The sequence below is a fragment of the Strongylocentrotus purpuratus genome, unplaced genomic scaffold, assembly GCF_000002235.5.
Source record: "Strongylocentrotus purpuratus isolate Spur 01 unplaced genomic scaffold, Spur_5.0 spur5_scaffold_15, whole genome shotgun sequence".
Lineage (NCBI taxonomy): Eukaryota > Metazoa > Echinodermata > Echinoidea > Camarodonta > Strongylocentrotidae > Strongylocentrotus > Strongylocentrotus purpuratus.
The window spans coordinates 26,361,612-26,412,764 of record NW_022145600.1 but is presented as its reverse complement, the minus strand read 5'-3'; the positions used below and the strand labels follow the sequence as shown (position 1 = coordinate 26,412,764).

The window sequence follows — 51,153 nt, the reverse complement described above, 5'->3', positions numbered from 1 at the left end:
AACCGCAGAGAAAATGTATAAATGGCAAAATTTGTCCCATATTTTTGTGCTTCAACCTTCAAAATGTGTATTGCTATGATCATGCTCTTTATAATTACAGCAGACTATTGTGTGTATTCATTACATGTATATGTATGTGATGTGTAGTAAGCAAATATTGATCGACTACGAGGGTAATGGTAACTATTATCGCCGAGGTGATCTCGGGGCTACTATCATGATGTTGGTAGCCTCGAGATCACCGAGGCGATGATAATTTGTATCCATTGCACGAGTAAAGGAGGTTAATATTTGTTTTATATCCCACATCGGCAATAAGGTTTATTTAAAGTGAATTTTACATAATAATAAGAACTGATTCTGCAGACAGTTTAGCTTCAGCTAGATTTTACAAAGCGCAACATGCATACATGTAATACAGTCGATGCGCGCTCATTTGACATTGACTTTGACATTTCGCGTAACCTACTTTGCCATGCATATTCAATGGGCAAGGGTGGGCAAGTGGGGTAGCAGCAAAAAATTACTTTACAAAAGTACTATCTCAGGTAGATAGTACTTATCTTTCTTTTATCATGTGACCTCGTTTAGACCAATCGGATGGTAAGATTCTTTGTATGCGGGATATAAAAGTGTATAGCTGACGCCTTCTGAAACAGAAATGAAAATTATAATCTATTTTGATTTATTGGACCAATATGTTCATAGAGCTAAAGCTTATTATACAAGTATGATTTGCACAGGTGATATATATGTATATATTGGATTTGAAAAAATTAAAGAACCAGTGCCATAACTTTTAAATGAAAAGTGATTTTGATTTGTTTGAGATTCAGAACTTTCCTATAAGGAAAGTGTTTATTGTAGTAGATTAATTAATACTTACATATACTGACAAACTCTATGGTCTGTATTCTACTAAATTCAGTTAGAACTTTGGTCTAAATCATGTTTAACAAAGGAAAAACTTAGACCTCTTACTGACTTCCTTTGATAACCCTGATTTTGAAGAAAAGCTTGAAGCCTTAAACCCAATATCGGGTTTAAATGTCAGACGAAAATTGGGCCATAGGGCCACGAAACCACTTCATTATACCGTGAGTGTCCTGTAGTATAAGAACTACTATTCTGAAAAAATTGCAATTTCTACATATGCTTGTTAATATTATTATAAATGCAATATCAATGTAACAGTAAAAGAAAATACTTTTTTAGAGTAGACATATTTCTGAAGCAAAGCAATTATGTTATACATGAAATTATGTTTAGACTTCATCATGCTAGGTATGATCAGAACAAAGTATGTAAATTCTGCAACAAAAAAGTCTTTTGTGATTCTATGCTTGTGATGTACATACAGCCGATGCATGAATGTACATCTATGTACTGTATAATCTATGTGGTGTCCAGAAATATATTGGAATATAGAGGTGTTGTGGTCCAGTGGATAAGTCACTGAACTATGAACCACAAGATACAGGGTTCAAATCCCTGCTACAACACTAATGTCTTTTGGCAAAGACGTTAATCTACATTTGCCACACTCCACCCAGGTGAGGTAGATGGATACCTGGCAGGAATATTCCTTGAAATGCACTGTGCATTGATAGGGACGTTATATCGTAATGTGTTATGCACTATGTAAAAACGGATTATAATTATTATTATATTTTAGGTCAAAGTTATGTCATCAAGTACGTATGTGTAAAGAGATTATGTTGAGTTCTTGTCATGCAATTTGATTTTGAAAGAAACTGCCTACAAGTTATTTAGAATCGAATAATCATGTGAAATAATGTTATAGAATCATCAACATTTTGAAAGAATTTGACTAATAAATCTTGCTGAATATCAGAAACATTGATCCGCACTGGACACAAGGGAATAATGGCGTTAAAATTTGGTCTCTTGTTGTAAAGTATTTCTAGTGCTTCTTGAAATATATAATATTACTTCTGGTACTTGTTAGTGTTCTATGTGTGGAGGAAAATAATGAGAAAGTTCACAAACTGAATTTCACATTTACTTGTACTCGGTCTTCTCTTTGAAGAATTTTAGTGTGTCACTGTGTCTTCCATCATGGGCTGCTTGTGTCAAAATTTGCAACTAAATGCAACTCCATGAAGTTGCACAACTCCTACATACACATACTTGATTCTGATGCATTCTAGTTCTATAGTTGCGTATATATGTGATAGTCAGAAGTTTATACGAGAGATCTATTTGAAAGTTGTTTTCTATGATATTTTGATTTTCTTATCATATCAGAATGATTGTACTATTAAACTTATTGAAATGAATTTGTTGCCTAATGCCAGCTAGAGATGCGCTATTCATTGTACATGTACACACTTGTTTTTAGTTGTTCATATTCATTGTTTGAAGGGGAAAAAGCAATTTGTTGCTCTATAACTTCATCTTTAGAAATTATTTTATATATTTTAAGCAAGCTGTCTAAACAAGCATAAACCATCTGAATATGTGATATGCTAGCTTCTGCACAAAGCTCTTTTATGCTGTAATCAACCTGTCTCAAACGTTTCTAAACTTTTCCTGAAGATATCAGTTTGTTGTTCTATATTTTCAAGCCAGAGAATTATAAAAAGTAGCCTGTATCAAGCAAGCATGAACATTATCTCAATTTATGAATGCTTAGATTTTTCACAATGCAGTAAGGATCCACAATATGAGTGCATTATATTATTACTACTTTAGATGCAGTGTCCTGCCATAGTTTGCCTGGTAGTAAGTTTGCTGTAGGTTTAGCGGAAGCTTACAGGTTGGAGTATGCATATATTGTTTTGATTGAGCATCATGAATGTGATTCTTATAAAAACATGATTGAGATGATAGCCACAATTTCCTGCAGAGTATGTAGGAAAAGCCTACCGGTAGTTAATCATGTGATCTTTGGGATGAGGATGAAAGATTAACAATTCTGATTGTTTATAACTCAAATGTATTTTGAATATTTTTCCCCCCCCAAATACCCTTGTCAATATAGTACTTAAAATTGGTCATTAGATTTTTTTTTTCAATTTTAGGGAGGGGATATATCAAATCTATATGATCCGTGTATTCATGTTTTATTGAAAGATTCTGAACACAATTCCTTTGAGCATTGCACATGTAATATCTGACAAAATCTTTTCCTATCCATTGTTATTAGCTCATGACTCTGAGTAAAGAGATGGGCCCCGCATATTCAATATATATTACATCCTTCAATTGCACAATGTGCAAGTCTTAGGATGGTAGAAAAGTTTTAACTTTGGAGTGATAAATAATCAAAGGTGTTTTTTTTTTTTTTTTTTTTTGTGCTAAACATGAGTACTTGATGCATTATCATTGGTGATTTGACAGGTTGCAGTTAATTTTAGTTATACTGCCCTCTTGGTATCAAAGTATGAAATATTTAATCTCGGACTGGCCCCAAAATTGCCAGGGTATTGTGATAGAACCAGTGGCCTGGTAAACGGTGAGAATTAAAAGATGAAACGGATAAATGAACATGATTCTTTTTGTAATGCTATACGAATGAAATAAATGCTAAATTTGCAACTATGAAATGCTGAGTCTCTCTGTCTGTTTTTTTTAAATTACTGATAAAACTTGTGGTTTGTGAATTATAACTCTGTGAATTTGATGTTTAATCGTGTGTACTTTGAAAAATGAAACAGACGGATTTACAAATGTCAATACATGTATATGATTTTTTTTCTTTCTGTCATTGTTTTAAGCCAACATTGTTATTTCCAATTTCAGAACAGTTGTTAAGTAAGAGAATGTGAAGGTTTTTCTGAAGTTCCCTGATTTGTATGACTCGAATCAGGGGGAAAAATCACTACAATTTTTATTTTTCACAAAAGAAAGTAGTCACCAGAGAGTCGCTTCTATTGGCCTGTGTCCTCCCAGCATATTTACATTTACTAGATGATAAGTTACACATGTATATGGTGGCATTTTAGTGTGTAAAATGAATGAATGATCCTCACATTTTGAAACTCTATCAGGAAAAATAAAAATAGGGAAAAATCGGGGAATCTTTTTTTCACAAAAATGCTGAGGATCCTGTCCGGTGCATGCGTACATGTATAGTATCCAACAAAAGTGAGTACACCCCTAGGCCCTATTAAAAGTCTAACATTCCAATGTTAACTCCTGAGCGCCCTGCACTGTTTTCATCTAATAAGTAAATTATATCTATCAAGGTACATTATTACAGAATCGTAGATCTACCACTGCTTTAAGGCTTGCTTTTGTAATACATCTTTGTAAACAGTTTTACAAAGTTGTAATAAGATATTCAATTTTTTATTGGGGTATACTCATTTTTTTGTTGAATACTGTATCTACCCTTTAAGGTAGGACTTTAAGGAGAGATGGAATTCATCTGGAACAACCGCATGTAGACGAATGGATTCTTTACCTCAGTCACACTGACGAGACCGACATCAGACTGACAACAGACCAGACATAAAATTACATTTCCTCGAATGACCAAAGATCGGTCGAGTTGGAATCGGGCGGTTTGGCGGTGTGACGGAGGTATCATTCCGCACAGGAAGTATTTAATGGACCGATAAATACCTTGATTGAGACAGAGCACAAAGAATCGCTACTGATCCCCCAAAACGATACTAATTCTTTTCATCAGTGACACTGAGATCCACAAAGGATGCTTGTAAAATTATCTGTCGAGAAAGATCCCAAAAATAAATTTGAAAAGAAATGGAAAAAATGAGCTGAACAATGATTGAAAAGTACAGGTGAACTCAACGTTGAGAATAAAAAGTGCGTTTCCACATGCCGTATGACCTGGTAGCCTTTTATTAGTGTAGCAATATTACAGTGGGCATCATCTTATAAGAGGATATGTCATTCGTGGTGAAAACAATGTTCAATTAGATATCCATTTAGGGGGCTTGTTCAGATAATTGTCTTTTTCTTTTAAATTCGTTCTTTTGTTTAGAGTCCATAGGGAATTATTCAGTACTGAAAGTCGAAAGTGTCTCGGACGTCATAAAAGTCTATTCTAATTCAGAATTATAGAGAAAAAGATAGAGAAATCCATGTATCTTCATTGAAATACACGTTAAGCTAAATTTTCATTGCATGATTTTGTGAATATCATTGCATTATTGTAAAGATTTATGACCTATAAAATTATAGATTGTAGTTGAACTGAAAAGTTGCAGAATGGTGCTTGAAACAACTTGTTTTATTGAGAGCTGTAGAAATATGATTTATCATGAGAGTTAAACTTTTGAATACCATGATGCATAACTATTTCCTTTTTCTTCTGTTTCTTTCAATATAATTATGAACACGATTTTTCTTTCACCGAGACAACCCAGTAGACCATCCCAGTAGTCAACGAGACCAACCTACAAACTCTATGATCCACGTCCAATATTGCTAAATGCCACACAATACATGGGTTAATCCCATCAAAGACTGATCAAATCTTAAAGCAACATTGAGTCTTCTTTGCCATGTTGAAATTAAACAATTAAAAGTTGCAGGGAAGAAAATGGCAAGAAAGTACAGTTGAACCCAACGGATCGTGTTTCCTGTGGGTTATGATAATGGTCACTGAAGTATACATAAAGTCAAATATACACAATGTACACGACAAGAGGGGCTTAAAGAGCGGAAAGAGGGAGGGAAGATGGTTTCTTGAGATGTAGGGGTGAATAAGTGCCCCTCCCTGAGAACGGGAAGGGGTGTTGGAGGTAGGAAATAATGGTGGTTGCTTATGCTTTTTAGGGTTTTGTAGTTTACCACTTCCCGAGAGTGGAACAAGGGTGTTGGAATTAGGACGATATGGTGGTTCCTTGCTCTTCAGTGGTGCACAGTGTTATTGCTTTAGCCCTGTATGTATCTTTAAAAGGAGGGCTAAGGTTTTTCTATAAGACATTTTGATATACCGAAATTAACATAATAATTATGAGGGAGATCGAATAATCTGTATTCCATAGATAGTAGCGGCACGTTATAATTGGAAAAAAGATGAAAAGGAAGCAGATATATCCGTCATGGTAATGACTTCTGATGAATATTCTAAATATGTAGGCTATAGAGAGAGATATATTTGGCATTATATCGATAGCCCTGACTTTGGAAGAGAAGCCCATCATGCGATGATCCGTATAAGCCCGGTAAGGTAAGCCTTGTCCCCACCCTCCCCACCCTCCACCACCCTCCTCCCTCCTCCTCCTCTCCCTTGTTTCCCCCTTTCTACCCCTCCTCACCTCCCCCTCCTCCCTTACCTTATACACATCAAAACCATGATTTTATCGTTGGGATAAACAATAATGAACCCGTGGTATGATAAAAACAATGACCCATTGAAACTTATTATCCCATTCCTCCTTAACTTATTACCACACCCCCTCTCTACCTCCTCAACCTTATTCAGAACCAACCATGAAAATGCTCCTTATCACATTCACCCTTGAGTCCCCTAGGTACTTCCCCAAATATCAAATTTTAACGACGTGCTTAAATCCTTTTTGGGAGTAGTATTATAACAACGGGATTAAGTCATAATCTCTATCACATCATTGCAGAGCAATTATAACAAGGTCAGAAAAACATTCGCAGATGAATTAAAAAGTCAAGTACGGAACTAACCTCAAATTTTCCAAACAAAAGGGGATGAGCGAGGATAGGAAATGCGGTTGAAATTACCACGTATAGTCACGTTGTCGATTTTGAAGCTGATGGGAACTATTATCCTTTCATTGTAAAGGAGTTTACCAAAAAAAAACTGATATAGAAATGGGTGAAATATATTTCGATATCGCTAAAAGCTGCACTCTAGGTCAATAATAGTTCAGTACGTGTGATTCATGGATATATTGCGTATACTGTTCGAAATTTATGGAGCCATAATAAGAGTTCATTTTCTGGAGTTGAAAGCCGCGCTCAAAATAATGGATTCCACTCTCAAAATATTATTATTATTAAGAGAATAAGCTAATGATAATAGTGATATAGAGCATTAATAATGCGCCTATTCACACGACTAATGTTCTTAAGGCGCAAAAGAAATAGGAAACATAAAAAAAACAGATGTGAAAAGTTAGAAAATACATATATATCTACTAAAAAGCACTTTTGAAAAGATGAGTTTTTGTGGATTCTTTAAAGGTAAAGACCAGTTATGGTCATGCGATTGCATTGTGAAAGAAACGTTGTGGAATCGATCAGAAAAGGTTGATCATCTAGCATCTAGCATCTGCAAGGTTCTGGAATCATCAAAATGATAAGAAATTTGGCCCATTCTTCGTAAAGTTACAAGCACTATACACAGAAAGATGTATATGGGACTACCCTATATCTCTCACAGACCATGAGAGAAACAAATTTACCAAATATATGAATTAGTAGGCGGTTTCCCAGCAAATTTGTTATCATCATGTATTAGTCAAAACATATTCTTTCACATGATTGGTAATGAGAGCTTCCATTTCATTTTTTGAAATTGGGGCGTTTCCAATACTGGTCTTTACCTTTAAGAGGAAACTTAGCTTGAAATAGTACGAATGTCTCGTCGAGTGACTCCGTATTTGAGGTACAATTGACCGACCCCCGCGATTTCTTAGTTTCAGGAACAATAAGTAATTGAGAATTTAGAATTTAGAAAGTTTCACACATCTATCGGATGGTCGAATAGTGAAAAGTCAAAATATCCTTTTTTATCAGACGCCTTTTATGGGGTCGTCATGCCCCATTTCTCGGACAGAAATCGAAAATAAATTCTAGTCTCATAAATCAAAAATCTTTCTTTTCTGTTATGGAATTCTGATCACTCATTTAGGTTTTATGTTATTGTGTTTCGTCAAACCTGTTGAGTTTTCTGCCATTTTGTTCCAGCTCTATTGCAGCCTGGATCTTGCTCTGTCAAAAAAACAAGCGGAGGCTCGTTTTCGTCTGGTTTGTCTCCTTCTTTCCATAAAATTGATCAAAAACGACATAAAAATCTTAACAAGTACCTTTTAAACAATGACAGACATGCCATGAAGTATTATATTGGGTGGGAAATATTGGAATTGTATATACGCTTGAAACGTATTCAGATCAATTTTAAAAGCGTTTTCTTGACTCAAAAGATAATCTATATCATCTCAATCAATGACCGAGAAACATTGTGCTATCCAGACAACATTTTTGAGTTTCCTTATAAATTATAGCAGTTTAGTTTTGGATTAAAAACCATGCTCTCCAGGAGTTTGTATCACATCATCGTAATCAACAGATCTAGACTGTCAACATTGCGAGAAACGTCAAACACCAAGAATAAAGACACAATTCTCCTCGAACCCCCGATCGGAAAGATGCAAGAAAGGGCTTTAAATTCCTCACCAACAATTGGGAATAATGGGAAAATGAATTTCCCTCCATATGAAATAGAAAATCCTGAATTAAGCCCTTTCAACCGATTCAGAATAAGCAACAACGAATGGCGTCAATATTTCAATGGGAATTGAGAGCATGAAAAGGGGAAGAATGTGTCGCAGTGTTTGGGGATTCGGGAGGCCGGCGACTCGGTATTATTTGCGGGAAGTGTTGCAATTTTTTTCACAAGTTCACAGTCCGCTGGTAAGTCTCCCGCTGATTCAAGCAAACACAAGACTGCCAATTAAAATCTGACTGCTTGGCAGATATACAAAGGCGATTAGCTTGTGCCGTTTCGAGCAAATTCATAAACTCGCTCAATTATTCATTCGACAATGATTTTGCAATTTGAAACCACTGCTGTCTGCGTTTTTAAATGTTATTGTGATGAGCCCACATATTAGCTTCTTTTGAGTGATTGAACCTTTTATATATTTTTTATTATGATATTCCCGAACAGAACAGCTGCAAGAATATTTATGGTAACATATAATACATTGTATATGGACGCCAAAGTGTATTTTTTATATTAGCCTTCACGATGTTTATTGCATATCAACGCTCGAGTTTGGCTTATACAACGAATAGAGGAAAAGGACGTTGTTCAGTAAAATACTTCACTTCGCCTTACCGGTAGTCATAATAGTAGCCTCTAAAGTGAGTTGCTTGGTGAAGTTTTCTGTTGTCATGGTCATATCTATAAATCAAATTGTTTAATCAGGTGATAAGCCCTCGTAATGTTAAGGACATTGTGAATTACCTTGTTTTCATGCAGTTTATATACGGTATGTTAATATTATTTGTAGTAATCGTGACATTTAGGCCAGATCCAAGTGCTTCTCGATTACAAACGGTTTGAACATAATTATTCTCTTGCTTTTTTTATTTGTTTTTGTTTTGTTGGGGGGGGGGGGTTACAAGCTTCTTGAAAATAGTTGGTTTATGCGGCTGCTTTGCATCAGCCGACAACTTTACGCGCCAGTTCCCCAAACATACCAAAGGCGGAGCTAAGGGTGGGGAGGGGGGGGGGGGGTGAAGGGGCCAGAGAGACTTGAGTGGGAAAATCGTTAACTAGCAAATAGTATGAGGAAACAAATTATGTTGCATTCCGTGTAAGAGTAATTGTGCTAACTTTTACAAAATCCTGGATCCGACACTGTACGCGAATAATACCTGTATGCCTGCCCCCCCCCATTTGTTATATTCTTGCTACGCCCCTTCCATCCTGTTCACCATACTCGCACTTTCTGACAGGTGGGGTAATCTATGCCATCATTAGTGACTTTCTGCTATAAACACTGGGGACCTCTTGGGGACCTTAAAAACTCGAGAAGTGGAGTGGAGGAAAACTCTGAATAAAGAGGCGACGAGAGGGGGGAACTCGAATGATACATATAGGAAACACGTGCAATCGTTTCTATAATGAAGCTAGCTACGAACTTGGCCTTGCGTTGTGACATGACCCTGCCTCTATTTCTCTATTTTACAATTTTTCTTGGTCCCTTTCGCGTTCCAGTTAGTATAGGATAGGAATGCAAGTTATCGTTACTAAGTTATCAATAAACAAGCTCAGTTCAAATAGGTTATGCCTACCTCACAAGTATTTGTTACGAGAGTTACGACCTAGCTCCTCCTCTCCCATTCCTCCCCTCCTTCTCTCTCACCCATCCACCCCTCCCCCTCTCTCCCTATTTCTCATTGGATTGGAAACTGGGGCTCGAACCCATAATCTTCACATCTCCAGTCAATCAAACACCTCTACTCTATTACTTTTTTGATACAGTAGATCACTTCAGACATGTCCATATAGAATACTGATGAAGAAGAAAAAAAAGAAGTGAATTTTCACTCTATTTTCAGTTTTTTGGGAGTGACGTCTGTGATCACTTGTTTAGGAGTGAATATCGATTGATTTAAGAGCGCTCTCTAAGAAGAAAAGAGTGAATGTTCACTCTATTTTAACTACATTTTTTACTCTCTAGAGGAGTGACGTCCGTGATCACTCGATTTTTTTTTAGAGAGATAGCTATAGGGGATACATACCCCTATATTCGAACGGTGGATTTCCTTTCTTTGTATACGAGATAGAAGGAACAAAATACAAGTTAGAAAGGAAGGGGTGGAATGGGAATACGAAAATAAAATAAACACGACCCCTTCCCAATCTATATCCCTCTGCCAGCCGATGGCATCACGCTTCATCCATCCAATAATAAGACCGGCCCGGTGTGCCCCCGATGCCAGTGCCCCCTAAACGGCTACACCTCCACGCTACGCCACAGGCATGGGTCTACATCAATTAACACGTTTTGCGGGAGGTCTAATCTCGAGCATTATTCATACACAGAATCACGTACATCATAATCTCCTTATTAGTCTAATTAGTCCCAATCGGAGTTATAATCTAGCTGTAGAATTGAAACAACCCATGAATTAAACACGTTTGACGAACGTACGTGTTCGCTAGAAAAGTGAAACTTTTATCTTTAACATGCCAACTGAAAGATTTAATTACCTTTATTTACACTTAACAACTAAATTATTCATACCCTTAAACCAAGTTTTGTTTGTTTTTTTAATTATCAAAAAATGATAAGTCCCGATTTATTTTTCTTGAGAATGCGGTACATGTATATTGAACCTTACTTCTAAAATTATTCATCGAGGCCATAAATCAACCAATCTTCCTTTCACTCTTGAGTTTTAAAGAATACAAACACCTCAAATTTACAAGGGTTATGAATAAAATCAGTTGTTAATTGTAACTATTCATTCTTGACATTCATTTAGAAACGCTGCCGCATGTACATCTCCCCGTGCAGATAAAGATACGACTGTTAACCGTCATGGCCATTGGCTTATTTATTTTTTATTATAAATTTATTTAGAATTATAGGAGTCTGACCTAAACGTTAATGTCAATATGCTCTTAAACATATAGCATTTTTAGGACTTATGTAGAACAATTGATTCCCCCAAGAGTTGACAAAGGAACTACTATAATGAACATTACACCAGGGAGATTACACTCAAACAGAAAAGCAACATGTAGCCTTTTAAAAATAATAATTAGCCGGGATGGGTGGTAATTTTGTACTTCAAAAGTATTATACAATTAAACTTGTCAAAATACGTATGTTCTCGGAACGTCTTGTAAGCCTTTTATTCGGCTAGTAATGGTTCTTTGAGGAGTGTGAATTGAAAATGTAATATCCAGCTACCCCCCCCCCCCCCCCAGGAAAAGGTTTGAGAGTCTCGCAAATCGTTGTACTTTACAACACACTTCACCTTGCTCGAATCATCTATGCTCGAATACACCTGCAAATGAAATGCGGTTTCATTTTCATCGTCCAAGGAAAGCTTATCCTCCTCGTGCAATGATGACACTCGTAACTCAAGGGTCCCATGATACATGCCAATCTGTCGAGGGCGCATTATTTTCCTCCTAATTTAAAATCTAATTTTGTTTGGTTACGACCGTTTTTGAGTGTGGTTATAAATCAGTTCCGGGCGGTGTTTCTTCTTTAGTTTCTAGGTCGGAGAACCGAAGAAGGGTGAGGTGCAGACTGCGGTCTCGAGGTCGTCAGGGATGCCGACCCGACCCGAACGAGATGAAATGGATAGGGGGCGAAGTGACCACGGCATCCAGTGCAGTGGCGTAGCTCAAGTCCAACATTGCGGGGGCAATGGCGACATGCGAGATGGGCGGCGGGCCGGGGGGGGGGGAGGGGAGGGGCATCGGCAATACAAGAGAGGGAAGAGAGGGTTGAGTAAGGGAGGGGTCATATCACATTTTAAATTCATATTCGTATCATCTTCGGCTTACGTTGCCTTTCACCTCCCTTTTTTTCATTCATCCATTCAACCATCCATTGATTTATTCATTCATTATTTCTTTCTTCTTACTTTCTTTTTTCTTCTTCATTTTTTTCTTCTTTCTTCTTTCCTTGTTTTTTGTTTCTTTGTTTCTTCCTTTTTTCACTTTCTTTTGTTCTTTCTTTCTTTCTTTCTTACTTACTTTCACACTCCCTCTCTCTTTCTCTCTCTTTACTTTGTGCAGCTCTCTTTTAAAAACTCTCATTTACGCTGGATCATCTACAAGGGCGTGCATGTGCCCTCCTTGCCCCTTGCTACGTAGTGAGGAAATCACAAAAAAAAAAAATTATTGGCCCTCGAAAAATTGAAAAATCGCACCCCCCCCCCCCCCTTGAGCGCCAGGGGAGGGGGCCCATCTCCCCCAAATGGTAAAATTAACGTGGATCCGCCACTGGCTTGCAATACATATCGTTTGAAATATGGGTGTGGTCATGATGGCGGGGTCATTATCAGAAACCGATCATCACAGCGGTACCTTCATCATAGGATTAGCAGCTGAATTCAGAGTTTTTTTCTCTAAAATCTCTGTTAGCTTCAAGAATGCTGGACTCCTCACAAATACTTTGCGAGGTTTGCTGATGGATTGACTCAACGAGACGATGACCACAGCGCTGCAAAATCTTCATCTTCCCAATCTTGTACTGATATGTAACCTCCCCCCCCCCCCCCGCATCTTCTATGGCAACCACAACATTATCCTGCCTTTGGTCCTGCCCGTAGGCCTATATTAGACCACTTTATATTGCCATTCAACCAGTGTTTTGTTACCCGGACCCCCAATTAAACGATCGAAACATTCACACCAATCGATAAGACAAATTGTTGTAGGAGAATAGTCAATTGGTTACTTTTAAAGATTCATGTTAAGGATGTTACTCCCCGTGAAATCGATGAACCAATACGCTTATTGATGAAGCATTGTTACTCTTGGGACGTAATGATTCCAAAGAAGAACACTTGAAGTGTACTAAAGAGCTTTTAGCATTGATCGAAAACTGGAACTGGGATTACGCGATGTCTTGAAAATGTTGAGGGCGTCATGTATCGTTAATCCGCTCCTCTTCTTATTGCATCATTTCATGTCAACACTCCTTGAATAAATCGAAGAAAAAAAAACCGACTGATGATTTGTGTTATTATATGAGCATCATTAGTGTAGCTATAGATGGGAGATGAAGGGCTGCTTTATATTAGAAGCAAATCCTTCACCTACAAAATGTGTAAGCGTCGAGCGAGCAATGGCTTGAACATTACAAATAGTTATGAAAACCTTGTGGTCAATACACTGTATATTGGCCATATAATGTCGTATGATGCCCCATTTTCCAATTTATACCTCAATGATTTTATCCTCTATTTGAGATTTTGAAAAACGGTACTGGGAATGATTTTTAGAACCTCGTAAAAGTGACAGTCACACGACCCTTTTCAGTACTGTCTACTTTTTCTTCAACCCATGCCCTTCTACAGTTCCAGAGGTCAACACTTGTCCGTAGCTTGTCGAAATAAGATGTTCTACCCACAAAAACTAGAATTATAGTAATGAATTCAAAATAAAAATCGGGTTTAACGTAGCCGTAATACTTGTTCTGAAAGGCGGAAAGCGGACGGCTGGCTTGATTCGTCTGATTTCAGAGCATTAAATATGAAGTTTGCCTTGCCTACAGCTGTTTTGAAACAAGCTCATAATAAACCTAAGATGGGAAAGAGGGGAGAAAATATAATGTGTAAGGTCAACAATGGCCATAGTGTTGCCATGGTAATCTTGCAGCTCTCAGTTGTTCAGGCCAGGGCGAGTGATTACATCTCGGTGATTGTTATTGGTGTGTATAAAAATTAAGGTACACCATATCTCAAAGTTTAGAGTACCGAAGTGCTAACGTCATACGTGTAGTTATTCGCTCACCGCCCAGGTTACTGGTTCCAAGCATCAGAGCCTGCGCATGAGGTTCACCACGAAATCATACAAGCAACGCCCTCGAGCAGGGCAAATTCATTGTTTGGCGCTGTCTTGATCGTGACGCCATTTGTTAGCACAATTTTTTAAAATTCAGCAACCTTGACAACTTAGCCAGTATGACGTCACACTTCGGTACTCAAAAGAAGAAGACACTTATTATCGACATAATAAAAAATACGAAGATGAAAAAGATTCAGAAGAACTGAGGTGGCGATGGTGTGATAGAGACGATGGAGTTATCCATGTATCATGGTTGAGGTCTGTCCTGGATAATCGTGTAGATAATGATGATGATGGCTGAAAGGTGTGGATGCGGTGGTAGTGATAATACTGTTAATGAAGATGGTTAGAGAGGTGGTTATGAGTGATGATAATGGTAATTTTGGTGGTGATGGTGATGATGATAATGATGAAGATGAGGATGGGGAAGAGGGGGAGAAAGAGGAGGTGGAAGAGGAGGAGGAGAATCGGTGATGTTGGTGGTGATGGTAACGATGATGGTTGTCGTGATGATGATTATGATGATGTTGTTGTCGTTGTTGTTGTTGTTGTTGTTGTTGTTGTTGTTGTTGTTGTTGTTGATGATGATGATGATGATGATGATGATGATGATGATGTTGTTGTTGCTGTTGATGATGATGATAATTATCATCGTGATGTCAGGTGTTTGTGGTGGCGACATGATTGTACTATAGGAGCCCAGACTAGGAGAGGTAGTGATGGTTACATGGAGAATTTTGCTGATGCACCTGTGATTACAAATGTAGAGAAGTGGAGATAATGATCATGATGACGATGATTGAAGAGATGAGTTGTGATGGTAGCAATGTTAATGTCATATAACAAAGAAAATAGGAGCAGACACAACAATATAAGAGCAAATCTAAGTCGCAGTCACGGAATTCCAACATAATATGAATTTGGCTCTCTTTAAAACTTATCAGCTTATAACTAAACGAAATGATCAGATGGTGATTAGTACGGAAAGTAAACGGAACGGTAAAGCATGACTCCACAAAATGTACAAAACAAACCAGGGTTTACATGATTATCACCATCCTCCCTCTTGCCCATCCATCATCGAGTCAACACACCTTACCTCCTACGGGATGGGGCGGTGAAGTTTGTAAATTATTCAAAAGCGCCATGATAATAACTAATTTGTCTCACACCAACACGTGGAGTGTCAGCAAAAAAATAATAAACATATTATCAAAGATAAGGAAACCTAAGTTTATCCAGGTAATGTCGATTCCGCCTTAACCTTAGTAGTCAATTTCAGTTTGTCGGATTGATAATGATTATGATTATGACAGGTCTTAAAGGGCAATCCAACCATTAATAACAGTACTTTATTGGTATGGAAGCAGAAAAATAAGATAAACAGATTGACGAAAGTTTGAAATAAATCAGGCCAGTAACAAGGGAGTTAAGAATGATTGGAATGTGAGATCACTAAATCCATGTGAATCTCAAATTGGCAATTTGGTCAGTGGATTGTGACTTACTTAAGAGACAACTCTCCCATTTTTCGTGTATACAAATATGATAAATATTACTCTTTTCAAATAAGTGCCTCCTTACTTGGGGCAATACTCATAATATATTAAAGCATATTATTATAGGTCCTCTAAAAAGAAAAGACCCACCTGAATCATAAATTTTGAATTAAAAAGTTGTAATAATTTTTTGTGTTAAAACAAATGGAAAAGTTGTCCGGCACTTCGAATGACATTTTGAATTGCCGATGCGTATAGCGATAAAAAAAAAATCAAAATTCATAAGGTTCTCGATTTTTGTCCGATTTATTTCAAATTTTCACCAGTCTGCTTTTCTTAATTTTCTGCTTTCTTTTAGAGTACTTGTCTGTTAAGTTTAGATTTCCCTTTAAAGTCCGTCTACACTAGTTTGGCCAGGGTGGTCACTGACAGGTGGTTATCTCATCAAATCGGCTCTCAATTAACATAAGAAAAAGGGGATCATGGGGGACCAACAGGCACCGATTAGGCATTGTTTGTGCTATATAGAGGGCGCAAGTAACTTTAAGTGGTGCAGTGGGGCTTTAATATGTAATTTGTAGTGGAGTAAAAGCTACATGTACGCTGCCATGAAAAATCATAATCAAGAAATGTATGTGAAGCTAACTTTTGATATACATTTCACATCAAGGGACGTTTTCATTTTGTCCAAACCTTATAAAATATGTGTATTAAATCTGATGACGAAAGTAATACTCATAATGATATCATTTTATTTTATAGAGCGCTGAATTTTGTCATGACCCTGTTATCTTTCTTTGTTTGTGATTTTCATTTTGTTCCTTATTTTTTCTTTGTTGAACTTTAGCCCTCTCAGATTTTGCGTATTATTACACGTTATTCCGGGACAGTTTTATTGGCGAATCCATATTTTCTCCATCCTGCTGCGCAGGCGCGTACGCAGGATTTTTTCAAGGGGGGGTTTTAACATTTATAAATCGGTCCGAAAATTTCGCAACGACTCAGCCAGCCGCTGAATAAGCGGGGGGGGGGGGGGGTAAGAGGACACATTTTTTTTTTTTTTTGGTCCCAAAAAAATCGCAACGACTCAGCCGACCGCTGAATAAGGGGGGGGGGGGGGGGGGGGGGGGGGGGGGGGGGGGGGTAAGAGGACACTTTTTTTTTTTTTTGGTCTCGAAATTTGGAAATTTGACATTTTGCTCCGTTGGGGGGGGGTAAGGTCACCTTTTTTAGGTCGGCCATGGGAATAATTTTTTTTTTTTTTTTTTTTTTTTAATAATTAAAAAAAAAAAAAAAAAAAAAAAAAAAAAAAATCCAAAAGGGGGGGGGGGGGGGGTTTTAGGTTTTTTTTAGGGGGGTTTACACACAAAAAATTTCCAAAGGGGGGGGGGTTTAACCCCCCCCCCCCCCCCCCCCCCCCCCCCCCCTGCGTACGCGCCTGCTGCTGCGTAACCCATCCGAAAAGTCATGCTATCCGGTTTTTAGTGAGCAAACGATTGAGACTCATATTTTACCCTCCTCAAAACCACCAATTCTCAACAAACAGTTCGGGAACATCTCGATTTCTTTTGCAATAAAGACGTGCATCAGCACCTGAAGTCATCCCTCGCGAGTCTTAAAAGTGCCAAATAAATCCATCTGAATGTGGATTGTATTGCCATTTCGTGAGATATCAATTACGGTTTGCTCTACCACATAGGTCGATGGTGGAAAATTAGCGGAAAATTAGACATTTCCTTCTCGACGAAAAATCACCAGACGATGACCCGGATGTGAAGGGTGTGTCTGCCCTTAAATGACATCTTCATCGTTCTTCTTTTCTTCTCATGGTCTTTCTTTTCTATTCCATCTAGGAATTAACGACTATACAACGCAACACAACGTCAGTACTGCGATGATATACCAACCTTTCTTTTTCTGTGCAATACGCATAATATTAATCCACCCCACCCCCCCTCTCTCTCTCTCTCTCTCTCCCCTCTCTCTATCTCTCTCTCTCTCTCTCTCTCTCTCTCTCTCTCTCTCTCTCTCTCTCTCTCTCTCCATCTCTCTCTCCCTGTCCATCTTTAAGTTTATAAATCAATTAATTAATTAAAGTTTTCCCCAAAAAGCTTGCATCATCTCTAACTATCATTCAGAATAATGAACATCGATTAAGACCACATCACATTCATAATGATTCATGTATTATGTGTAAAAATTACAGTGGCGTAGAACGAGTTCAACCAATGAAGGGGTACTAGCCATGGAGGGATGGGGGCACCGGTCGAACTAGGTTTATGAAATGTGATTTAATATGGCCAAAAATTTCGAGGCATTGCTCACATTATTTTCACATTCCTTACCCGTTTCTCTCTTTTCAAATGTCTCTTTGTTTTCGTTGTTGTTTTATTATTATTTTATTTTTTTCTCAGATCAATTTAAGTTTCATATGCACCCACACCTACAAAACTGATCGTCTTTACCCAATCCATTTCAGCCCCAAGCTTTCTAAGCAGTTAATTATCGCATCAATTCACAAAGTTTATTTCTGTCTCAAAATAAGATGATTGTCCGGCAGATGATAATGAGATAACTATCCGGCATTTTTTAATTAGAGCAAATCGTGAGTTAATCTAGTTCCTTGAATCCAAATATTAATTAGGCCATTCCTAATTGGATTTTAAACGGACACTTTAGTTTCTTAAAGTCTAGATGTAGAGGGATATTGAGAATAGAACCTTTAGTATTATGTTCTAATTTATATTTGATCGTGCTGTTTTATCATATAGAGTCCGAATAAGAAATTGTCGGATGAAATAAATCAGAACCCTCTTTTCAAGATAAATTATTCTTAAAGAACATTAAGTAAATTTAGTGTACGAGATCTGAAAAAATGTCTCCTTTTGGACCCATTCGTGACGTCGCCAAAAATACATGTCTTATTTCCATCCCTTCCATTTTGCATAACGTATGAGAAAGAGCGTCCTCTCCGTGCAAAAGCGTCGCCAAGACGTTATTCAAGGAAACTAAATCTTTCTTAATTCTTAACATCAGCAGTGTCTATTCATCATTGCTGCTATTCATGAATAGTTGTCTGTTCGAGGATTTTGATGAGATAAATCAAATTCGTTTAATTGCGAACCATTTGAAATGTATTGATAACAGTGATCAAATTAGCATAAGATTATGTTTGTCTTTTACAATAAAGAATATCCGATGTTTTGACAGGTATTTGATATAGCTCTCCAATGCCAGGAATGTATAAATATAACTCTTCAAATGCGATAAGAATATCTAATGATAATTTAAAAATCTATAATCCAAGATTCTGAGAGGAAAAGGCTATCAGCGTAGGAAAGCAGTTATATAATTTATTGTATCTGGTAATAAATTCGAAGTCTTTCGGTAGTGCACTGAAACGGTGTATACAAATGTGACATGTGCTGTATACAAGAACGGCATGCTATTAAAATGACACACGACGAAAAAAATAATCAAGTGTGATTGTGCAGTAATCCTTAAATTGCATTTGTAAGAATACATGTTGTTTACTAAATTAATTCAGTCCGCCCACTTATGGTGGACATGTTAATGATCGGGGGTCAAAATTCCCTTTGTCGTCCCGACCACATAACAACATTAATAGCTATCGATCCGTCCTAATTGATACAACAATCCCGGGAAACATTCATCGCAAATGGCGGCAAATCGATCAGTAATTAGGGGAAACAAGAAATTAGTTTTTTTCGAGAGAGGGGTGGAATGTCTCTTTAATCTCGAATTATGGATATCATGTCGACTATTTAGAGCAAGATATAGATATAGATATAGGGAGGTGTTTTAAAGAGATGGAAAGAGAGAGAGACAGAGAGAGAGAGAGAGACAGACATAGAGGGAGAGAGGGAGAGAAAGAGAGAGAGAGAGAGAGAGAGAGAGAGAGAGAGAATTCTCTACAGAAAGCATTTACTATTTGACTTTACCCCTCCCACCCCACGCCCCATCTCCACTACTTACACCTTCTCCCTATAATCCTCTTTGTTTCTACGGTCCCCGTTCGTTGCAGCCCCTGGAGCAAATCGTTTCCTTATACATATATGGATATATATATACGTATACGAATACCAAATCAATCGAACCAAACATAAGGATTATTTTTCTCTTTTTATTATCAATGTTTTATTCTTTAAAAAATGATTCCTCGTATTCTTTTCCACTATGCCAATTTCATTCCAATTCCGCCTATCGTCACGAATAAGGTTACTTCAGGTCAGTAATGTTTAACCATTACGACTATCATCATTATCATCATCATCATCATTTCATCATCACCATCAACACATTATCATCATCTCTTTCTCCAAGAGGTGAATGAATCTATTTTAGACACTATTAATCATTTACTACACACCATCGATTTACGGATTATCCTGTACACACAATACACCAAGAATGTGTACTGTATGTAGGGGCGGTCGACTTGAAAAACCGACAGAACGATGGGCTGTATTATTCTTTTATTTTCCTCCTACCTCCAAAACTGTACTTCGCCGAAAAATAATTGGTTCCATTCATCGTGCGGGTCATATTAAGGGGTGTTTAGCGTGTACAAGTTGAAGCAGAACAATAAATATTGAGGGGCTGGGGACAACAATTGGTATTAAAGTCCATCGGTTATTAATAGATTTGTTTCTTCAGAGGCCGAGGAAGAGCTGGAAGCGAGCCATTCTCCGGGCTATCCACGCGCCGAGATGGAGAAAGAGTTCCCCTGGAGTGGTGTTTGAAAGGGAAATAAAAGAAGCGGAGTAATGATTAGACTTACGGTCGCCCATAAACCCTTTACGAGACGTTTTCGGGCACGAGAAAGAGACAGACAGCGAGGGGGAGAATGAAAGCATGCCCAGAGTCATGGCGTACACAACAAGACACAAAAGACCGTATTAAACCCATGGTTAATTTAATGGTCTGCTTGAATTGTACATCACATTTTTATAGGCCTTTAAGAATGGCGTCAAATTATTCAGTTCAACGCGTTTCGCAAACAACAGAAAACGAAATGTCGTTGACTTATGACCATGGAAATACCCCTTATAGTTATAGATGATACAAATATTGGATTAGATGGGGTTTTTAATTATTACTCCATACGAATTCATTTTATTTACTACGTAGATAAATATTTCTTTAGTAAAAAATACATCCCATCATTATTGGTCACGCTGCTTGAGAAATAACGCTTCTTTCCTGATTGATATTTTACCTTTCCAACTGGACGAGACACTAGTAATTTGGATATGAAGGGAAACGACAAACACTTAATACTTTAAAGGAACAGTACTTATTTCGGAGAAATAACACACTCCATCTTCAGCCAAAGTTACAAGATAACAGAGGAAAACTCTTTTGAAATTTTTGCTGATGAGGGAGTATGTTATCTCCGAAACATATTCCTCTAAGTGGTTTAGTTTTCTAAATGTTTTCATGTTGGTATTCTATAATGCTGGATAGTTCCTCGATAGAACTGTGCAATATTATGTGCAGATATCGAGGTCTGTGGTTTGCCTGTTATTTCATCTCTCTTTTACGCGAGGATCATATATATTTCATTGTAATATTAAATGAATGTATACAAGTTTATATTCATATATATCTTTTGCAATATATATGTCAATGTAAACAAACACATGTAAAATAACCTTTACTTCACGTTAGTTATGTGTGTAAAGGATTTGTACGCACAGTGTGGTGCTTAAAATGTGCCGCCATTTTATAGACAAGAGTCGTCTTGCGATTAACACTTTTCTTGTCCATTTCAATCATCCTGTCCACAGCAGTCCATAACTGTCTGCTTCATTAAAACTGGAGTGTCGTGAGAAGGAGACAGGCGCCAAAGCAATCCATTACCCGTGCTTTCCCGCGCGATGTACATTTCAAATGTCGTCTGCTAAAACATCACGCCAGTTTCTCCAACCGCCACCCCCCTCCTCCCTCCTCCCGACTCCCCATCCACTTTTGTTTATGACCCATGTAAGGCAGCCCATTAAAAACGTAGACAAGCTACAGTATCAAGACCATGCAGCTTGATACTGGTGTAAAGGGGATGTATGATGACGGTAATTACACCGAGTTTTTCGGGGTCCCTTTTGAAGCTAATGAATCCCCTTTTTTATCACGTCCGCTCGATAGCAGATATTGATTAGGATTGTTCGGGATCGTTGGATCAGTTATATAAAGGCGTCCAGGGTGAAGTATCAATTGCTTTTTGAGTTTACATAGAGGGAGAGTGACAGCAAAGGGTACTATAGGGTTGTTTCTTTCAAAGACCGGGATAAATTAATGAGGGGGGTAGTCAGACATGCGGGGTTGTGAAAAGACACATCCCTTGAATACTTGGATTAATTGGGATGGATTCGGACTTAAATTCACCACTTTAAATTGGTATTGATGAAGCAATGTTGAAGCAATGTTAATTATTTAATGGAAGACGTCACTAATTTGTACACATACGAATGAATACAAAGATGGGAGGGGGGCATGGAGATACATATATACAAACCTTTAAGATTGGGCATGTGAATACACGAATATGAAAAGAACTCCATGTATGTTATGCGAAACTCTTATTATCCGAAGTAATTAAATAAATACGCTATAACAATTTGACCTGCAGATATGGAAGACAGTTAAACCTGCTTCACGTGTAGAGAAATACAATTTTGTTTTAATAGAGATCACAATGATGTTTCCCTTGAACACCTCCCCACGGTGAAACGTGTATTAGGGGAACCACCTTCCAACAAAGACCGCTTTTCTTGTCTCACTTGAGTGGTCTTTACATGCAGGTTTCATTTCATCAATTTGTTTCTTGAACAGATTATTACCACAGCCACACCGTCATAAAACTGACTCCAAACCCACCGCTAAATCGACAAAATGTTGCCATAAGGATCGCTCGGTTCTGTTTTGGGGTCGGCACACATGGAGATACATTATATAAACCTTTAAGATTGGGCATGTGAATACAAGAATATGAAAAGAATGTATGTATATGTCATGCGAAACTCTTATTATTCGAGCAAACACCACAACCACACCGTCAAACCATGGTCAAACCGACCCCAAACCCACCGCTAAATCGACAAAATTTGGCCAGAAGGTTTGTTTTTGGTATGTTATTGATTCCGTCTATTTGACATTAGGTTTGTGAGAAATAAAGCACATTGTATGTTTATAATGAGCATTTATGCTTTGACAGTCGGACTTGAGAAAGCATATCAAGGGCGACCATTTAATTAAGCAACTTCTGTTCACCCCTATCACCGAAAGAAATTGCGTTAGGGCAGCTGTCAGCAAGTGATGACAAATCGTCATACGAATAAAAAAAAAGTTATGACAAAATTAGGATTGACAGTAAAAAGAAAAAAGTTTCAACGTGTTGACTCGCTTGCTCTGCTCGCTTGCAAAATTTGCTGTCTTGAGAGTTTATATTTGGAGGCGTCACCCCCAATCCATACGAAAGTGTGTCCAAACCTCTATGCTAAATACTGTTCTTAACCCTCCCGGGACCGCTCAAGCAGGAAAAGGAAAGAGTACTTTAATGTTACATGTTTCTGATATAGGTCATTGGTCTTTCACGTTTTTCATAAATTTATGGCAAATTAAAAAATAATACGAGTAAACAGAATATGTATTCATTCTTAGGCCATTAATCATGTCTGAAAAATGCCCATTGTAATATCAGTCAATGATGATTCTAAGAAATGGGAACAATATTATTGGTTTAACAAAACTTGATTTGATGACGTCATCGCTCCATTTCCGCTTGGTAAGAGAACTTATAATGAAGATGACGGACAATGGGACAGAATGGTATGGAAATTTGAACAAAACAATATAACTGATATTGAGCCATCAACTAGAAGTTGATGACATTTATTAAAGTGACGTTGCTTGAGACATAGGCCATTTCAAATTAAAGGACCCAATAGCACGAAAAACTAATTGAATTGTGACTCTTTACATTGTAGCGCGCTCTCTCGCCGCTCGTGGCGTCGTACAGTTAGAACACTGCAGAATGTGAATCGAATGGGGTTGTGTTGAAAACATCGCACACTTACACCAGAACAGTGAGACTCGGCGAAGCTAAAGCCCGCTCTCTCTTGCTGCGTCCGTAAGCATACAGTTATCTCTAGCGAAGCCTTACGAGCGGTCCCCTCTCTAACTTCCAACCCGAGCGAATAGGCGAGGGTTAGCCGTGTCTACATACACACATCCAACTTTAGCGTCATAGGGTCTTTTTTTATTGTGGCTGTTTGTCTAAAGGGAAGCCGCAGTGGTTCGGCGGCCGATTAGTTGGATAAGCAAAGGTTGATCATCTCCCCGTCGCCACAAAAAGCAAAGCCTCAAAAGTTCCACAAAAGTTCGATTGTGAATGGACTTTCCATCTTTAGCCTCGATTTGCTTCTTCTTCTGCACCTCTTTTGGAGGACAGCCGTCGCAGTTTGGCTTATCTTAAACTTGTCAGCATCGGAAATATTGGATGCCAAGTTTGGGTTGGAGCTTATTTGACTTCAAGGATCGCCTAATCATGGTATATTGTTATCAATCCTCAGTATTGTGATATTTTTTCAAGGGATAATTGATTCTTGTTCGTGTCATCACTCTTTTGAAATACTTTTGGAAACCCAAGTATACCGTCACCGATCGAGTGGCGAGTGGAAACTTTTAAGGGTTCGCTTGTCTACGCTTTTATAGGAGGGATGTGGTGGTTGCTGGTACGCCCATCAGGCGACAAGTAAAACTTGGTGGATTACGACAGTGGTCAACCAAAGACAGGAGTGGCGTCGGCACTCCAGGAATTATATATACCCCCCTTCATTTTAGCCTAATCCCTCATAAAACATCCTTGTTTTGTGATCTTTACGATTAGGCATTTGTGGATATTTCACTTACCGCACAAAACACAGAATGAGGAGAACGGATTTTTAAACGAAACGTCGTTATTTATTGTTCCTCGCTTCTTCAATACGCAAGGACCCCCTTGGATATTATACATGTGAATATATACGCAGGAAACATAGATATACTTCGAAGGCAAGATGAAGATTTTTGTGTTTGGAATTGTTTTAGTGGCGCTTCGCACTTCTTGTGCTCAAGGCATTGGTGATGGTGAATGCCCAAGACTATGTAATTGCTATGGAACCACCGTCAATTGTCGAGATAGGGGGCTTCATGAGGTGCCCCGAGGAATACCACCAGGAACAGAAAGATTGTAAGTAAATATATAGTTTAACTGTCGACTTTATATAAATTTATCTTTCTACATGTGTCACCGTTGGTCATCATACTGCAGTAAGATCTAATTAGCGTATACTACTGTGACTACCACTACTACTGCTAGTACTAGCCTACAAAAATACGATTACTAATACTACTTTACTACTACTACTACTACTACTACTACTACTACTACTACTGCTATTGTGCTAACAATATTACCACCACTACTACTACTACTACTACTACTACTACTACTACTACTACTACTACTACTACTAGTACTACTAGCACTACTACTACTTCTACTGCTACTACTTCTACTACTGCTACTACTATTACTAGGTTTACTACAACAAAAAACATTACTTTAGTTTTACTACTACTCCTTCTACTACTGCTACTACTACTACTACTTCTACTACTAGTACTATTACTTCTACTACTAATTTTTCTACTACTACTACTACTACTACTACTACTAATACTACTACTACTACTACTACTATTAATAATACTACTGCTACTACTAATACTGATATTGTGCTAACACCACCACCACCACCACCACTACTACTACTACTACTACTACTACTACTACTACTACTGCTACTACTACTACTAGTACTACTACTTCTTCTGCTGCTGCTACTAATAATACTAATAATATTTCTACTACTACTGTTTTTTGCTACTACTACTACTACTACTGCTACTACTACTACTATTTCTTCTACTACTAATACTACTTATTCTGCTACTACTACTACTACTACTACTACTACTACTACTACTACTACTACTACTACTACTTATACTGCTGCTGATACTACTACATACCTCTTAACCTTCCTCCTCCTACTTATAATTCTGGTCGTGGTACTGGTAGTGGTATAACCAAGGAGGTACCTCATTGGTATAACACAATGATCACATACAATCATGTACGTCGACGTATACTTTTATGTCGAAATAAAAGTTTTTTTCTTCTACTGAAACTTTTTGCAACAGTACATTTATAACTTGCAATGGTAATATCACATTGTTTTATGAATTAGTTGCTTGTTGTACGGGACCATCTATTATTCGTTTCCCTTTTCGCGTCAGGAAATAGAAAGTAAAGCCAGTCGTGTAAACCACAACATTATTGATCATCCTTGGCATAATACAATACAAAGACAAACTGCATCACTGGAAAGATGAGATCATGAACAACATTCTCCTTTCTCAAAATAAACAAGCCGAATGAAAAGTTGATTAACTCCTTTCCATCAGTGCCTACCAACATATCAAATAACCTCTAACGGGTTGAGTGGTCCGTAAGGTGATCCTGTAATAAAAAATAAAAAAATACACACACACCAATCCCTTACATTGCGATATCGATCATATTTTGCATTCAAAGTTTGATATACAATGCTGGTATAAGCAATAAAGTACATGTACTGCAATTAACATTTTAAGTATATTTTTATTGCAATAATTGAAGTAATAAATGTCATATCTTTATTGATTAAATTTTCTGATTATTGCAGAGGTATTTGAACTTGGTCGTTATACCTGTGCATTACTACGGCGTTAGAAGCGATGCAATTAGCAATAAATCACTTTAAAGAACATCTAGAGGTATGGTTTCTTTCTTACATCTACAGGGAAGGTCTTCAAATTCGGCCAGCTTTGATCCACTGAAAAGGATTTGATGCGATAAAACGTGTTATTGATTTGTATCGGTCCTCGTTCTTGAGTGGAAAATTGAGCTTTAACCATAAATGAACCAAGAGCCAGTGCACTAAACATATTAGAAAACAGCCAGAAGAAAGAAATAGCATGGGAGAGTGAATAAGATTGGTCTCTTTTCTTATGCGTTGTTTTGGTGTTTGTGATGTGTGCCGACAAACAAAACTTTGTTTTCATTACAAATATGCATCATTCGAATACAAGGACCTCCTATAAAAGGGATAAAAAGAATCGGCAAAAGTTCGCACAATATATCTTCGTCAAATTCTCAAGCATAAAAAAAGGCGGTGGGTCTCTCTCTTCGTCTTTCAAGTTGATTGTTGAATTGGATCCTGCCAACAATAGGGGGAGAGAAAGATTACAATTGGATGAAAGGAAATTTTCAAGGTTTTTCATGAATTGAAATTGGTGGAAAGTAAATTTTTATGCCCAACGTTTTGTACGGTAGTTGTTAGCCATGTTATGAGCTGCGAATGCATAATACATCGTGTATGTATTAGGGTAATGCTAAGGTGAAGGTCGATAAACATGGGGCTTGAAACAGTTATTTGAATTCAAGCGTGACTCAAATCAAATAATGTATTTCACCATATAGAAAAAAACATAAGCCTTAGTTTTTATTTATATAGCATCCTTCAAAACGGGCGCTTTAAAAAGGCACGATCATAATATGGGGCAACTGTCATAATATACAACGTAATTAACGTATACATTTCTCTGTTAGTGTTAATATTATCGCCTGTTTGTCTCTTTTTGTACTCAAAGAGTAGTTTTGCTGACAAATACAACGAGGGTGTTTCATCCACTAATTCTCTCATTTCATTTCATCAGTACCAGACCAGTTAAAGACACAAAACCAAATTCAAAAATCTCCACGAAGTTACAACGTTATCACCATTTGAATAAGGATCTTGAATGTTCGTTAATGTACATCAGAGAAAGGCAGTATATGAAACCGTTATTGATAGATTGTTACTTCAAATGAAATATAAAGTTATGTGAGCTCATGATCAATTCTTGACTAAAGTTTGAAGGTATCAATAGAATCACTAGAAAAGTTTATTTATATATCAATTTGGTATTGTTTTGATTGTCTTATTTTAAGTTATATTTAACGTCACGATGATAAGTTCACTTTTCTAAATAATTAAGTTATGCATTATAAAGTAACGATTGCATTATCGTGTAAAAGTTGTCATGTTTCTTTAAATAAGATAAACGTGAGTCTGAGAAAGATGGCTATAAATCAGTAAACGACATTCATGTTATGGCTATTTTGTTTGGTTATTTCAACGACGAACAGGGACGACTGACTTTAGAATCCTACTTTTTCGAACATATATTATTTTGTCCTTAAAAAGTAGATGTACAGTCGATAAAAATGTAACATGAGGCATGCATGAATAACCAGAAAGTCATAAAAGTATATTCACTAAAAAGACTGGCAGAGTATATTTTAGCATTCACGTATCATTCGCAAATACATCAATGAATTATTTTGCCAATGGCTGCGATGTAGATCACGACGTCTAAACTTTGTTCAATTTAAGTTAACCTCAAAATGTCGTGCTTGCCTTGAAAAGGCGTCCCCTCTTTGCCGAATTGCCAAGTCATGCACCACCTCCCAATCGTTTACCAAATCAAAGACTTCCAAAAACCACAACGTTTGAAAAAGAAAAACATTACAAAAGCGATTATCGAAACGTCATGCAATACTGCAGTAATTATCCTGAACCTGACAAAAAGGGGCGATTCAGATGAAAACAAATATTAGAAATGGTGACTGGATGTGTCCAAGGTAGCAGAACTATGCAAATATAATTTTATGGAACGGATGAGATCTTATGAGGTAGACAAAATGAGCTGCGAGTCGGTTCACCGATTTCGTATTTTTCAGGCGGATGTACAAAGTTATTTTCTCATGGTGTAAAAAAAACGCAGTTTGCCATCCACTCTCAACAAATATACTGTTTAAATATTGCCTACTACTACGAATTCATATTGTATTTATTATAGTAGTTTATGATAAATATTATTATTTCCAGTATAAAAAAGTCTTACATATCAAAATAAAATATAGGAAATTGAGATTGACAATTAATGTTTCGATAATGTGCATTTGACCCAAATAACATACGTCAAGATATCAGGTCTAGGCCAGTTTCAATTTTATAAAGCATAATCTAATTTTAGTTCTAGAGGTTATGGTAAATTTACTCTCTGATGCGAAACGATATTTTGCCCTTACACGTATAATTCGGTACTACAGTCAAACCTGATTTAGTGACCACCTGTCTACAAAGACTCCAGTTTTTGTTTCCCTTGAAAATGGTTTCTCATTGCAACATTTACTAAAGGAACCTGTCTACAAAGACCACTTTTTGTATTTCCGTTGGGCAGTCGCTAACTCCTCGCTATAGACAGGTTTGACTGTACCTTTCAAACTATGTCCCAAATCTCAGACGTACCCTGTTTTTAAATAATGTATACCAAGGTTAGCCTCATAAGTACCGATACTATACCCTTCCCGATGGCTCTGTTAAATTCTCATCATCCAAGCAATGTCAAGTACCCATTTGATACTCCTGGATGGAGAGAGGCAAGCGTGGATAAAACACACTGTCCAATGATGTACGCACTGAGCACAGGGTCAAATCCATTACCTCTAGCGTGAGAGTCAAAGGTTCTCGTCACTATACCACAAAGGTCGCCTATATACCACATGCACCAAAATACAACCTACACCAATATACCGATTTTCAGTGATATCACTGATTAAGAAAGGAACACATGAAACGCAAAGGTACATGAATTGTATGTTAATAACCTACAAATTATCGCAATACCCACGCTTGATTGAATAACCTCGATCTGTTTATAGAGTACTTCCATATTTTGGGAACAGAGTTCCAAATTGCAGTCATTTATCAGTGTTTATCGTGAGCTTGGTCCCGCTACGGAGGAAGCTAAGGTGGTTCCACCTTCCGTTGCCATGGGGATTCATGACTTTCACACATGATCGCGCTTGAGTTTGGAACATGATAAAGCAATTAATTGGTGTATAGCATCCTCCCAACATGGCAATTATTTGATCAAACGATGGGAAACATATACCACAACACGCTACAAACCTGTGACAGTTTAAACTTTAAAGGTATATAAATTATTATCGCCAAATGAACGGATTTCATCATATTTTGATTATGTGTCCCGTATGAGCGCAGTTATAACAATAACAAGATGTGTATTAAATGAAGAATCATTCACTTTTACTTTGTTACAAAATATAGAAAAGTAAAATTAGTATTACTGTTCAGATTTAGCCGCAAATACTCATTTAAAGCTCAATTCATTTGAAAAATATTACTGAAAATATAATTTCTGGCTCAGTTTGAGTCATGCTTAAAAAATGTTTTGACACAAGTTATATACGATATCATGATGTATGGTACTAATATACTGTAATGATATCTGCTCGGTTAATCGTATATAGTATAATGTCTATATTCAATTGATATTACGCCTTTGCACACACCAGGCTGTTTGCACAGTCAGATGAAATCTGTCGACGTATCAAAATATGTTGTTTCATAAAGAAACTGCTTTGAGTTTTTCAAACTTTCCAACTTCCTCCTCCGAAGTCTTGAATGCGCTTCAATGAGCATTCCTCGGTTTCTTTCTCCATCTTTTCAAACCGTACATCTGCCTATTACCACCATAGCGAACCGATATTTTGCTCAAGGCTTTATTTCGTTAAAGATACAGTATGAAGTTACTAGTTAGGCTTAGGGTTTAATGTGAGGTGATATTAGGGTTAGGACTAGGGTTAGGTTAGGATATCGTTTATTGAAGGAAAGTGGCCATAGAGCAATTCTGGCCCGAGCATGTGCCAATTATGAGGTATCTTTAAAACGTCGTGCCGTAATAACGCTCCTTGCTTTTTTTTTTTTTTATATCTCTTGTCAACCGTTAAAGGTCTTCTCGAAAGCAATAATCCCTTATTGTGTCGTGAAGAAAACCGTAGTTGACACCCCCTTTCAAAGTGAAGTATAGCGATTTAATGATGTGAAGAAGCGATCAATGCCTGTTTACTTTGACAAAAAAAACGAGTTAAAACTTATCGACGGCCAACATGGCCAGTAGTATAGTGAACAATACATGTGAAAGATGTATAGCATCTGACGGGGGCGTGAAGGGCATGTTTATAGCCTCAAATCCTTTGCGTTTTTTAATCAATTAAATTGTAAAATTGATTAATCCCGTGATAGTCTACATGTACTGATAGTGGCAGGCAGATGTATTTCAATTTGTTCAGTCAAATGTAAGGTATTCTACACATTTATTTATAAACTTTTCAGGTTGGGATGAAACCCGATAGCTAATCTATACGAGGACATTTATGTTTAAGTCTATGTGAAATTGGTACTAGTCCATTATGAACTCGTGTGATTTATTACATTTCATTATTCATACCACAGTATCAAAGAGGCTTTGTAAAACACGACACAGGATAAGAAATGTGTGTGTGTGTGTGGGGGGGGGGGGGGAGGGGGAGGGGGGGGGGGGGGGTTAGTGTGTCAGCATTCCTGCCCGTACAGGTAAACAAGCAGAATACCGGAAATAACAGATACAACTCCCTTTTTGTTGTTGTTTCACTGAAAGGCAAAGTTTTAAGGCTTACAAAAATAAAAAATGATGAAAGATGTTGAATGAAACCCGATAGAATACACTGTAGTTGGTATGTGACAGTTAGAGCATTATAAACAACAGGTATGTTCAAGACAAGATACCATTACTCCATGTCTGAAGGCTCATTGTTCGATTTTTTTTGGTGTCATCTTTCTCTTTCTTCTCCTTTAGATGTCTCTCTCATTTTTCTGTCAAACTTTTCATTCTAGTATCCACCTGTCCCTTCTTTTGCAACTCTTCCCTTCTCTGTGTCTTTGCCATCCGTATACCAGGCTCCCTGTTTATCTGTCTATTTCTCCACCTTGTTTTCCTTATCCTCCCCCTCTATCTCACCTCCTCTCTCTATCTCACCTCCTCCTCTTTCTCTCTCCTCCTCCTCTTTCTCTCTCCCTCTCTCTCTGTCTCTCTGTCTCTGTCTGTTTTTTTTCTCTCTCTCTCTATTTCTCTCTCTTTCTCTCACAAACAATGCACACACACGCACGTACACTTCCCCCTCTCTTATTTTCCCTCGTTGTGTCTATTTACATCTCACTCTCTCTAAGTATCCCATTTTTCTTTTGTTTTTGCCTTTTTCTGTTGTTCTCGATCCTATTTTTCTCTCCCTTTCCGTCTCTACGATATGGTGAAAGTCTCAAATTCCCTCACCCCTCCCATCTCTCTCTCTCTCTGTTTCTCTGTCTGTCTGTCTGTCTCTGTATCTCTCTCTCTGTTTCTCCGTATCCCCTCCCTCTTTCTCTCCCTCTCTCGATGGCAGGGCAGGGGTTAAATTGGGAGACATTCCCTAAATATTGACCTTCCTGCAAGCAAAGCAGTGCCTTGAAATAAACACTCATGTTATCACTGCAACATGACTGAGCCCAGCTAGGTCACTCACACATACAACCATCCTCAACCCAAAATCGTATCACGTTATTGCGATTTCAAACGAAATGACAGTATGCGTGTTATATATTACGTCGATTATCTAGTCCATTGTGTGGGATGCACTCGGCGGAAATTATCATTTTTGTTACTGATTGGTTTTTCTTTGAACCTGTAGATGAAAAGCAATTTGTGAAAATCAATTATGCCTTTATTCAGGCCCATAACTATTCGATCATGTTGCTTAGTTGATTAAAATGTTAAGCCAGGGCAGATATACACAAGCTAATCCATGTGAAGGATTTGCTCTCTACAGATTTTGAGGAGATCTGAAACTTTGAAATACAGAATTAAATCCACGCCCAATTGAACAGATTGTTTCCTATTTCGTTGTTATTTGTAAATATGGGCGGTGGTCGGTTAAGTAACAGTACATAACACTGCCGGGTGTCAGAAACTCTGCAGATTAAAAAGCTGGTATGAAAAGAGTCTGCTCCTTCTTATAATCCGAAACACGATCTTTCCTTCTTGAAACACTTTTTTCTTCTTCAGGACGGTCTAATTACGAAACGGTGCATTCCACTTCAAAGGTCAATACCTTCACCGCGCGGTGATTTCCCAATACCTTCCCACTAAAATAAATATGAAAAGAGATATATAAACGAAAGGAAAAGACGATTTATCTAGCAAAGAAACTGTTTCCAAAATCCCAACAACACAAAGAAAGCAATTTCCATGAGCTATTTGCATAGATTGTTTACTCGGAACACCTAGCGCACGGTGAAAAGTCGATCTTACATTTTTGACGAAAGTGTGAAAATCGGGTGAGTGAGAAATTGGTTAAGCCCATCGCTTTTCTGCCTACTCTTTCCCTGCCTTTGTATTTTCTTGATGCTTTTGGAGGAGCTAGATCGTGTGTAACACAATGAACGCATCGCACCGTGAACGGAACTGCCATCTTGCAGTAAATACAGAAATGTTACTCATCTTCCACTCCCCCTTTTTGAGCCATGTACAAAAATAACCCCCTTTTAAGGTTTAACCCTTTCTGAGCTGCAGGTGCGAATTAGCCCTAGTAGGTTCATTCTTGTACACGCACATGCTATTCATACGTATTTCGTGTGGGAGCCAAAGAGTTAAAGAATGTAAACATTTCATCAAAAATAATATATCACATAATTATAATATATACGCTTTGAATAATAACTTGAATATCTCAAAAGACGGGGGAGAGGGTATCAATCATCGAATTGATACACATTTAAAATAAACCAACGAATTATACAAAAACTTGATTACAACATTGACAATGCTACTTTACACATACATTGTCAAAGAGTATACTCCGTCCATACATCCTTAATGTATCCGAATGTTAAATGGGATCATCTTTCCATGGCAAAGGTGAAAATGATGATGATTAAACTAAATTAACTAATGTTATTTTTTGTTTACTTTCCTCCACATTTATAGATACCTCAGTGAAAACAATATTACGGTAATACAAAGGAGAGATTTTGATGGTCTGCAGTCTCTTCGTACATTGTAAGTATGATAGATTGAATAGCCTACATTTTTGTAATCATTAATTTCTACGGTTCTATTTGTTTATTATTTTTGTCTTAAGATTTGAAAATGACTCTTTGATGTTCGATAGAACAAAGCATGTTGAATCATTTTTATGTTTCAATATAAAACTGATTTATTCGGCAGTGGTGTCGGTCGTATAAGTGATTTTTTGTGTGCAATGCCGATGATTACAATATTTATTGATTTCCGCAATGTATAGACTCAGAGTTTTTTAAAGTGTAAATTAATATTCTAAAAGGTAGTTAGGATGGAAAACGACAGAAAGACATCGAGAACGAACGAAAAATGAGTACAACAGAGGAAGAATAGCGTATTACTTGATGAAATAGATGAATTGAGGGAATAGATGAAATGCATTTTCTTGGATATTATGTCACCGTTTCTAATTGTTTCTTTGTCGTTGTTTTCTTATTCTAGACACCTTATGAACAACTACATTGTTCACATCGAAAGAGGAGCATTCACAGACTTGATCACTGTGGAACGCATGTAAGTATCAAAGTCATGTAGATTTACATATAGCACGTAAAACGGCGACGTAAAAATCTTATCAATTTACATGAATTTCTTTAACCTCCTAAAGAATGATCAATTCTCTTCATAATCAATGATAATCAAATAAAGCAATCCAGTAGACAATGCTGAAAACGGGGTATTCTCCCCCTCATATTTCGGTGAAAGAATAAAGATAAATTTCACTGAATCGCCAATAGAGGATGCAGTAGTATAGTCATTATATTTGGTAACAAGTATGTAAACATTGAACAGTTTGATTTATAGATTGATTGTAAACTTGCTTCGTATTTGATTTATGTATTGAACATAACAGTGAGTTTGTTAAAGTGTGTTAATTAGTGCCTTCTAAGATTGTTTATAGTAACATATATTTTATGTTTTTGAACGAGAGATGCCACTCGCGGGACAGTCCCTGTGCTTTTTGCCACCCCTCCCCGTTTTCAAGCTCTTGATACGCCACTGTCAAATACCCTAGAAGGCCCTAGATAAATGAACCAATACTTGTCGGAAAGAGTAAGATTATGAACACGTCCGTGCATCATAAGTACTGAGAATTTGCTGATTGTTAACAATCGTGTTTCGTGTTCCAAATGAGCTTACATGTATAGGGATACGCAGAACCCATTTCTTCATTCAAGTGCAGAACATTGCACTGTGGCTGGCTTTAATCCGAATCAAACATGCCTTCTATTATTGAGACAAATTATAGAAATTTAAAACACATCGTTGTAATATAATCCTCACATCTCTTCAAAAGAACTACGCTGTGTAGCAATGCACCTGTTGGTGAAAAGTTAATTGGACTATTCCGATTACTTTACAGGGGTGTTTAACTGTTTGCAGTTACATTTCTATAAATGTCTTGCTAGCATCAGATTATGGATATTTTATTCGTTTTTCAAGTATTTATTCAACTGATGATATAAAACTTTCATCGATACAACTACTTATCGGTGAAATGATCGTAGTTTAGTTGATTTATTATCCAAATGGGTCCCTCAGATTCGCAAATGGATCAATCGCTAAAATAAGATTTATTGTGACGTCATGATACAGCTCTTCACTAACTTCACTGAGCTGAACAGGGGGATTGTTTGCCAGGTTTGCTAAATTTACGAATTCACTTGCTTTTAAATTGTAGATTTTTGATACAAAATGAGAGTTTGCGAGATTAATCAATGATAATGCTCTTAAGACTGTAAATTAATTGTGTGAAACGGAGAGTATTCTGATCGGTGAGGTAATGTTTTGCCCCATGTATTCGTTTTGGTGTTGAGATTTCATACTGGTCTCGTGTGGCTGTGCTGCATGTGATCACCCATCATCTTCCACTCTCATCCCGGTCCTATCGCATCCCATTGTTGTGCGGAATCAGCCGAGAAGCTCGGCGTCAAACAAGAACTCTCTATTTAAAATCAGATAGTGTTGAGATGATTATAGAAATCATTAAGTTGTCAAACTCAAAGACTGATCCATACTGACATTGCCTTGGACTGGTAAATCAAATATCAATACCTTTTCAAAAATGAATCGGGTAAATAAATAGAGTATTCTTTCTACTATTCTAGAATCTAGTCTAATCTCGAAGGAAAGAAGAGAAACAATTGCAACGCCAAAGACCAAAAAAAATTGTATCTGATATGACAATACCAGTTTCTTACTTGCACTGTACACTCGGCACTTGACAAACACAAGGTACGATAATACGCCAACGGCGGACTGTACTATATTACTGGAAGAAGAAGAAGAAGAAAAAAACAAAGAATCAGAGAAATAGACCCCAGATTTAGATCTAGATCTAGTCTAGTCAAGTTCGGACTTCATGGGTACATGTTCTTATATGTGTACATGTATTACCAGAGTAGAGTACCCTATAATTATGTTTTTATAGTTCTATAGTGTTTTTTGTGTATTTTATATTATTTTAAAAACAAGTAGTTTTTGAAAGTGATCTACCCCAAATAGAGCCATGAAATACCATTTTCCAAACTATCATGTCAATCTAATAGTCCAGTGAGTTTTGATATGTTGGTTATATTTGAATATGTGTGTGTATTTGGTTACACCCGCAACCCCCAAATACTGGCCATGCCATTGTTGGTTCTTCTTCTTCCAGTTCAAGTGCTGCTTTCAAGGTGATGAAGTTGAACTTTCTTTTTGTTTCAAAGTCTCTGAGACTCTGTTGAAACAGCAGTTTATTTAGCTCACATTCCTAAGGAGAAACCCATCCACACATGCTGCCATTCAAAAAATTTACGGAGGGAAAGGAGAGACGAAAAATAATATAGGAAATAATGTACATCAGGAACCTATTCCCACTTCAGTTGAAGTTGACATCTTTTTCAAAGGGTACTCTAGTGTCTGTCAATGCTCTTGTGCTTGGGTTACAAACTTTGGAGCAAGTTTGCAGGGTGGGCTTAACCGCAGTTAGGGGAACGAAGGGTGGAGAAAAGGGGTATTGAGAGAAGCTAACAAATAGAGAAAGATCAATGGAGTGTTAGAGAAACCCTTAACAGAACTATAAAAAGAGTCTTGTTTACCCTGTCGTGTTTACTGCGCTTAGCAGATTTGCATTGCTAGTCCGTATTACAAAGTCATCAACGCAACTTAGGGCGTTCTTGTAGCTTTCACTCTGCTGGAATTGAATTGCAAATTCTCATTAAGGGAACTATTTCATTGAGAATGGGTGTCTGTCGCTTCAAGGACTGGGGATAAAGGGGGCACTTCAGTCGGCAAATATGTAAATCCCTGGTGCAAATAATGAACAGCAGAACACCAATGGATAGGGTATCTCTGGACTGATGCCAGTCTCTGGTGATTCCCAAGCTTTCAATGCCCTTTTCAACTTATAAAATGTTGGTTATTATCTCAACACTCAATCAGTTCATTATTATATATTTTTATATTGTTAGATTAATTTAAACTAGCAGTAGCAATACAGTTTAGCTAAAAATCTCATTCACAAGAAACCATTTAACACAAGGCTGTAGTTAAGTGTATTCTTGCGTCACTGCTGACAGAATCATCTGACCTACATCTACAAGTATGCTGAGGGTCTTTTAATTCTCTGAATTTTTAGGTTGAGTCATTGCTTCTAAAGAGAGGCCAAAATGTGCATCAAATTTACAAATTAAACAGCATGAGAAGGGGAAGTTCTGGTGCGAATAATAAAGAGATTCTTTGGCATTGTCTGCATCCTTTGTCTTGTGAATCATCTTGCTTAAACGAAGAGGTCTGTGTGTCACGGAAATTCGCACAAGTTTCCAATTTCGTTGAAAACTACAGTGCATTCAGGCTAGGGAAATGGAAGCGATTGCCTCATGCCTTCTTGCGAACCAGGCGGAGGTGTAAGATTGCAAGTGTCTCAAAAAGAAAGCCTGGTGCAACCCATGCTGTGTCTCAAACCACCTCTTGTTCTCAGACAGCGTGGCAGATAAAAGGAAAAGCGGACTTCTCGCAGGGCTGGGTTAATGGACACATGCATTGAAGCTATTAACGTAACCGTGGAAGTGACTCGCAGGCCGCCGATCAATAGTCATCTAGCGCATAATTTCATTAGGAGAACCCCTTTGAGAGATCCACGTTTTGTAAATTGAGTTAGGAACCGGGGACCGCTTTGAGTAAATACTGGGGTTACTGAGGCCACTCAGCGAGGGTAGAGGGAGCCATGGGAGACTCGGCCGTAAAAGGCGACGCTTAGGTCGTTCACTTTGAATCACATGGAGATAATTCCTTGTTACTCATCCCAGGAATGTTCGTTGAAAGATAAACATGATCCCTTTTTCCCCTTGCCCCCTAGAAGATAATTTGATTTTCCACCCATTTGCGTTCCATACAGACCCGACCTTAAACTGTTGTCAATTTTTTTCTGCTATCATAGTATGCCATCAGTGACATTGAATATAATTAATCAAGGTCTCCCTCCCGCCTACCAGGTAGACATTTTGGTGCCTGGAAAAACTTGTATGCAATTTGTATCATCAGTTAATCAGTGTCCGGTGACATAACATGGCTCGTTATGTAGTGAACTGCATCGTACTGATGCATCGTAAAATGCCAATGAATGACTTGTTGCACTTGTCTTAATTTTTCTTCTGTTATCAATCCTCCATGAATCATAAAATGTATTGAAAAGTCTTGATGCTTTTATTGATGATGATTTAATACTTGAATCCGTTTCCATAGGTTTTCAAATGACATGGTATACACTTATTTATTTAGTCACATGTTGCCAAAATTATAAACGTAATTTTGTTATCTAAGTTAGATGTAGACTGTTCTATGCAAGCCACCGGTATAGAATGACTATAAATTTCAAAGATATGACCATTGAAACAGCCTTTTTACACCTTAACAAATTCATGAAGAGGTGATTACATTTCATGAAAAAATTCATCAAATGGAATGAATTATGAAATATGAACAATATGACATAACAAATATTTGTAAAACATATTGATTTGGGGAGATATCTTACTTGAGCATGCATTCATAACATAGGTTGTTACCAGTAATCTTTTCAATGCAGTTGAGCAGGAAAGTGAATTGTATAACAACTTCAATTAAGATTAACCTCTTTAAATCAATGACGAGTTGATAAATGGCACATGGTATGTTTGAGTAGCCATTCTACTTCAATCCATCGTTAATTGGGACATCTGGGTATGGTTGCCAACCATACCACCCCAGAGCTGCCCCCATGACTAGAGCTAGTGCTCTGGTCTTCATCTCCTAGCTCCTTGAGATTCAGGAGGGAATGGTTCATTTCACAAGAGGGTTTGACAAGAATAAGGGGCTGGTCCCTTTTTCTACGATAACTATAAAATGGCTCCTGAGAAGTTTATGTGGAAAGGGTATGGGATATTCACATACCGTAGCTCATTGGTGCTAATAAGCCTTCAGCCCAGATTTTCTTGGTTCTTATGCTTTTTTTTATGCTTTTTCTGTCCAGGAGACTGATTTTGTAGTTATAGGTATCATTATCGGTGATACCTGTATGTGGTTGACCCCTTACAGGCAGAAACAAGGACAGGAGTGGGAGAGGCAGTTGTGAAAGGCTTAAGAGAAGTAGATAGATGTATTGCAATCAGTAGTTTTCACCTTGTTAGAGAGATAGACAGAAGTGGGGGGGGGGGGGCAAGTATAATGGAGAGAATACATAAAATATTATAAGGGAAAGAAGAGAAAAGGAAGGCAGGAGCGTCGCGAAGCAGCATTGGTAGGGAGAAGGGGAGATGTTAAGATAAAATTTAGAGCAAGGAAAAGACTCATGTACTTGTCAGTTTCCCCTTGTTACAAGTTCCTGACTGGCATCTTCTACTTAGATTGCAGATGACTTCATACATGTAGGTTGTTATTCTGAAAGTGTCAAATTTTGACACTTTGTTTAGCCTTTTATGTACTTGACAATCTAAAGGCTATTTCCAAGAAAAATCAAATTTCCTGCTTTGAAAACAGAGTGAAATAATGAAATTATGTGTGCACAATATCACTTTCTACCAGTTCAATTTCATTGGTGAATAGTATAACACACAATTTCTGTTGACCCCAGTTCGAGACAAACACTGTAGCTGGTGCTGTCGTACATAGGGTTAAAGCTTTTAGCTCACACTGCCATGCCTGCTTTCAGGAAAAGAGGAATGTTATACCGAATAATTTAGCAGTGCATATTTGTTACGATGAATGAATTAGGTGAAAATGCTATTAAAAGCCCCTCCCCCACTTTTTTTTACACATTACAAATCAATAATGACAATTTTTATGAAATATTTCATGCATGAAACAGATTCAATCTAATGTCATGTGATCAGTATGGATGAAATGCTTGCCTTTGTTTTCATTGCAATCCATTTCCATGTCAAGCAAGGATTTATAGTGTGAGATTCTATGCATTTCAAATTGAGAGCAGTTCTTCGGTTCAGTCTATATTTGCTGATCCCGATGGTAATTTCTCTGTTTCATACACTTTTAACGAATACAGACCTATTAAAGCTTTTCATCTCGCACTCATCGGATAAAGAGCTTTAGCAAGTCTGTTGCTATTCTTCGATTTTTAAGAAAACATTTTATTATCTTTTAATGAGGAATATGGCATTGACAAAAATGACTTGTCTTTTGCTGGTGTTATCAAATACATCGTAAAAAGTATGAATAATTAATGGACAAAGGGACATAAAGAGTTAAACCTTGAATGTCCTTGATATTCTTCTAGATTCCATTCCAGGTAATCCAAAGGTGTTTCTTTGCATGAAAGTCCACTATTGAAAGCAGGTTAAGTATCCAGATGGGGTGAAGATGTAATTCTAGGGGGGACATCGATATACTAGTACAGGGTATCCAAAGAAAAAAATGGGACATTTTATGCTTTTTACTAAACCAGGAAAATTAAAACTTCAGGAGCATAAAATCCACATTTTTTATGCCATTTTAAAAGTGTTTAGAACTACCGGTAGAGATGAGTTTCAATTAGATGAAGTTGACGTTGGAAGTGGAAAAAAACTTTTCATTAGCATTGTTCGTCAGTGAAGTCAGTTGATGGTATCAATCGTGTTGCTTGTTTAGAAGTTTTTCTTGAGGATTTGAATCGATCCTGTAACCAGTGATACAAGATGAGAAAAATGATTAAACAAATGTAATATCAGAACCTCCATGTAAATGTATGTGCTGACGTGTTTGGTAGATTTTGTGCCTGGTATATCATCGTTTGGTGCAAGGGGAGGTAGAGAGGGAGGGGAGGTTACAAATTGGCTGCGACACATGATACGCGAGATCAAAGGGAAACAGTGCCAACCCCGTGAATTGTCCACCTGCAAGTTGTCAGCAGGAACGATCTTTGACATCACCATGTGGAGAGGCTATTAGCGATCCTCAGGAGTTTGGAGGAGCTAAACGATACCAAATCTCATCAAAAATGAAAGAGTCTATGAGGCTGTTCACACTGCAATGAGATAGCGCAGTCTATCGTAGCACCCCCTTTTTTCTAACGCGCGCTAGACCGCGCTCTCTCTCGTGGACCACCCCCAAGAGGTGCTCCAGTGGCACCCCGTTTTGGCTCGCCATGGCTCGCTGTTGGGTGGACCGAAACGACGTTGTACCTTCCAAACCGCAGAGATAGCGCGGTCTAGCGCGTGCTATCTCTGCCGGTGTGAACAGCCTCTATGTGACTGCAGGAGTTCCAAACGGTCGGTCGGCACGTTTCAAATTTGTCCAGGCTTCGGTGCGCTTACAGCGCTAAATGTCAGAAAAGTTGATGGAAACATGAGGAATGTGAGCAGGTTCTGTCACAAAATGGTGAAAATGCCCCCTGAAGAATTCTATGTTTGGAATCCTTTTGGTCATATCTGCTCACACACAGGTCTTTCTTTACGAAGATTGATGTGGCATGAAACAAGTGTGAACCAGAGGTGAATGCCAATGATTATTATTTTTGAAGACTGCGATCTTTCCTTTGGGGTACTCCCTTAAGATTTATATGTGGGAACACACATGCTCAAAAATTTTGTAAGTCGGTTTGGACTCCCAGTCTAGAAAATATCCCACAAATATAGTCCATGAAATATAATGTATGAAATAAAACCAAATCCCCTGTGTGATTTGATACATGCTTTTATATTTGATACATTGGATTATAGCCTACTCTTCATAAAGATGATAAAAGCTTTTCATATCAATAATAAGTAGCAATAAATAGTTTATTAACTGCTTTAATTCTGTTTTATTTCTCACAGGCGCCTGAACAACAACAAGCTCCAAAGTTTGCCGGAATTATCATTTTCCAGAATGGAGAATCTCTACAAACTGTAAGTTGACTATTCCATTTTCATTTTTTTCCATTTCAGGCAACTTTATTTTCTTTTACCTTCGTTTGAAACCAATGTTGGCTGATGAAAAAGAAGCTTCTGCATTTGTGTGAATATTAAAGATGACTGCATTGGTCTGTCTGTTTGAAGTTTATGTGCTAGGGGAGGAGGTTGTCCTCTGTATTCCGCATGTCCTTAGGATAGGACGTGTAAAAAACCTTTATATTGTAAATGAATTGCAGTAAACTTCCACAAGCCCTTTCAATGATCACTCCTAGTTTGCTCCTGAGACATCTGTTCCAGGATTCCTTTCATCAGAGGAAGAGATTTAGGATTAGTGAATACTGTTTGGTGTGTGTTCAGGTTTAGGGATAGTGTTTGGTTTAGTGGTGAAGTGAGGACTTTCGTTAGTCTAGGAAACCGACTGAAGAGCAATTGTCACCAGAACATGTACATGAACATCATAACAAATCTCACCACCCCTGTTGAAATTAGCTAATGAGCCATTGCATGAAATTAATTCATTCAAGACTTGATGATTGTCTATATACTTGTACCTCTCCGTTCTTCTTCAGTGATTGTACTTTGGAGGAATACCTAGATCTATTTGACTTGCCTCGCTCACAGAGCATGGCGGTTTTGGAGAGAAAACCATCTAAATGTAAAGCACATTAGTCATGCAACTGCCCAAACATTCTGGGATTAATCCAGATGAAACGGGTGTCTGTTTACCTCTGTTTACCCCTGCATTGTATTTTCACCAAAATGTTTCTCATCCTTGGGGTAAAGAAATCTCATCCCCCATTAGAGGATTTGGTTGTCTAATCAGTGACATGAAGAAAGACTGGCTTCTTCAAGGTCGAGAAATGGTACTTTGTAATGACAAAAATCAGTATCTATTGGTTGAAGCTGTTTCATCATAGGACCGAGATAATCCCTTCTGTTTCCTTTTATCCTTTATTTTCTTTTTTAAAGTTGGCTGTTATTATGAGATTAAATTTGACCAGGGGGGTGTTTCATAAAGCTGTTCGTAAAGTTATGCATGACTTTACGAACGACTTGTATATGAAAAGCCAAATGGGATGCTCAATCATCATTGATTTTTATTTATTAAGTTGAACTGTGCAGATGTAGATTAACATTCTTATTATAACAAACATTTTTAATGCAAAATATATTTTTGCCATAATTTAATTGAGGTTATTGGAAATATCAGAAAAAAGTTTGGGCATCCTATCTAGCACTTCATGTACAAGTCGTTTGTAAAGTCATATGTAACTATATAAACTCTTTATGAAACACCCCCCAGGATAAATAGGAACTTTTCTCAGGAATAGATTTCCAATCTTTGTTGTGATAACAGGATTGATTTCATGATCAAATCAAGAAAGCCCCTCCCCCTAAATGATATTTTGCTTGTTATTTTTCATTTGATATTATCATATATTTTTTTATTTTACTGCAGAATCTATGATTCTTAATTGTAACTCCTCAACCAGAGCTTCATAATTAATTCTTATAATTTCATAAAATACATTAGAGGAATCTGAAATACAAATTTGAAGCTTATTTATTTCAAAAGCATATTATTTTGTATATATGAGTCATGATGTACAGGTAGTTCTTGTGTCCCCCCCCCCAAAGCTGATTCTTTCCAGAATTACCAGGATAGTATTTATATAAAGTAGGCTAAGGGTTAAACCACCTATAAATTACCCAAAGGAGTCGGTCGTCTAGACACTGTGTATGCCTTCTCTTTCTTCAGAAGACGGGTATTGAATTAAAGAATTAGGAGATTATCGATATTAATCAGTTCAAATAAAGCTCCTTGGACAAGAATGACAAGACATTAATCCAGTGATTTAACTAGCTTCATTCATTCTGTTTGACCAAATCGAGACCAAATTACAACACTCTTTGCAAGTAAGCGTTATATGGTGGTTTTAAGCTTATGATGGTGAGTGTCTTTGTTTTCATGTGAATCGGGGCATTAAATTCTGATGAGCTTTAAATCTGTTAGTATTCAAAAGAGAGATGAGTAATAACCGGGACACACAGAGGGAATTAATACAAATTAAAATAGATAACAACTTGGAACAAACAGACAATTCATCTAAAATTTTATCGTGGGTTTCACTAGTATGGGGGATAGAGAAAGTGCTTTAAGGAATAATAAGGATAATAGGTTGGAGAAGTAATTCTAGCTAGGGAAAAAGGGAGAGAGATTGAGAGAGAAGGGGGAAGGGAAGAAAGTAGGGATGGAGTGAGAGAGAGGGGGAGGGAGGGAAAAGGAAGGTACAAAGAGAGAAAGAGAGAGAGAGAGAGAGAGATAGAGAGAGAAAGACAGATATATATATATATATATATATATATATAGAGAGAGAGAGAGAGAGAGAGAGAGAGAGAGAGATGCACACACACATGTGTATATATATATACAGTAGAGATTTTGAGCTTTATACCCCACAAATTAACAGGATTTTGTTAATCTAGCTGTATGAAAACGGTTTCCAGTTCATTTCAGCTTAAAAATCCCAATCTTACATCATTAAGCAGATTTATAAGAATACACACACACACCAAAAAAAGAAGCACCAAATTAGCCTCCTTTTTCAACAAGTTGTTCAACTAGAGATATTTACTGGAGATTATCCTCTAAATTCTGATAACTCTTCACCCGTAACGCTATTGGAATCAGATCCTAAGAAAGCAATGATCCTATAGAATAGATCACCCACTTGGAACTTGGAATCAAAGCACCATACTGCCATTAGCTATTGATCTCTTCCCTGTCTGACAAAGTGTCATCACGATAAGTCAATGATTATTACAAGATCAGCATTGGGAATCGGGATGCTAATTTGAGGTACAACCTTCAGAGTTCACAAAAGGAAAGAGAAAAGGCAATACAGTAATTACGTTCATCCATCCTATTATCAGAGTTTGAACTCCTCCCTTTCCACTGAGAATTACACCCAATGGAAGAGTCAGAGTCAGAGAATAATCAATCAATTGATTGTCGCAATAATGCATTATTTGAGATTGAATTAAAGTCTTAAGATGAAAACATTGAACATAATGCTATTCATCACTGTGGTCAAAGATTTGTATTGTAATCATCTAAGCATAATGTTTAAATTGTATTTATTGAGCTTTTCCCAATGCTTGAACCATATTAGTTCAGTAACCATGAGGTTACCAGCAATACTCCGAATTACCTCTCTAATTTATTGAAAATATGCTTCGTACATGTTTATCGAATGATATAATTGTACATGATTTTTCATTTAATTACTTTTGTAAACATTGTATTCATTGTATTTGTTATTGTTCGAAATTTTGTACTTTGACTTTGAATTTGTATATTTTTGAACGCAGAAATAAAATCAATCAAACAAACAAACAAACAAGATATTTTGTTTTAGACTCTTTTTGCCTTCTTATTCTTAATGTAGAAAGAATTCTCGCTACCCCAAATAGCGATTCTGCCGAGATCCGGGGAAAATCCTGAAAACGCGCATTGCATTATGGGATAGCTTTTCGACATTACAGCTTCCTGTGCAGGCGCTATATTACTAGGCGCGATAGCGCAAACGTAAAACGCCGTCGCCACACAACGTGTATGCACCGAATATGTCGTCTGCTCGGTCTTGTTTTTTTTTCGCAAATATTTCAACGTTTATTTGAACATTTCATTCGTTGTTTTTTGCGTCTTTTGACATCAGTGACGATGGTTTTCTTTTGTGAGGCTGCACAGTGCTGGGCTCATGATTCCAAGCGTAAGAACCCTGAAAAATGGGGGTGGATGAAGGCCGTGACTTGGGTGAAATTTCCCACCGAAGCTGGAACACGAGCGACATGGCTGCGCTTGATTCGCCGCAAGGACAAAGTGAATTTGACCAAAAAATCGCGGCTTTGTTCGAGACATTTCGATAAGGAGCAGATTGATCCAGATGGTTATGCCAAAGGCTATCCCAAATACTTTTTCTGGAATAATTTTGGTCTCATTGGAGAACACAGGCGCTAGCGCCAGCGGGATGGGACTCTATACCGGAAGTTGTAGTGACGACCCGAGAGAGTGAAAATTACCTCGTCTCGCGAATTTCGAGATTTTCGTACCTATTTAGGGTAGCGAGAATTGAAAAAAGTTTTGAAAGCTAAGCACATTAGCTTTCTCTGTAGGTGGTTCAGATTGCAATTTCCAAGTGCTGTGTGCATGAGCTCCTTGTTAAAAGTTTACAATTTGAGGAACCTGGACTAAGGTGATGTTGATGAGTACATGTAATTGCTCTTTGCCTCTTTGTAAATAAATGAATACATGATTTCAAATTGTTAACATAATTATCTAGCAGATCTTTTGATGGTTAGTAGGTAACATCTTCCTCCTAAGAGTTCAAATTGTCCTCCAGTGCAGTCTACGGTACTTGTGTCATTCCTGGAGACTAACATAGGTTCATACAGCATACAGATGTTGGTAGCGATACAGATGCCCTTTGAGCATTGCTCATGAATCTTGGAAAGTGTTACCAGATTGTTCTGACCCAGGAGCCGCTTAGGGTTCCAACCTAGAGTGATTTAATGACAACCATTCGGACGCGAAGCGTGATGGTGACGACATTCCGAGGGACAAGTATTCTGGGGAGCATCATGTCATCTTCATCAATCTCTGTGCTTAGCTATATCTGACAGATGTGAACCATCTTGTCTCCTTCGAAGACAGGGAATCACGTTGTGGTATTGATCTAGCGTTTTCCTCAGAGTATCAAAGGTGACATCATGTATCTTGATGTCTTGATGAAGGTGAGATAGATCCTGCAGATCTTTTTAAAGGAGCTTTCCTATATGTCGGTGAATTGTACATAATAATAATATTGGATATTTGTATAGTGCACATATCCACCAATCATGGTGCTCAAGGCGCTCCAACTATTACCCCGACTCTGCTAGGCAGCCAATTTCGTCGCTCACAGCATTCAAGGAAATCATTCCTACCAGTACCCATTTAACACCTGGGTGGAGAGTGGCAAATGTAGATGAATATAATGTAGATTACATTGATAAACTGACATAGCAACATAGATATATGCTTCTAGCCAATGTCATGACTGGGTTATGGATGGGATGTGTTGGGTCCTGTGTAGAAGCGAAGGACTGCATTACTGTTGAGGAAAGACAGTTAAGCTATGGTTCATGCAGAGTTTATGTGGGAGTCGGTCATTTGACATAAGTGGAAAATTGGCCATCATTGCTCTAGTGATCCATTATCCCATTTATATATTTTAAAATTGAGAAAGAGTAGGTTATTTTATTGAGTTACAGGTAATCAAAATGTTTTTTTAATGTCCAGAGCTAAAATGTTCTGCTTCAGAAGAACTTACGTTTCTTTGTGTTGTTTGATATGATCATTCCTCTAAAATGGTTAGGAAGATAAATGACTGATATTTGAATTACTTCATGAAATGAGAAGAACAAAGTTGGTTAAAAGCTAATTAAATCCTGATAGGTTTCAATTTGCAACCTGACTGTTTGATGGAACGCTCCTAATTGATTCTGGAACCATCACAGTCCGTGTATAGCAGCGCAGCGAGCAAACTCTGGCTACCACAGCCACATCAACTCCCCAGCTTGCTGTACATTTGTAGGGCTTTGCATAGAAAAGCAGTCCAGTCGAGCTACAAAGATGACGGAGCTCGTTTCAGACGATGCGGAGTGAAGGACCCCGTTTGACATCGCAGGCATTCAGGAGCAGAGGCCTGAATAGATTGAATAGCAAGCTAGACCCATTAGTTATCTCCCAGGTGTCAAGTCGGACAAAAGAGGACCAGAAAATCTCCTGAGATAACCAAACCCTTGGGCTTCCTTGCCTCCTAAGAATCGAGTGGCAGGACTATTTGAAAATCAGGGACACCATTCAATCACAGTTTTTCTCTCTCCTCTCGCCCTTTCTTCCTGTTTTTTTTTAACCACTGCTTTCTGTTCATAAAGCCCTACACCTGAGAAATAGCTGGCTTCTGTCCCCTTATGGAGATCCAGTTTCTCCCACAAGATTTTAGGGATTTTTGTCATTTTTGTTAGGAAGGGAAAAGGGCTGAATTTACTGTGAGAAATTTTGTATTTGTAGTGCATTGTTTACTTTAGAAGACAAAAGATGCAAGAATTCCACACTGCTGCTTTTTAATTTGAGGTACTTGGTGTCAGTACAAGGCCATTTGTATGAAAAATGGTGGAAAAAGATTATGTGTCAGGTTTGTTTAAGCTTTAAAGATTGTAGTGGGTTCGGAACCTAGGTCATATTCATATGTGCCAAATTTAAAGACGTTTTTGAGATGTCGAACGCTGCATGAATATACACCAGTCACCACACATCAATATAACAATTTGCTCTAATTCGGTAATCACGTATTTTGCAATTTTAGTGAGCAAGAAATGAAGAGAGTTATTGGAGAATGAATCAGAAGATCACAATGGATGTAAATTAAGCTTTTCTGTGAATGTGTCAGTAGAATCCTTGGAGACACAATAAAGGAGAGAATGAAAGAGACATAGATATATATCTTCATTAACTTATATTGATCAACAAATTCCAAACCATGTTGATGACTAGTGTGGTCATTCTTTCCAGAAATCTCTGGACATAATGAGGAGGTCATCATACCACAGAATGTATGCATCTCGGCTTATGTCCTTGCTAAGCCCTTTGATGCATCCCAAAAGTCAATTGAGCTAAGTCAATCAAAGGAGCCCCTCCTTTGTGGCCCGCCATTGTGCCCCTCTCCCCTCTTTCTCTAGACATAATGGAGTTAAAAACCACCCAACAATGGGGGCCTTCCCCTTGCAGCATCCAGAAGCTGATTACATACATGGTACTCATTTGTTGATTTGATCTCAACTATGTTTACAGATTCTTCCATGTCATTGATATCTAAGCTCATTAGTAGGAGATGATGTCTAGTGTTTGGAGAGTCTATTCTTAAGGATAAGAAAGCTTGGCCCTGCTTGCATGGACAGAGCTCCTAAAGCTACCTTCCCAAATGTTTGTGTAATGTTTATCCATTGGAATGGAATAGAAGCAAATTATGTTTCGATTGCTAAAGATCTAATGATCCCATGAGGTTCTGGTGTAATTGATATATTGTGTATATATATATTTTTTTTTTGGATTGATTGTGTTAGGTTATTTTTCCTTCAGGATTGCAAAGCAATCTTTGAACATTGGATGCAAGCTTACACTTCTTTAACTCTTGTTAAATATATGTATTCATTATTGTTTTCACTTATTACTTTTAGGTTAGAGTATGTAAGGGGGACAGAATTAATGAGGTTACAGTGTAAGTAGCTCCTTTGGAAGAGATGCCTAATTTTTATAACAGACTGATTTGAAAAAAATAATAAAACTGTAGCAAAATATGTGTGCCCATTTGTCTAGTAATGCTTTTCCAACAATGATGCATGTATGATGTACCGTACTATGATGAATTCACTATGGTTGGGGGGAAAATGCAAGTTTCTTTCATCCCTTGAGCTTCCCTGAAAATGAGCAAGGGAATTTTCTAGCCAGCATCCACCTGAGTCCACAAGAAGAGCTAGACTTTCAGTAGTGAAAATCGGAGGGGTAAACATCGGGAGAAAGGAACCGTGTTTAAAGTCACTGTCCCCCTCTGTAGAGCCATGTTCCTTTCCAGTCTCCGTTTGTTCATATTTTCCTGGAGTACTATAGTGGGAGGAATTTATCCCTGGCGGCAGCCTCCCCACTTCAGACCGGAGGAAGATCCGAGAGTCAAACAATGCGACAATCAAGAACTGATCAGCACCTATTGTGCCGTGTCTCCTCCTTTAGTCCCATTGTGTTGATTCAGGAGTCGGCTGGGGGTGGTTAAATAAGGCTGATCCGATAGGCTGGGAACGGGGACACGAGGAGTGGTAGGAAAATGGGAGGGGGTGGACTAAATGATTTTGTTTCGGTTGGAAATCCACTTGAAGTGGTACTGGATACGGGGATAAGTCGACCCTCTGACCTGCCAATCATTGGACTCTAAATCCGTTAATTTGTTTCCGTTCAGTTGTTTAGCAAACAGTATATGAAAACAAATCTGTAAAAGAGAGGGAAAGTTTGTGCTTGCAGTGAATTAGAGGAAAGGAAAATAAAGAGTGATTCTTGAAACCATTTGGAAACGGAAATTCTTTTCTTAAATGTTGAAATGGCCTTAAAAAAGAGACGACAAGAAGAAAATAAAGTTTTGCCTGTCTCGTAAACAAGTGCCCATATGGATATTTTTACAACTTTTACCCCCAATGTACATGTATGCAAACTTTTTTCCCAGAATATTTCAATCAATTCAAAATTGGAAAAGGTTCCCCCAACTTCGAAGGGTTGTATTTAAATAATTCACTGATACACTAACATCGATTTATAGGTTGTGTGGTTACACTTTTCCTATTCAAGAATAAAAGTAACAATAATATGCCCATGGGCTGTGGCAGAACCTCTAAAAGTTTTGCCTTTTCTGCAAGAAGTCTTTAATAAGAAAATCTGAAAAGAAAACTTGGAATAAGTCTCAAAGGAATAGTGATAAAATATAACCTTGACCAAATTGAATCATAGATTGGACTTTATCCTAGAAAAATACAGGATATTTATATAGAAAAAGTGTGGAACAATACAGCTTGCTTTGGGAGATGATTATCTTGTAAGGTTCAGGCGTTGACCAGGTTTGAAAAGAAAGAAAAGAATTGATGTGATAACAATTGGTTTTGTGAAAGCAGGTTAAAGTTGTTTTTAAAGAAAAAAAGATCATGCACTGGCGTTGAGGCCCTTTAAATACTGTGGCCTTCATACTGTGCTCATGAACCCTCAAACATACTGTATACAAGAAAGTATTAAATAATATGCTTGCAATGTGTGAGGAAGGTATGATATAGAAGAGGAGATTATTATTCTTATGTGGAGAAAGAGAGAGAAAGAGAGAGA

General features: G+C 37.6%; 1 protein-coding gene across 1 annotated transcript; it reads left to right on the top strand.

The window, feature by feature from the left end:
• Positions 1-23,805: 23,805 nt before the first annotated feature.
• Positions 23,806-42,243, top strand: LOC579646 (slit homolog 2 protein). The gene is made up of 4 exons (XM_030985914.1): positions 23,806-24,988; positions 33,754-33,825; positions 34,288-34,359; positions 42,114-42,243. Exons 1-4 carry the CDS (start codon positions 24,816-24,818, stop codon positions 42,187-42,189), a joined length of 393 nt encoding a protein of 130 aa, XP_030841774.1. The 5' UTR covers positions 23,806-24,815; the 3' UTR covers positions 42,190-42,243.
• The last annotated feature ends 8,910 nt before the right edge of the window (positions 42,244-51,153 follow it).

Excerpts from the sequence above, each read along its gene's own strand:
- LOC579646 (XM_030985914.1), top strand. The coding sequence starts at position 24,816 with ATGAAGATTTTTGTGTTTGGAATTGTTTTAGTGGCGCTTCGCACTTCT. Across the intron at positions 24,989-33,753 it reads CCACCAGGAACAGAAAGATT|ATACCTCAGTGAAAACAATA; the intron begins GTAAGTAAATAT and ends CCACATTTATAG. Across the intron at positions 34,360-42,113 it reads TTGATCACTGTGGAACGCAT|GCGCCTGAACAACAACAAGC; the intron begins GTAAGTATCAAA and ends TATTTCTCACAG.